This window comes from Zalophus californianus, chromosome 6 (genome assembly GCF_009762305.2).
Source record: "Zalophus californianus isolate mZalCal1 chromosome 6, mZalCal1.pri.v2, whole genome shotgun sequence".
Taxonomy (NCBI): Eukaryota; Metazoa; Chordata; class Mammalia; order Carnivora; family Otariidae; genus Zalophus; species Zalophus californianus.
Genome location: NC_045600.1, coordinates 2366318 through 2435897, shown reverse-complemented (window position 1 = coordinate 2435897; position 69580 = coordinate 2366318). Strand labels below are relative to the sequence as shown.

The 69580-nt window shown below is 52.2% G+C and overlaps 2 protein-coding genes and 2 non-coding genes across 7 annotated transcripts; 2 read left to right on the top strand and 2 right to left on the bottom strand.

Moving 5' to 3' along the window:
- Positions 1-16207: 16207 nt before the first annotated feature.
- LOC113909454 lies at positions 16208-53306 on the bottom strand. Of its 3 annotated transcripts, XM_027570615.2 has the most exons (8): positions 52024-52261; positions 49791-49895; positions 29337-29459; positions 20237-20797; positions 19648-19768; positions 17792-17884; positions 16749-16849; positions 16208-16248 (listed from the first exon to the last, which is right to left on the bottom strand). In XM_027570615.2, exons 3-6 carry the CDS (start codon positions 29339-29341, stop codon positions 17831-17833), a joined length of 741 nt encoding a protein of 246 aa, XP_027426416.1. In that variant the 5' UTR covers positions 29342-29459; positions 49791-49895; positions 52024-52261; the 3' UTR covers positions 16208-16248; positions 16749-16849; positions 17792-17830. The 3 variants fall into 3 exon arrangements, 1 of the variants encoding a protein (XP_027426416.1); XR_003515743.2 differs by lacking the exons at positions 19648-19768; positions 49791-49895; positions 52024-52261 and having other exon boundaries at positions 29337-29463; XR_003515742.1 differs by lacking the exons at positions 16208-16248; positions 16749-16849; positions 17792-17884; ... (1 more) ...; positions 20237-20797; positions 29337-29459 and adding an exon at positions 52276-53306 and having other exon boundaries at positions 49096-49895; positions 52024-52127.
- On the bottom strand, positions 24832-24940 carry LOC113910626. Its single transcript, XR_003516137.1, has one exon. It is a non-coding gene; the product is annotated as a U6 spliceosomal RNA (small nuclear RNA).
- A 127-nt stretch (positions 53307-53433) lies between the features above and the next one.
- On the top strand, positions 53434-61916 carry EIF5 (eukaryotic translation initiation factor 5). 2 transcript variants are annotated; one of them, XM_027570613.2, is made up of 12 exons: positions 53434-53566; positions 53701-53911; positions 54966-55245; positions 55356-55437; positions 55724-55896; positions 56177-56288; positions 57024-57166; positions 57428-57586; positions 57912-58073; positions 58361-58525; positions 58872-59006; positions 59590-61911. In XM_027570613.2, exons 3-12 carry the CDS (start codon positions 55174-55176, stop codon positions 59677-59679), a joined length of 1293 nt encoding a protein of 430 aa, XP_027426414.1. In that variant the 5' UTR covers positions 53434-53566; positions 53701-53911; positions 54966-55173; the 3' UTR covers positions 59680-61911. The 2 variants fall into 2 exon arrangements, with proteins under 2 accessions (XP_027426414.1, XP_027426415.1); XM_027570614.2 differs by lacking the exons at positions 53434-53566; positions 53701-53911 and adding an exon at positions 54387-54406 and having other exon boundaries at positions 59590-61916.
- On the top strand, positions 56526-56649 carry LOC113910786. The gene has a single exon (XR_003516272.1). It is a non-coding gene; the product is annotated as a small nucleolar RNA SNORA28 (small nucleolar RNA).
- Positions 61917-69580: the final 7664 nt, after the last annotated feature.

Here is a 69580-nt window from a genome sequence, read left to right as displayed (position 1 = left end):
GAGCCTCTCAGGATTCTGCAGGAGGTGGTGGTGGGGGGGCTTCATCCTTCCTGGGGGCCCCCTGAACAAGTCTGTCTTGTTGCCTCCTCCAGAAGGCCCACCAGCTCCTCTGGGGCCCAAGTCCGGGTCCTAAGACACAAGCCCAACGATCACTGTGACAGAAATTGGCTCTTGGGGTTGGGTGGAAAAGGCAAATCTGTGGGAGAGTGAGGCCTGGGGTGAGCAGGGTGGGGGCCACGAGGTGGTTTTAGGTGAAATGGGGGCAGATATTCAGTCCACAAGGAACAGATGCCCCTGACCTGTCTGAGGGCATCTGAAGGAGGGAAGGACTCGGGTGTTCCCTTCGGAGATCCATCCTGTAGGGAGTGAACCCCTGGGCCCCGGACCTGGGCCTCCCAGACCAGCCTCTGGTGCCTTCCTAGAACCTCAACTCAGGAGCTCAAGGGCTCCTGGAAGGAGACCCCTGAGCCTGGCCCCCCAAACACCTGTCATACTAGCCCCTTGTAAAGTCCCTCTTGGCCAGCGAGTTAGGCCCAGCCCCATTCCAGAGAGCACTGAGGGCAGCTGGGAGGTGCATCCCACAGGCCACGCCAGGAGAAAGGGCTTATTTGGAGATAGCATGCATTTTCCTGGATCTCAGTCGCTATTTAGAGAGGCAAGGATCCGGGAACCCAGGGCAGCCGTGGGTGGGTCACAGCCCCCAGGGAGGCAGCGGCTGGGGCCAGGAGAAGCCCAGGACACTGGTCCCCTCGTGGTGCCTGTGCTCTGACAGCTTTGGGACAGACTCACCAGAGAGGCAGGGAAGGAGTCACTGTTAGCTACCCCTAACGGCAGTGGACTCTGGTGCCTCTAGGGTGACTTGGAGGGAGGGGTGTCTCCCCATTCCCCTCTGACACAGAAGGAGGTCTCTGCTCAGAGTGTAAGGTGACACCACCAGGGGAGGGGAGGCCTCTGAAGCAAACTGTCCAGGGCCCACCCAGCGTGGGAGGAGGGAAGCAAGTCTTTGGTTTCCAAGGCTTCAAAAAGTAGTCCGACCCTGGGAGGGAGGGGACAGTGAGGGGAGGCTCAGCCTCCGGCTGGACATTCAGTCCTTTGGGTTTGTTTTTCTGTTTTAGGAGGTTGGAAGGTAAAAGCCATCACCTTATTTAAATGGGATATACAATATTAACAGAGCTTCCTTTGACAAACTTGTTTATTGTTACAGACCGAACCCCGGGTGTGGGGTTTGCTGGGATTTGTTTTATTTGGAAGCAAGGAGCTCCTACAGCTGGTGTAAGAGAGGAAGTGCACATCGACACAAACTAAAAAACGAGCTAAATGAAATCTGTGCTGAAGTCACAAAAGGCGAAAGCTTTCAGGAAAGAGTTCCCATATGCTACTATCAAAAAACAGGATATAAGAAAGTTCTTAGTTTTATAGGCTATCTTTCTGCTCCAATGCTGATGCTACTTTTAAAGTATTCAAACACTCAGGGTAAATAGTGTGATCTTCTAAACAGCACATTCAGCACACCCAGTGTGGAGCCCAACACAGGGCTTGGACTCACGGCCCTGAGGTCAAGACCTGAGCAGAGATCAAGAGTCAGGAACGCCTGGGTGGCTCGATTGGTTAAGCAGAGACTTGGTTTCAGCTTTGGTCTTGATCTCAGGTTGTGGAATCAAGCCCCACTGGGTATGGAGCCTGCTTCAGACCCTCTCTCCCCCTCTGCCCACCCCCTCGCTCTCCCACTCTCTCTCTCTCCCCCTCTAAAAGAAATGTAATGATACATATGGGTTGAAGCAAACAATGGTAATTTATATGCAATGCAAACAGAAACTGGAGGCTCAGTGCACCCGCACCCGGGTTGGACAGAGTCAACTAGAGCACAGCTTTGGAAGGCTGAGAGAAGTGTCTGTTTGCCGCTCACACATGCAGTCCCAGACCGGCTGCCTCGCCCACTGAAGAGGGGCTGTTGCTGGGTCGGCACTGCTCAACCTTCCTCAGATCCTTCTCCAGCTTCTCTGACACCTGGAGCAGGAGTGCGTGTTTAGCTCTGCCACGGAGGACCCCCGCTTCTGCAGGACACCCTCATCACCAAACTCAGACAACCACGACTGACCTGGATGCAGTGTGTCTCCGTGGGGTGGCCCGGCTGGCTGCTCGGGGGTGACGCTGCTCACCAAGCCCCCCTCCCGGACATGGGCTCCCGCACCAGACCTGGACACTCAGCACGCGTGTCCTCAGTTGGCCATGTCACTTGACGTCTGCTTCTGAGAGGAGACCCGGAGAGAGCGGCTGCTCTCCTGCAGGGAGCTGGGCTGGAAGGAGGCGTGTTTCCTGCCACACGGCCTCCTGATGCTCTCGGGCTCTCCCTCGGGCTCCCGGCCTGGGAGTGGGGCACTTCTGGACAAGGTCAGGCGGAAAAGCCGTGGTCGCTGCCGCCCCACGCTCCCCGTATTGGGAACAGCTCAACCAGGGTGAAAATACCCAGTTTCTCCCTGAGTGTGCTGCTCAAGAGCTCGGCGGAGAGAGAAGACACAGTGTGCTCCGGGATCTGCGGTGACCGCGGCAGGAAGCGGCCTCTCTGCTCAACCACCGCGGGAACGGTCTCGTTTGGGGCCCTGGAGGTCCCCGCACCACTGGCTCACCGAGGGGCAGCGGGCCTGCGCCACGGAGGGGGGGGCGGTGCTGCTTCCAAAGGAGGAGAGGGTGCGTGTGACAGGGCAGGAGACCCGGCAGGACCCCGCGACCCCAGGGCCCTTCGCGGGGAGCCGGGCTTCAGGAAAGAGTCCCCGTGGGGGCCAAACCCGCAAACGGATTCCCTAGAGCCCACCTGCCAGCCCTCCGACAGCTGTGGTGACCTCGGACTGAGCGCTGCGGGGGGAGGCAGGGCGAGGGCGGCGCGGCGAGGGCAGGCCCACTAGGGCCTGGACGCGGGCACCAGGGGACGCCCGGAGCCCTTCGCAGCGCGGCTTCCTTTAGCCCGCGCTGCGCTCAGCACGGATGAAGCGCCCCCTCGGGCCAGACGCGGCGCGGAAGGCGGATGCCGGGCTGCCCACGGGGGCCTTTCCGCGCTCCGATGGCTCCGGGATGTCGAGGCTGGAGTGGGGAGGGGACGAGAGTCACGACCCCGCCTGCCCCAGGACACCGCCCTCCCCGGCCCGCCCTCCGCCGCCGCGGGGCTCCCCTCGCGCCGCCAAGCTGCCTGCGCCCCCGAGCCGGTTGGGGCGCGGGGCCCCCGGGGAACTATGGGGGGGGGTGTCCTGGGAGCCAGGGCGGAGGCGCAGCCGGGCGCGGGGCTGGTCCCAGGTCTCTCCCTCGGCGTCGCGGTCCTGAGTCTCAGCCACAGAAATCCCGTTAATGGGCTCAGGCCAAAGTAGACGGAAGCCATCGGTTCCAGCCCTGTGCAGGGGATTCTCATGCGTGGCCAGAATGGAGGTCCACTGGGGTCCCAGCGGCATGAAGGGCAAGTGGGGGGCGGGGGTCTCCCAGCACCGAGGCCTGTAGCTCCGCCCAGCAAGGACACTTTCACGACAGGGAAACTGGCTCTGGAAAATCAGCTCAACTCACCTGTTGCAGGTCACAGAACATGGGGCCACAAAATGCACAGGAGGTTCTAGTTAAAACTCATCAGGCCCTCCCCCACCCCCACAGCGAGGGAGGGCTGCGGGTCAGGGCTCTCTCCTTCTCAGAGCGTTCCATGCTCTCCTCGGGGTCCCGGTGGCGCCTCATTACCGCCTGCCGGCCGTGTGGGGCCCCGGCTTCTCCATCACACTCAGTGTGGAGGCTCCACCACCTCCACAGGCCCGTGACCCAGGCTCTGTCCTGGCAAATCTTGTTCTGATGGTGGGAGAGAGCTGACGTCTCAGCTGAACCAAGGACGTGGAGAAACACCAGCATCCCTCCTTCCCTCTGAGACAACAGGTCCTAACCGCAGCCTCCCTTGCTACTGTCTCTGAATCCAGGTATGTTTAGGAGATGAAGTGACATTGGTAAGGGACCTTGTGTTTCATTTGGGACAGATTGTTTCCCCTCAGAAGCCGCCTCCAGCTGTGGGAGTGATCTGGAGCTTTGGTGCTTGGGAATCGCCTGGAAAGCCTGAAAATGGGACCCAGGCCCCCGTCTCCTGTGGCTTCGGGGTCTGTTGGATGCGCCCCGAGTCGGCGAGGATCATCTACAACGTACTGGCAGAACTCGGTTCACTGTACTTGATGGTGTGAGCCCTCCGACGTCATTTAACCAATTCTGCATCTAGCGGTTTCCAATGAACGTTTTGCTGTCGCAGCAATTTAAAATAACCGTTTGTGCTTTCCCCAGGGTCCTCGAGCCTCCTGTTGCGAACTGCTGCCTTGGCCAAATCCCTGACTGGAGCCGCCGTGCTTTCCACATTCGGTTGTCCGGGTCCCAGGCAGGTGTCTCCACTGCCTCCTTCGCAGCCGCTGGTGCCCTGAATCTGCCGGGCTGTCCTTGACCTTTTTGTCTGCTCTTGCGGGAGAGCGAGCGCACGTCGCTCTGTGTTGTTCTCTTCCTCGTGGGCAGAGCACAGGAAGGGACACGTTAGCGTGCTGTGCGTGGCAGGACGATGGCTAAGTGAGACCTCGGCGGAGCCCGGGGACGAGGAGGGCTTGTTTGCCAGCCGTTGCTCCAGAAGCAGAGCCGGGGTGCGGGAGTTGTTAGGTGTTGAGGGGGCAGCTGAGCCCAGGCAGGGAAGGCAGGGGTGGGGGTGGGGGGGCTTTCAGCAAGGGAAGCCCAGGTGCCGGTGTGTCTTTGCTGTATCTTCCCTGTTCCCAGCAGCCCGCACTCAGCAAATCTCGCTGTCAGGGTGCCACAGGCGATCGGGGTCAAAGCCAGGGGGTGTGGCCTGTGCCGCAGGCGCCTGAGGACATCCGGGGATGGGCAGTTTCTACATGGAGCCCGTCTGTACACGTGTGGGAGTAAAATTTTAAAGTGAAGTGTATCATACTTGTAGAAAGAGATACGGATTGTCAATGGGCAGTTGCAAACGTTTGCACAGCGCGAACACCGCGGGTCGGTCCCCCAGGAGCCCCCATCGGCTCCCCTCCCCTGTCCCCGCCACAGGGAAGCACCACGGCTGATTCTCACGCAGAACTAGTCTCACCTGTTACCGGCCTTCATCCACAGGGACGCCGACAACATGACCCTGGGTTGGGTTCTCTCAGAACGTGCAGGTGCGGTTCTCCCCGGCGGCCGAGTGGGCGCGGTTCGTTCCGTCTGTTTGCTGACTCGTGTTCCCTATACGAGGGGGGCCGACTTCTGTCCACCGCCCTGGGGTCGGCTGTTCGGTTGTCCAGCGTGAGGTCCTCGGCGGGTTTTGCTGGGGCCGCTCTTGGCCCTGGCTCGGTGCGCATGTGCTCGCCTTCTGGGTCCTGTTCTAGGAGTACGTGCACAGGGTGGGGAAAACTAACCCTAGACCAAATCCTGTTGGATCCCACCAAGTAACTTAACTGCATCCCAGAACAAAGATCAAGAATATTTACAGAATATAAAAGTATCCAGGACCAAAGAGGTAAACTTATATCATCTGATTTGCCGGTATCAGACAATCAACAAATAGGAAAACAGAACCCATAATGATAAGAACAAGCAACCGGTTAAAACAGAACAGTAAACGATGCAGATGAAAGAGGAGAAATGGACAGAACCACGTAAGTGCAAATGGTGTAAACTCCCCTATGAAATGGCAAACTTATTAGATTTGGGTAAAAAAAAAAAGTAGATCCTGCTGTATGCTCCTTATAAGAAATCCACTTTAAATATGAGGACAAAGTAGCTTAAATACAAGAGAATGGAAAAAAATGCCATGTCAAATCAAAGAAAAGTTATGTGGCTCTAATAACATGAGATAAGATAGATTACAGAGAAAGGATCATTTTTTTAGAGATTTTTAAAATTTATTTTAGAGAGAGAGAGAGCACAAGGGTGGGGTGGGGAGGAAAAGGGGGGAAAGAGTCCCAAGCAGTCTCCGCACTGAGCACGGAGCCCAACGCCATGCAGGGCTCGATCTCAGGACTCTGAGACCTCGACCTGAGCCGAAACCAAGAGTCGGACACTTAACCCATGGCACCACCCACGCACCCCCAGAGAAAGGATTATTATCACAGATAAAAAAGAGGAGAGATCTATTCATCAAGAGAACATAACAAACCTACATGTTTACGCATCTACAAGGCCCTCAGAATACGTAAGGCAGAACTGAGCCCCAGAGAGAACTAGACCCACCCCCACTCACTCATGTCAACCCATCGTATCGCTGTCCCCTCCACACCCTCCCCTGCCGGTTTCAAGCGGCACCCGCTGGACCCTTCCCGCCGGGCAGCAGATTTCAGCCAGGTGCCTCGGCCTTTTGGTGAATAAGCAACCCCCATCCCCCTACCCCCGGAGCAGAGACCATTTCCCTGCTGGGCTATCTTCAATGCCCGCCCTGTTGATCAGGTGGGACGCAATGAGGCCTGGCAGGGACAGACCGGAGAGAGAGACCAGCAGCATCGTGCAAGGCACCTGCCTCGGGGGAAGGCTCTGCAAACTCTCAGGGAAGGGGGAGCCTTGCTCCTGCAGGCTCAGAGGGCTCACAGGAATGTGGCCTTGAAGATTCTCAGGCTCATCCCTCCAAATATCCCCATCCATTTCTGAAAGTCGCTCTGTTCCTGTCAGAGCTCCCTCTTTGACGTAAGAGACCTGTCACATTTTCAGCTCTGCCACCCGTAGGATCAGATCCTAGCCCGACATCCAGCACCCATTCAAAGTACACCGCTGAGTGGGGGCCCACATTGGCAACTAGGGCTCATCCCATTGGGAGCCCTCGGAATTCACGTGTAGAATGTTCCAGGGAAACTAGGCGGCTCACCAGCCGACTCTCCTTGCCTACTTGTTGATGGTGGCCTCGGGAGCGAGAGCAGCCTCCCCTCATCTAGGGGGTCTGCCCCCCACCTCACCAACCCTTATGCCTTCAGACCAACAACCAGCGTCAGGACCAGGCACACCCAAGCGGGGACGTACAGTCTCTACTCCCAGGGGACTAGCTTATACGAGGGAGGAGTTGCCCTGTCTGGGAAATATGTGCCCGCACACGGGGACTGGGGAAAGCCAGCTGGGAAGGGACTCGGGGCGGGGGGGGGGGGGGGGAGCCGCAGGCTGGGGCGGAGTGTCCAGAGGGTAAGGGGCATTCCTTGACATAGGAGCATCCTCTTGTGACGGACGCCGTGGGACCAGCGCCCTGGCAAGGGCACCAGAGACTGGTCCTAATGCGTTTCCGGACCGGTCTGCTCGTCCTACTGGGTCTCGCTCATGGTTCCTCTGTCCTTGTGTGCTTGTTTATTTTTGTATGGAGCTCATTATCCTCCAGAAACTATTTGTAGGAGTGATTTGACACCCAGAATGAAGGCACTTTCCTCAGGAGAGGATCAGTATTTGCAACCGCCCAGCATCCATCCAGGATGGCTTTAAATAAAATGTACAGCTTGAGTTTTTCTTTTGTTTTGTTTTTGGATTGCTTGTTTATATAACGTGATTGGTATGGAAAATCCACGTTCAGTGACCCTCCCCACCTGGCCCCATGCCCAGGGCCCGCTCCCCATGGTCCAGCCCTGTGTCCCCAGGGGTGAAGATGTGGCCGGTCCCTTGCCTGTCCCTGGGGCTCTGCGGCACACAGGCCTTGGCCAAGCGTGCCATGGCTCCCCGACCCCTGCCAGCCATGGTCCTGCACTGCCGGCTCGGAAACAGTCCCCGGGAGCTCGTCATCGGGGTGTGAGAGGAGAAGAGGAGAGACCCACCAGGATGGCCGCTCAGGAAGGAGGTGGCCTGGCCCTTGTTCTCTCCCTCCCATTGGACTCCAGGCCAAAAAGCATGTCGGCCCTAAGGAGGGACCAGGCTGTGGCCTGTGGCCAAGGCGTGCGGGGGCCAGCCGGGGGTGGTGATCAGGGCCTCGGACTGAACCAGTCCCAAGAATCAGAGATCACCCAGGCAGCATTGCATGATATCCAGCAATAAAACCAGGTCTTAAAATCTGAACACAAAAAGACTCTTCCGCCTGGAAATTTAGATTCGAAAACTCTTCAACATCTCCAGGGACAAAGGAGATGCGCAAACTGCCCGTTTCTGTTCCGCTCTACAGAGGTGCTATATTTCTGAGCCCAGGGGAGGCCCTACAGTGGCGTCCATGCTCCTCACCAAGGTCTGGCGCACAGCTCATCTTAAACACAGATGTACAGGAGCTACTCTTTTATCTCCCAGAAAGGAGAATGACATGGAGGAAGACAAAAGGAAGGAAAAGAAGGTATGACTTGACAGCTTCTGACTCAAATGAAGTGGAGACCTGTTCACTGCAGCAAATTCATGTGGCCCAGAGGTGGCAGCAAGCATCCGTCCCCCCGGGGAGGCGTGGGTGCCCGAGGTGACTCTGAGAAGACTGTCCCTCTCTTCATAGCATTCCTGACACCAACCGTGCGGGCTTCCCCACCAGGCGAGTCTCCAGCGGTCAGACACCCACAGGCCATGTCAGCCTTTAGTTCTGATGCTACATCCGCCGGAGGTTGGGCAGCAGGAATCCTGAGGTTCGGGACTCAGGCCGAGGAGGAGGGTTGCTGGCTGGAACAGTGGCACATGGCCTCCCACAAGGCCAGGCCTGCCTTACTGCTTGGTGGCTGGGTTCTGGGGTAAATGCCCCAGGGACTCCTTCTGATAGAAGAGTCCAGACTTACAAGGATTGGCTTCCTCCTGGAAATCAGGCTGCCATTTGTGAAGTGAGCACCCAGATCCTTTGCCTTGGTGGGTGTTGGAGCCACACAACCTGCACAGCCCAGGGCTGCCTGAAGCTAGAGCTCACCTCCACCTCCAATCAGGGCAGTCAGGGCCCTACCAGACCCCGTGGGGACAAAGACAAACATAGCTGGTCTTCTGCCATCAAGGCGCTTGCCCATGAGCAGACAAGATAGCTCTTGGCCGAAGGGAGACTGTGATGTGCATTTCAGGGGAGAAAGTGAGAAACAGACTTGGGGGTCTAGGCCAGACCTTGAAGGAGGAGAATTTCAACAGATGGAAAGGGCCCTCTGGGGAGGCAGAACAGAATATGCAAAGATGTGGAGACAGTCTGTTTGAATCATATGAATTCGTCATTTTTCTTGGGGGGAAAATGCTCCAATATCAATAATTTCAGATAAATCAACCTCCAGCAGGCACATGGGCAGAGGAAGAGCCCAGTGTAGCTAGACCAGTGGTTCTCAAAATATGTTCCATGGAATCCTAGGGCCCTGAGATCCTTCAGGAGACCTGTGAGGTCAAAATGAGGTCTTTCATTATACTAAAGCACTGTTTGCCCTTTTTAGGGGGTGGACATTTGCACCCATGGCCCAAAAGCCAAGATGGATAAAGCTGCTGGAACCTTGGCCGGCGCCGAGGCAGCGACAATGAATTCTGCTAGTACCCCTCACCATCACGCACTCACAGGAAAAAAAATCCAGTTTCACTTTAAAATGTGTTGATAAAAGAGTACAAATAGTTACTTTTATTAAATCTTAACCCTGAATACACAAATGTTTAATACTCTACATGAAGAAATGCACAGTTCATAGCTAGCCCTTCTACTGACCCGTGAAAGACAGTGGCTGCCCAGAGCAAAAACACTTGCACAACCGACTGTTTGAGTTACAAGCTGAACTAGCCACTTTTTCTATGGAATACGGCTTTTTTTTTTTTAAGATTTTATTTGAGAGAGAGAGAAAGCATGAGCAGGGGGAGGGGCAGAGGGAGAAGCAGACTCCCCGCTGAGCAGGGAGTCTGACATGGGGCTCAATCCCAGGACCCCAGGACATGACCTGAGCTGAAGGCAGACGCTTCACCGACTGAGCCACCCAGGTGTCCCCGGAATACCACTTTTACTTGAAAGAATGACCGATGGACAGACTATTCAGTTGTTGATGGCATTTTCTTTAGAATGGATGATGTGAGCTGGCTGCTTCAAAGTAAACAACGGACAGTATTTGTTGTCAATGATAAAAATTTGAGCCTTCAAGCAAAAAAATCAGGATTTTGGAAAACTTGTGTCTTCCACTGTGAGCCTGGGATTCCCAAAAGCTACAGACTCTCCTGATGAAGCTGATGGCAGTGTGGACAATGGTGCTTTTTGGATAAGGTATGATAAAACGTGCCAACACCTGGATCCACATCACTCTGTGAACTGGTATTTGCCAGGTGACAAACACTTTGATGTCACAAATTCACATATGGGTAGAAGAGCCGTTCAAAGTGCAAGACAGGCCAACAGATTTTACTACAATAGAGCATGCAAATTTCATAAAATTCATCAAGTTGGTTTCAGAATCCATGTCCTAATCTTTAATAAACTACCACCTGTCCAGTTTGGGTCTGGTATCAAAGAAGAATAACAAGTACCGAAAAGAGGCATTAAAATACCCTCGCTTTCCCCAACAGTAACTAGTCTACAAGAGGCTGGACCTTCCTTGCATACTTCAGCCAGAGCATGTCACAATAGATTGAACACAGCAGCAGACATGAGGATCTGTCTCCTGGTAAGCCAGATAAAGGTATTTGCAAAAATATAAAACAGTGACACCCATATTGTTAAGTTTTTTGTTATTATTTCAGCAAATACTTCATTTTTTTCATTTAAAAATCATTATTTGCCGTAATGTTAACATGTCGTGGGTTTATTATTATTTTTAAAAAAATTAACATTTCTAAATATTATTCCTATATAAATACTAATTTATTTCCAAATCTATTCACATATAAATAGTATATATTATCATTTACTTTGTTCATACTTATTTAATAAATACTAATTTTCTATTCTAATGAATTACTACTATTTTTAACAAATACTGTAAGTGAATTACTAAATATTTTTTGGTTTTAATTTCTAATGTGGTAACTCTTAGATATAATACATAAGCTACAGTTCTTTAGTTTCAGTAATCGCTCGGGGTAGAGGGGTCCTGAGACCAAAACGTTTGAGAACTGCTGGCCCAGAGCACAAGGTGATGCCGTGTCTACTGAAAGCAACTGGACCACGCTCCAGCTGTGCCCCTTGACCTGGTTCCCGCCCTGCCCAGGACTGGACCCTCCCCTATCGCCTCCCCTGGAGGAGTGATCTGCAGCCTTGAACCCTTGGTCACCTTGTCCAGAGCTGGGGGTATCAGCAGCAGCAGCAGCAGGAGCTTCCCTTGACCTCAATCTCCTCCTCCAAGTCCACAGAGCTGTATGGCTGCTCCTGCAGGCTGGGGAGCGGGGAGAGGGCTCTGTGCACCCATGAGTGTGTGCAAATGAAATCTAGAGCAGTGTCTTCCAGGGCAACTGGGACACTAGCAGATTCCCCAAGTCCCCACCCACCCTTCCTTCTGGGGACCCCTAGGCAGCCTACCAGGGAGCCCTGGGAATTCTGGGAACAGGTTAGGACAGGGGCACTCCGAGGGTCCAGCCCAATGAAGCTTGGGAGCAGGGAGACCAGCTCCCTTAAGACCCCAGGTGTGACGGTCCTGCACTGCCTACAGTGTTTGCTGGGGACTCTGGGCAAGTTCTTGCCAAGACCCTTGCTCTCTGGCCTCAGTTCCTCCCTATCTGGGAATGGGGGTCAATGAGCTGTGAGACTCCAGCCTAGGGTTCCCAGTGCCTGCCAGCGACTGAACCTCCATACCTGGGGACTTGTGCCTTTGGTGTGGCCATGCCCCCACCTGGGCCCCTGGAAGTACCCCATCTCCGCAGGCTCACCCTCCCCCTCTCTAGCCAACCCCTGCCCCCTATTCTCCCTCATACCTCAAATAACCTGGGACTCTGTCCCTGAAGGAGGCCAGCCAGTCATCCACAGTCTCCCTGCTCTTGTTCTCGCTGGACTGGAAGATCCCCATGATGGGCTCCTGTAGGTTGGCCAAGCCAAGGTCCTGCAGACAGCAGCTGGCGGGTGAGCTCAGACGCTGTGCTCCCAGCCTCCTCTCTCAGGAGGATCTATTTGCCTTACCCACCTGCAGGCCCACACCCTGGGTCTACCCCGCAGACCCCTGGGCCGGCACTGCTGGTCAGTGCTCTCTGGTCCCACTGATGCTACCTCCTGAGCTCCCCACAGGCTGTCCTGGCCTGGGTGGGGGCGGGCTGCCTCCCCCCAGCTGTGACATCCCCACCCCTACCTCACAGCCTTTGCTGTGAAAGCAGGTGGCCCCAGCCTTGTGTGTGGGACTCAAGGCCCAGTGCTGGCAGGCCTGAGTGTGGGTTGGGTGAGGAGAGCACACCCAGCCCAGGCAGGGGGCCAGGAGAGACAAGTACTAGAAAGGGAGAACTAAGCCCCCCAGCACCTGGCCTACCCAAAGGGCCCATGGCTCACCCCATGCTTCATGAAGATGTTGTGCAACTTCCTGGTGTCTGTCTCCACCTGAACCCTGAGGCCCTCCCACTTCCTGGGCTCCAGCGTCCTGAGGTGGGTGGCCAGGGCCTGGATGTACTCCCCAAAGACCAGCATGTGCAAACTTCGCCTGATTCTCTGTTCCCCCAAGAGACAAAGAGATGGAGAGGCCTGAGCAAAAGCTGTCCCAGGACCTGGTCTAGCTGGCCTTCGGGGATGGGGGTGGCGGGCTGCTACACAGACTCCTCTCGCATGGGCCTGGCAGGGGCCTGTCCCCACCACCAGGCAGATGGAACCCCTAACCCCCGGGGGTGCAGGGGTTCCTGCCTCAGCTTCTCGGCAAGTCAGTCACCCCCGAGTCGGCCTCCTACCTTGTACATGGGAGTGGAGTGCATGTTGGGGCAGCCCTCCAGGCCTTGCCACAGGGACTGCAGAGCTCGAACCAGATGCTTGTCCTTCTTCCCAAAGTGGCCCCTCGGCAGACTCTGAGGACCAGAGGGTCGGACGTCATGGAGGCCCAAAGCGCCCAGCTGGCTGTGCTCTCTCCCACCCTTGCCTGGTCTCCTCCAGCCTTGTGGCCCCCACCTCTCCCCACTGGGCGCACAGTCCTGGACCAGAAGGGCCCACACTGAGGGAGCCAGAGGCTCATCCCCTGTCTGTCCCAAAGCTCTATCCACTCTCCTCCTGCTGACTCCTGGGAGCACCCCAGATTCAAACTGCAGCCCTTGACTTGAGCTCTTCCCTGGAGCCCTCCCAAGTCCTCCTGGGTATCTCCCCTTTCCCCCTTGGTCCCCACAGGACCATAGCCTGGCAACGGACCTCGATGATGCTTTCTCCCTCCAGATCAGACTCCTGAGACATGGGACAAGGGCCTGCTCAGTTCTCAGTGGACACCAGAGGGGACGGGCAGAGGGGGCAACGCCAGCCCCCTCGGTGTTTAACCAGGGAACCCGAGCAAGTCCCATGCCCACTATACCGCAGCCCCCGGTGCCCCATCTGCATGATGCAGCCTCATCAGCAACATCTGTAAAACATGGCGCCAAGTCCAATGGCTGCCTGGAGCTCTGTGTAGAGAAGGACCCTGCAGCTCCATATGGACGAGAATAGAATGCTAGAATTGATTAGTAATGTCTGCCACGGCCCAGGGTGAGGCAAGGCAGTACGTCGGCCATCCTGGGAGGGCATGACCTCTCTGGGTCTTCCCAGGAGCTCAAATCTCTGTGGAAAATCCAATGGCAGATGTCTCAGGAGCCGGGGCCCACAGTGGAAAATGAATCACTGGATAGAGCTGCAGGAATGGAGACCCGCCCACCACCACCTACCATCTTCCACCCAGGAAGCCCCATGAGGACAAGGCCCTGAACCCCAGATTTGAACAGGAAGTGCCTTCCTGTGGTTTCCACATCCTACGAGGCCACCCTGCCCTCTCAAGACTTCAGCTCTGGGGCCAGCCCCTGGGTATCCTCAGGGACCTCATTCTCTGGTGTGTGTGGCAGCCACAGTTCAGGGGAGACAAAGATGGGCAGGTACAGAGACTCTGGGACGCGGTGACGGGACTTCACCTGCCTGGGGATGCACTGGGGTCAGAGCCAGGGTCAGGGGAAGGGGGAGTTGTCAGGCCTCAGCTGGCCTGGCCGGAGCGGTTTCACAGGTGGAGAAAGGAAGAGGGGACAAAGGGAGATGCCCTCAGTGAGGAGGGAGCCAGACCTCAGAAAAGGTGGAGAGGCCAAGCCCAGCCCAGCCCACCCACAGGGACAGGGCCCCTCCCTCAGGCCACAGGGCAGAGCCAGCCCTGCCCTTCTGCTCCAGACAAAGGCCTGACCAGGCGGCCTGACCAGGAACTGATCAGCACCTGATCGGTACCTTGCCCTGTCACCCCAGCAAAGGCTCTGCTGGGCTGCGCACAAGTCCAGGGAGACACAGGCAGGTGCCTCCTGCCTAGGTTCTCTGGGAGCAGAAAAGACCCCACACCAGGGCTGGGGCAGGGGGTGGCGTCACCTGGCACAAGGTTCTGACTCTAGGCAGGAGGTGGTCCTGGCTGTGGTCCTCAATGACATGGATGGTGCCTTGCACAGCAGGGCCCGGGTCTGCCAGCAGAACATGTTCCTGGCTCAGCTCCTGCCACGTTTCCCTGGTGGGGCAACCAAAGGGGTCCATGGGGCCTGGCCCAGAGCCTGCCACAGCCCCAGGCTGCATACCAGCCACACCGGTGCCCCTCTGTGCACCCTTGGACGCTCCCTCATTTCTGATGCTGTTGCTGTCTATCTCATCCACTGTTTTTTCTGACTGTATTTACAGACTTGTATTCACGTGGCTTAAAACGCAAAAGGTACAGTGGAAAAGTCCTCTCCCAGAGGCAGCCAGTGCTGTTGGCACCTGTTGTTTCCCTATGAAATGGTGCCATTCTGTACACACACCGGGGTTGTTAGCCCCGCTTTTCTCACAGGTGGTCCGCATGGACCTGCCGCCTAGCCTGCCTGCTCCCACTGGCCCCGGCCGCTCCCCGACACACCCACTGGCCCCGCCCACGCCCGGGCCGCACCCCCACACACCCACTGGCGCCGTGCTGCAACCCTGACACACCCACTGGCCCCGCCCACGCCCGGGCCGCACCCCCACACACCCACGGGCCCCGCCCACACCTGGCACACCTGAGGATGCCCAGTTTGCCCCACGTGCACCTCGGGGGCCTTGGCGGCAGCGTTCTGCTGGAGGAACTGGACAGCCTCCGCCTGGTACCTGCAGTGGAGGATGGAGATGAGCCCCTCCCACCAGCCCAGCCCCCCAGGCCGGCCCCACCCAGCTAGGACCCGAGGACTTGCTCCCTCCCCACTTCACTGCTGCTTCTTCGCAGAATCACAGATGTGGGTGACAGCAACTGAGGTGTCAGCAAGGCAGCGAGGGCTGGCTTTGTGCCTTGGGCTGGCTCTGTGCCAGGCCCTGCAGCCAGATGCTTCCTAAGGGCCTTTTCATTTAATGCTTTCAGTGACCATTTGTGATAGATGCTTCCAGAACAGGATGGGAGTGTTTTTTTCCTGTGGCCTTGGGAACTGCAGAGAATGCTGCATTTGAGAGGCCTAGCCCTCCCGTTCCCCGCAGTGAAGGAAGAGGAGGGATGGGAGGCAGTGCTCCCAGAGCCGGGCTGGCCCCCCACCCAGAGAGTCCGGGTGAGGCCTGGGGGTGCTGAGCTCTCGGGAAGGGGAGGCTGGCACCCCACGCCTGGGCTGGGCCACTGAAGCTGCCCCAGAGCAGGGAGCAGGGAGAGGGTCAGGGACAGCACACTGCTCCCCAAAGGCAGGAAAAAAGGGGTGCTCTCACCTGTCCCAAGAACATGGATCAACCTGGCCGCCCAGCCACATTTTCTTAAACATTTAAAACCTGGCTGATTTCACCGAAAAATCCCCACGTCTGGTTTCTCTTAAGTAACCTGCTTCATGTTTGCCCATAATGGAGCCCATCCCAGGTGAACACAGCTACTCTGAAGGCCCCAGAGGGAGGAGCCTCGTGATGGGCTCTACACAGTGCTTCCTCTGAAACAGGAGCAGCCCACAATACTGACTCCAGCCCCAGCCCAGCAGGAAAGAGGCAGGGTCCCCACCCAAACCCTGAGGCCGGGGCAGAGCTGGGTGTGTGGTTCAGGGGTCTGATGGGAAAACCAGAGGAACGGGGAGGTGGGTAATGTAACCGAGACAATATTTTAATGAAATTTTTTTAAACGATTTTATTTATTTATTTGAGAGAGAGAGAATGAGATAGAGAGAGAGCACGAGAGGGAAGAGGGTCCGAGGGAGAAGCAGACTCCCCGCCGAGCAGGGAGCCCGACGCGGGACTCGATCCCGGGACTCCAGGATCATGACCTGAGCCGAAGGCAGTCGCTCAACCAACTGAGCCACCCAGGCGCCCTTTAATGGAATATTTTTAAAAATCAAAATCAGTCCAAAACATCCATCATGAGCAAAACACCAAATTTTAAATAAAGACAGAATTCGACCCTGTAGGTTCATGACGCCCCTCCTGGGCTTCCCCCTAATCCCAGTCCTGCTGTCTGGTGTGGGAGCCACAGCCCCACGTGGTGTTTAAAGTTCAATTAATTAAAAGTAAAATAAAATTACTTAATAACTAAATAAATTACAAGTAAATAAAATTTAACTGTGGTCCCTCTGTGGAACCAGCTCGAGAGCCACACGAGGCCAGAGCACCGTGTCAGACGCCGCCGCCATGGGGCATTTCCAGAGCCAGACTGGGAGCACCCAAAGCTGATGCTAGAACCTTCCCCTGCTTCGTGAGATGGCCAAGCACCTGGTAGCCAGCGGTTGGAGGCCTGGTCAGCACTCTAACTGGGGTTCGGTGGACCCAGCCACCCATGCCTCCTTCTGTGGGCAAGGACCACCTTTTCACTTACCTTTTCAGAAACTCTGAAAATGTTTCCAGAACCACCGCTTGCACCTGGCTAGTGACAGGTAGTCCCATGGGTTGTACTGCATTCATGCTTTCTTTCAGCAGCTGTCAGTCAAAGCAAGTGGGTTCTCAGGGGCCCCCAGGGGTCACAGAGCCAGTGGACCCTAGGAGAATGTGTCCTCCCCCAACTTTGTGCCTGACACAGCTGTCCTTGCAGGAAAGGCTGGTGTGCACAGGCCACCACCACACGTGTACCACTATGCAGATGGCACAGAACAGACACCTCCCGCCAGGCCCTCACTGCCCCTCCCAACCCCCCCACCATCTTGCCAGGCCTCTCTCCCTGGAGCCCTCCACCGTGTCCTGCCATGAGCCAGCCTGCACAACATCCTCCTCTCCATGCATGGCTAGGCTTCTCCCGTTTAGCCCAGAGGCTGCCCCAGCCCCACCTGAAGCTGCCAACTCCCCACTGACACTGAACAGTGCTGCTTGGTGTAAAGGCATGAGGACGCTTAACATCCGCTCCTTTTCTCCCTCCGACCCTGAGCCGTCAAGGGAAGCAATAGAAACCCCCAGCACCGAATCCTCTGAAAAAAAAAAAAAAAAAGCCCCCACCCCCCCGCCGCCACCACCACACACGCTGGTGGCCTCTCCTCCCGGGCCAAACATCCTTCACCCCAGTGGGCTGCTCGACCCTCTCCCCGAGGTGTCCCCGGACACTGGTCCCAGTGTAGGTCCTACCTGAGGCCTGAGCAGGCTCATGAGCTGAGACATTCCGGGAAGAGGCCTCCCCAGAACATATGCCCTGCAGCCCTGCACTGGGGGCCCACTTGCCTCTGCCCGTCGCCCTCAAACACTGACGCTTCGATGCCCAGAGCCCCGCCCTCCACCGTGCCACCCATCCTGGCTGCACACGCACCCCACCCCCCATCACCCATCGCCCCCCAGACCCCAGTCCTTCCAGGCCCCCTCCCAGCCTGGCCGGGTGCTCAGGAAGGGGCCAGGGACCCCACGTGGCAGGCTGGGAAGGTTTGGACGGATGCGTACCTGGAAGATTTCGAGAAACGCTGGGTAGGAACACTGGGCTCACTTTTTCCGATCCCAGATCAGGACTCTTTCGACACGCTTTGCCAACTCTTCCTGCCCAGAAAACAGTAAAAGCAACTTCTATCCCCACACTCCTCTCTGGAGCACGTCAGGTCCAGCCCCGACTGAGGACTCGGAGGGTGACACCCAGAGCCAGCCCAGGGACCAGCAGCCTGAAATCCGCCCCCAGGGACCCAGTTCCAAGTAAACCCCCTCTTTCACAGCCTCCAGCCCTCCGTCCATCACGGGTGGTCTGTGAAGCACCTTCTGGACACACCCTCCTCCTCATTCCTGGCAGGTCCTCCCCGGGGCCCCAGCCACTCATTCACGGCCTGGAGGGGAGGGGGATGACGAGCAGCTACCACTGCTGGGCAGCCAGAGCCCTTCCGTGGGCGAGACCTAAGAGGGGTGCCCAGAGACCCACAGCCTGGGGGGCACCAGGGAGACCCGGGGTACTGGGGACCAGCTCCCGGCCAAAAATCTAAGTGTGACCTCGTGAGCCCGACCACAGGCAATGACAAAAGGCTGTCTCTGGCAGGTTCCCAGGGAAGGCTGCCCTCCTCACCTGGGCTTGCGGCACGGCCAGTGCCGTGAGGTCTGAGGGGGCCTCAGGCTGACTGTCCCCTGCTCCCATGCAGATCTCCCTCCTAGCCCAGGCACCTCCATCCAGAGGCCTGCTTACTGGGGGCCCTGGGCAGGCCACGGCCTCCTTATTTGGAGAAGGGGACAGCCTAGAAGCCAATTTTCTCCACCGACTCAGCACTCAGTACTTTCCCACACCTAGCCCTGCCCATGTCATACCCTGCCCTCGTCCACCAAGCAGCAGGAAGCTGTGTCTGGCCGCCTGGGCCGGGAGAGGATCCTGACGCCACATCCAGCTGATGCTAGCCCTCGCCTGGCCCAGGTGCCAGGGATGGGACAGGCATCACTCCCGCTAAGCCTCTTGCCAGACACAGAAGGAAGCCTACATGGTCACGTTCGTTCTGGCCACCTGTCTGAATGGACCACTCGACACCCAGCACAGCCCTTGACAGGTGGGGTGTGGAAGTGCAGGAAATGCTAAGCCCTGTCTTCCTTCATTCAGCCCAGACTGCAACTCCACAGTTTCAGGGGAACCCTGAAGGACAGGGGAACTCAAAACCCAGGTGTTTCAAGGAGACAGAGTTTGCAACCAAGGAAAAGCCTAAGCATTTATATACCAGTTAGTGGAAAGTTCCAGCAAAATCAATACTGATTCTTTACTGCACTGAGAAACTAAGCTTTCTCAGTCTGTTAGCTAGGAAAGGCAGAGAGCTTCCTTCCCTGTATCCCGAACATCTCCTCCACCGGTCCCCATGACTCTTGACATGTCTGTACCAAGACCAAGAACGCTGGTACAGGTTTTCCTCCTACAGGAAATCACGTTGGTAAAAACGATCACAGTAGGAGATTGTGATGTCCCCTTGAGTCCTCACTGTGTCTGCCGTGGATTAACCGCGTGCACCCATCTTGGGGCAGCTGGCTTTCCGCCTGAGGCTCACTGGCCCTGCTCTGTAGCCACTGGCATGGAAGAAGCCAGACCGCCCTCACTGGTCAAGGCAGCGACCTCCGGTCGGGTGCTCTCCCTATGGGCCCGCTAGATGACGTTCCTCCCACCTCAGAGCCACGGCCACTGTTATTTCCCACGTGACAGTGCTCAAGGGCCAGAATCAACACAGCAGCACCCACCCCCCCAGCCCCACCACCCAGGGCCCACCCTGGCCCAGCCCCTTGCCTGCTGCGCCCCAGATGCCAGACGAGGAGGCCTCTGGGTGACGGATACTCCTGGATCCATTTACCTGGATCAGCCCCACCAGCTTCTTCTGCATTTGGGACATCCAGGTAACAAACATTATGGGGTCCAACAGGTGCCCGACCGTGGGCTCCTGAGAGGTCGGAGGTGCTTTCACAAGTGTCTCCCTATTGGGTTGGAAGGAGCCATGAGGGGCAAAGAGCTGAGCTGGGGCTGGGGTGTGGAGGACAGCTCGGCGCTAAGGGCAGTGGACCCCAGGCTGGGCCTCGCTCCCTCCCTAGCCTGTGCTGGCCGCCCCCACCCCTGCACAAGGCCCAGTGACTGGAGAGGGCAGCTGGGGTTGAGAAATGGGAGCAAGAGGCTCTGTTGGTATAGACAAGTCTCAGTGGTCATACACACACACTCTAACGCGCTAACACACCCATACACATACTACGCAACAGACACACTGGCACGCACTAACACATGCGTGTGCATGCACTGTCCCCAAGGCCAGCTGTGTCCACCCTTCTCCGACCACCAGTCCTGCCCAGGTGGCCCCTCCAAGTCTCTCTGTTGATCACAGCCCTGGCCTGAGGACCCTCACCCAGAGCAGTGGCCTCACCCAGCACCCCAAGGTCCCCAGGAGGACTCACCCCGGATGCCCAAACAAGTTCGTCTTGCGCCAGGTGTACAGGACTTGACAGCTTTTCAAGTTGGTGCCGCAGGAGTGTGTGAGCTCAGAGAGGCAGCTGAGGAGCACTTCCTGGAAGTACATCCTGTAGACCTCCCAGAGGCAGGTCCCCAATCGGCTTGCCCGCGGGGACCCCAGGCCCTGTCTCACAGCTTTGTCTAGCTTCTCCAGGTATGGGTCCAGCTGGTCCTTGGGGCCCAGGGTGGGCACTCGGGCCCAGCATCGTTTCTCAGCAGCTCCTCCAGCTGACCAGCCCACGGGGCAACACCACTGTCCTGGAGGGCGCCGGCCTCTCAGCTCTGGTGCTTGTCCTGTGTCCACCCCACAGTGGTCAGCACTGCCTGGAGCTTCAGCTCCAGCTCCTGGCTGGGCCCAGGGCCCTCCAGAGCCTGCTGGATGACCTGCCACATGCTCTGGGCCACAGCCTGGTACTGGGGGCCACAGTCCTGCCCTTCCTCTGCCAACATCGAGATGCTCTGGTAGGCCTCCAAGAACCGCCCCTCCTGGACCAACTCGAGGGATCCTGGAAGAAAGGAACCCGAAAGAATGGCTCAGCGGGGGGCTTGAAAGACCCGGAGATCTGGGGAGGGGGAGAGGTGCCTGCCCTGGACCCTTCACTGTAATTTCTGACAGGAGTAGGGTGGAGATGGGCTGAGCTATACGGAACTCATCCATCAGAGGAACCACCAAGAGGACCAGGAGGAGGTTTCAAGAGGCTTTGGGAGCGAAGTTCCTTGTGGCCAGTCAGGATCAGAAGGCCACAGGTTTGTTACAATGTTTGCAGAAGACCAGTAGGCTTTCCACTGTGTCAGCTTTGGAGTAGAAAAACGTTAACACCCAGCTGTGAGCTCCCAGGGCTATGCATGGTCCATACCTTCATCAGCTGTGGGTTTGTTAACCCAACATGGAGACAGCAAAGGCACTTTCCCCACCAGAGGCACAGAGAGGGAGGTCCAGCAGACTTAGTAGAAAATTTCTAGCAAGGGGTGCTCAGTAGGAATGCACTTCAGGACCACCTGGAGGGCTCATTCCAGCCCAGATTGAAATGTGCATTTCCTTTTTTAATTTTTTGGGTTTTTTTTTTTAAGATTTTATTTATTCATTTGACAGAGAGACACAGCGCGAGAGGGAACACAAGCAGGGGGAGTGGGAGAGGGAGAAGCAGGCCTCCTTTGGAGCAGGGAGCCCGATGCGGGGCTCGATCCCAGGACCCCTGTGATCATGACCTGAGCCGAAGGCAGACACTTAATGACTGAGCCACCCAGGCACCCCTGGAATGTGCATTTCTGACAGGTTCCCAGGAGGTGCTAATGGTGCCGGTCCTGGACCTCCTGCTCTGCCCGGGTTTGCACCCCAGAGGAGCCTCAGCAAGACTCTCCAGCCTGTAACTGCAGAAGGCAGGCGCCAGTGAGACTCAAAACCAAAAGAGGAATTGGTGGGCAGGATGGTCCAAAGCACTTGAGCACTTGGACACCAATTCTTCTGGACTTCAACTTGAAAGGGCATTTTGAACTTTAACTTCTGGAAATTTCGAAATGAGAGGGCAGTTATATTTCAAGTTGGGGCTCAGAGCGCCTTTCTGTTGTCAAGGGCAAATGCATGTCCTCCCCTTTCCTATTCCTCCTTTCTGACAGCTGGAATGTACATGTAATGCCAGGACCTGGGCAGCCATCCTGGGCCATGAGACAGGAACACCATGTGGAGGAGAGTGGAGGAGTACAATGGAGAGGTCTGGGTCTCTGAGCACCGAGGAGTCCTGAACCACCTACTCAAATCTTCCATGAAAGAAGCAAATTTTATCTTGCTTTATCTTAAGCCACTAGTTCATTGGATCTCTCAGTGAAAGCAGCTGAACTTATAATAATACAAAGAATTGAGGAGTGGAATGTGGGATGGAAATTATTTTGAACCAAAACAGGACAGCCTTCCATGGCATGTAACTATTTTGAGGGTGAAGAGTCCCTACCCACTTCTCATAGATAGCAACTTGTTGATAGTAATTAATTAGATCAGACTTGACACTAGGAACTGTACGTGCTGGAACCTCTGTGGTTTTACCAGGCGCAGGGCTGCTCGGACATCATTCCCCTTCCTTCCAGAGCTGCCCATCCAGCAGGGCAGCCTCAAGCCACACGTGGCTACTGAGCCCTTGAAATGTCAAAACTGAGCTGTGCTGTCAGTGTAGACCACACACGAGATTTCAAAGACTTAGCGGGGGGAAAAAAAAAAAGAATGTGAAATATCTTAATTCTAATATTGATGGAATGTTGAAACATGTTGAAATACTATGTCAGCTACATTGGGCTAAATAAAATATTTTCCTAAAATTAATTTCACCTATTTCTTTTTACATTTTAACTGTGATTCCTGAAAATGGCTCCCGCTCTATTTCCCTGGGCAGCACTAACTACTCTAGAGCACGCTTGCCCCTCTCCCTCCAACAAGGAGCTCCTGTTTATCCTGCACCAACCTGGCTGTTTTCTGGGTAGGGGGCCATCATCCCCCTACCCAAAAACAGAACAGCTGCCCTTACAAAGTCCTGAGGTCTCCCGGGCTTCCTACAAACATGGCTGCGTTGGCTACCATTTCTTTAGCAAAGATACTGGGGGGGTGGGTTAGGCAGGCAAAGGCAGACATGGGGGGGGTCCACTGTTGCGTCCACACCCGCCCCATGCAGGCCCATCGAGCTATGCAGAGCGTGGCTGCTCCCGACCACCTGACCATCTCTTGGCATCACAGGCCAGCAACACGTGGGGCCAGCGACATCTGGCCTAAGAAAAAAAGTGAAATGCACCTGAAAAGTGACCATCCTGGCAAGGCTGGCCCGATGTCATGAGGCACAGGGCTAGTGTGGATGTGGGAGACCCTCAAAGATCCCATCACCTGTGAATCAACTGATAAACACTTGTCCCCTCTTGGGTGACAATGCCAGATGCCAGAGATAGGCAGCTGGTGACACCTCATCCCCCCCCATGACTCCACACTCTTATTGCAATTCTGCAACTTCCCACTGACCTCAGGGAAAATCTGAAGCGTTTTCTCTTCAGGAAAACATGCCCTAGATTATAAAGGTACCAGCTCCGCCCACAAACCCACTGCGGACCAGAGCCTTAATAACCAGCCCAGCCCCAGCCCTGCTGTTCCACGCAAGGTCATTTATCGAGCTTTTGTGTGTGTGGACCCATGCTGGGTCATGGCAACACAAATAAGACACTCCACACACAGCTCCACCTCCATCCCAGGCCCCTCCTCTCCCTCCTGCAGCCCTAGAGCCTGGGGTACAAGTAGCAGCCAGCTCTGCCGGCCTGGATTTGAACCGTGACCACCTCACCTGCTGTGGGCCCCTGGGCAAAGGGCTCCACCCCCTGAGCTGTGGTTTCCTCGGCTTTGAAACGGTAAGGTGCGTCTCACAGGTGTGATGACTATGGGCTGGTTCACTCTGCTTTGGTCCTTCTCTTGCTCCCCGGCACTGTGTCAGAGCCCCCATGGGCTCAGCAGCCCACCCCAGCCCCATGGCAGCCCGCTGCGTGGTGGGTAGTGGTGGTCAGCAAGCCAGCCCCGCTCACGTAGGATCCCCCAGACATGGGAAGGAGGCATCTTCCCACTGTGCCTGGTCCCCTCCAGGCGCCCAGAGTGACATCCAGGAGGCTGGCATATGCAGTAAATATTAAACAAAAGGATAAATACGGGAGCAAAAAAAAATGAAGGAACAGGAAAAAGGTTCCTGCCAGATATAAAGGTGAGACCCAGGGACGCCTGGGTGGCTCAGTTGGTTAAGCGTCTACCTTCCGCTCAAGTCATGATCCCGGGGTCCTGGGATTGAGCCCCGCATCGGGCTCCCTGCTCCGCGGGGAGCCGGCTTCTCCCTCTGCCTGCTGCTCCCCCTGCTCATGCTCGCTCTTGCTCACTCTCTCTCTCAAGCAAATAAATAAATAAATAAATAAATAAATATTTAAAAGAAATATATAAGGCAAGACCCATACCTTTGGAAGTTTCTGTCAGATGAACAGAAACTGGGGTTCTTTATTTCTGTGAAACACTCCCAGAAACTTTGCAATCTTCCTTCTGGGCTTCGGAGGATGGCCTTTGGGCTGCTGCCTCGGGTGCCCCTGAGCCTCACTAGGCAGGATTTGTTGGTGCTCGCTGCCTGCTTCTTTTCCTTCCAGCCTGGGTTTCTCCTTGCCCCAGCAGCCCTTTCTTTTCACCTGGTCCATCTCTCTGCCTTTGCACCTGACAGCAGCCTGGCCCCACAGACACCCTCTCAAGGTTTGCAAGTCGTGGGGTCTTATCTATCTCCATGAACAAAAGAAATAAATGGGAGGAAGCTGGTGACGGCCAGAGAAATTTCCTCTGTATCTAAAAATATGGATGTTGGGACACCTGGGTGGCTCAGTCGTTAAACGTCTGCCTTCGGCTCAGGTCATGATCTCAGGGTCCTGGGATCGAGCCCCGCATCGGGCTCCTTGCTCGGCGGGAAGCCTGCTTCTCCCTCTCCCTCTGCCTGCCCCTGCCTCTGCTTGTGCACGCTCCCTCAAATAAATAAATAAATCTTTTTTTAAAAATGTGAAACCCTTCTCAGATTTGTGTGTCACCATCATGCAGGGGCCGTGCTAGTCTTCTCTGTAACATTCCACTTTTAGTATAAGTGCTGCTGAACTGAGAGCTCTTTTTTTTATTATGGTAAAACACGCACAACACAAGAGTTACCATTCTAATCATCTATAAGTGTGCCGTTCAGTGGTGTGGAGTAATACCCATTAACTAAGTTGTGCAATTGTCACCACCATCCATCTCCAGAACTTTTTGGTCATTGCAAACAAAAACTGTCCCCATTAAACAGGAACCCCCATCCCCCCTGCCCCAGTCCCTGGCGCCCGCTCCCCTACTTTCTGTCTCTGGGACTCTGACCCTTCTAGGGACCTCACAGCAGTGGAATCATGTGGTATTTGTCCTTCTGTGACTGGCACCATGTCCTCGAGCTTCATCCATGCTGTAGCGGAGCTCCCTTCCTTTTTAAGGCTGAGTAATACTCCCCCATGTGCACGGACCACTCCTCTGTTTAAGCACTCATGTGTCGATGGACACAGGCTGCTTCCACCTTTTGGCTCCTGTGAATAGTACTGCTCTGAACACAGGCGTGCAAACGTCTGTTCAAGTCCCTGCTTTCAGTCTCTGGCTGTGGTTTCTTTTTTGCTGACAAAGGCATGATCACCGCTGTGGTTCTTGAAAGCTTCTCTCTCCTTGGAAGCACTCACTGCCCAGGCCGGTGGTTGGCAGCTTGGGGGGTGCTATTCTGTTGGCCACACACCCCTTAGCTGCAGTCTCCTCTCTCTCCCGGCTCCATAGCATGACTTCCAGAAAGCACTGGACGTCTCCACATTCTAGTGGCCAAGGGCCGGCCACCAAAATGGCATGTTGATTATTTTAAATGAAAACTACTTGGGAAGGTCCCTCAGACCCCCGTCTGTCCCCTGAAAGCGGGCAGTAAGTCTCCCATATGAAAGGCACCCTGTCAGTAAGTAAAAAGACACCCTCGTCACCAGAGATCGGAAATTCAGAGCCAAGAAGGCCATATAAACAGCCGTGTTACTTTTTGCTAATTTCCTACTTTGGTCCAAATTCTGCTTAGAATTCCTTACAAGGCAAAGCTCCCAAACACCTGTTTTCTTTATACTGAGAATTCCCCACAAATTGAGCGTTTCTTTGTCCAAAATGTATGAAAACCACCCGTCTTGGTCACTTGTTTAGGTCTCAGTTTTATCAGGCCTCTGTGCACACAGAACAAAACTTTGCGTTTTTTTCTCCTGTCGATCTGTCTCATGTCACTTTAATCATCCGTCCAGCTGGAAGCCGTGAGGGTGGAGAAGAATTTTTCCTTCCCGACAACACACCTCCCTCCAAATCCCCTCCCCCACCAAGGCAGCCGGGTCCCATCTTTCTTCGAACCAGGCTTCACAGCACAATCCCGCAGGCCTTATCATGAGGGACTCCATTCAACATTCTAGAACAGTCCTCTATTTCTAGAACAGTGCCCAGGTTCCCAAGGACCACTCTGGCTTATTTGCATTCCCTGCGTTCATTACTTCCTGCTCACAGAGACAGTGACACACACTTTACTACGGGACACAGCTTACAGAACACACCGAGTTCTCGGGATTTTGGCACCACCATACACACATACTACAAAAACCCCCACGTGTATGTGAAATAGGGCTTCTGTCCCGAGCTGGGTGTTTTCCATGGGCGATCTCCTTCACTCCTTGACAACCGTATGAGGCAGGCCCTAACTGACAGATGCCGTGGGACAAGGAGATGCCCTGGGGTCGGGAGCTAGAAGGTGCTGGAACCGGGACACAGCCTGAAGAGCGGCTCCTCCTAGAAATGCTGGGCGGGGAGGGGATGTTCCCAGAGACTTTTGGTCTATGATACAAAGACCTTTGGGCTATGAATGTATCCAGAATCCAGAACCAGAAGGATGCTCCCACAGCCTGAAGGGAAGTCCGTACGGATGTGTCTCCCCAGGTCACACTCCTGGGTGTGAGCACTCACACTCGTTCAGATGAAAGGGGCCGTAGCGAGTGTGTCCAGTAGCATGGCTTGTGAATACTGGCATCCCGTGCACTGTTCTTGAAGAGTCCGAGATGAGCGTTGGAACAGGACTGTCTCTAATGGGCTAGGGTGGCAGGACCTTGGTGTCCTGCCTGGGGCTGGAAGCTTGGGCGTGAGGCACACCTCGATTCTGGGGTCCCCCTGCATCTGCAGCACAAACAAGCAACCTCATAGGCTGCAAAGCCTCACGAGTCCCACGTCCAGGTGACATACAAGACCTGGTGGCCTTGGTGAGGCTGTGGGGACAAGGGGGTGACCAGCGGGGTGGTGGGAACCAAGAACGAAACCATGCCCTCAGCTGGGCTTGGGGCCAACAGAGGAGCCCCCCGTCCCCATCACCAGATGCCTCGCTCCTGTAAACTGATAAACTCCAGGCTTGGGAGCCTCTTGACGACAGAAGGTGGGTCTGCCAGGCTGGAGAGAAACCGTCTCAGGGAATCCCCAAAGGTCCCGTTCCATTCAGGAAGGAAAGGGTTTTACTTTCAGTTTTGCTCTTACTGGTTTTCTGGTGTTTCTCGGAAACCACTGGGAAGTTCTCGTTTATTTTGCTCAAAACACATCTTGACGGATGAGCTCACGTGAGACACAAACACTCTCCTCCCTGCAGGGTCTCTAGGCCCTTATGGGGCTCCCCCCCCCACCCGCCCCCACACAGCCCACCGCTATGTCTGGGCGGACTGTCCTGCCCTCCCTCCCTCCCCTGTAGTTCAAGGGCTGCCTGACCGGTTCCAGGCCGACTCCGGGGCAGGAGAGGCAGGCTTCCTCCCAATGCCCCCTCCCCTCCACACTGCTGGGAGCACCCTTGAAGGGGTCCCAGGAAAGCCTCCGCCTGAGCCAGCTGCTTACATGTTCCCACAACATGAGTGGACTCAAGACAGAGACTCTCCTCACAACTCTGAGGGCCTCCCCCCCAACCCTCCAGGGCCGGTTCTCTCCCTCGGCACCTAAATCCCAAGGCTTTCTAACCAGGTTCACCAGACAGATTGGATCAAAGCACACACCCCTTTTCTCGCCTCGGATGAACCCCGCCGTCCATCCCAGGCCCCCCTCTGCTCTGGGGGAGGGGGCCATGTGCCAGATCCATCAAGGTTTTAAACGGATGTACCTTCAGACCGAGCTATTCCACTACGGAAAGCTTCTGACCTCCCGACAGAAAGATACGGATTCACTCCACAAAGAGGACCGCGGGGTCTGCATAAAAAGCTGAAGCCACCTGTAGGCTGACAGGCCGGGAAGGAAGCCGTCTCACAAACTGCCCACAGCAGCCAGAAGAGCTGGGACCCCCCCCAGCCACCGACAGCAACGAGATGCACGGCGCAAGGGAAAGAGCCAAGTGCAGCACGCACGGCTCCTAGACGTCACCCTGGCTCCCCGCTCGGGGGCCCACCTTCCTTGTCGTCAAAGCTGGCAAGGTCGCATCTCTGACCAGTCATCAACTCTCCCCCTCTGACCACACCTGGGAAAAGCCGTCAAGGACTCATGTGATGCCACTGGGACACTCTCAATCACATCTGCACCGTCGCTTTCTCCTCGTCCCCTATTCGCATGGGGGGGGGGGTCAGGGTGGGAACATCTTTACACCTTAACCATGACTCTGCCAACCACAATAGGACACCCTGCACACTGCTCGTGGCCATGCATATAGTCCTCATTCCCTTCTCTGCTTGCATCCTGGATCTCTCGCGAGGACGGACCAGGGTCTACTCAACCAGGCCCTTCTGTTGGAAAATAAATGGAACTTTCTCTTGAGTCCATTCTAAGATAAGCTCAGGGAAATCCCAAACACATCTCTGAATATGTATCAGTGACTGATCATACAGCTGAAATAAGTATTTTCAGCAAGCAGCAAATCCTACACTGGCTCCCTGACCCACGGAATAAAGGTTTTCTGGATAGAAAAAGTAGAGGCCAACCAAAAATAAAGCAAGTGCTCAGGGGACTCCTAGATATGAGGGCGCCATTAAAGACAGAAACACACTCCCGTCTAACTACGGACAGAGATAACCCTGCCGTCCCGCCCTGAGTCCTGCCAATCCCACCGCTTGATACAAAACCCTCCCTCCCAAAGCACATGAAATCTGCTTACTTGCCTCTGTTCCCACCACTGGCCCATCCAAGCACCCTCTCTGCAGACCCGAAACAGCAAGGCCGTCGTCCTCCTGCGGGATCTCTCACGCCCCCTTTTCAGGGCTGGTCTTGGTGTTCAAATGCAGATCCAGTCAGCTCGCCCCTCCCCAGCTGCTTTCTCGTAGCCCAAGGACTCAGTCACAAGTATTCAGGGTCTTAAAGTCCTAAATACCTTTTGGCCCATCCCCTCCCTGCCTACCTGCCCCCTCAGTGCTCCTGCTCACCCCCTTCCCTCACTCTCCCGCTCCTCCTCCAGGAGGCAGGCCAGCCCCCAAGACAAGAGCAAAATAGTCCCACGTGTGCGCCGTGGCCCCCACCTTGCCTACCTCATCACCGTTCAGCGTCCCTCTTCCCGAAGGCTGATCAGCTGCGTGAGCTCGGGCCTGGGCTCGCGGCTGAGTCCCGGGGCCTGGCAGGGCCTCATGCATCCACGGTTCGGTCAAGAGTCGCTGAATGAATGAATGAATGAATGAGCAGGTGATGAAAGTACCTCTGAGGCCCCTCCCCCAGCACCCCTCCTGCTGGAGTGGGGGGTGACTCCGACTCTGAGACTGGGCGACCCCCAGGCTTTGCTCCCCTTCTCAGGAGCAGTGGGCCTGACAGCCGTGTCCCCCGCCACCCCCATGAGCAACCATATTTCCAAGCTAGGCTGTTCCCACGGTGTTGCCTAAGAGGGGCTGGGGCCGGGGGAAAAAGGGTCTTCCCCCCCACCACTCCGGTGCCCCTTGGAGCCCCACTCTCTGCCAGAATGACGCTGGGATCATCTCTCCCACATCCTAAATTCCCATGAAGTGGGTAAAATCCTGCAACACACGTGCTACAAAATTGTAAAATTCTCCTTATTCATGGTGGTGCCCAACTTTCCCTTTCAGAAACTGCACCTGAGTCTGTCCCCCACCTCTACCCCCGGGGCTGCTGGCTGAGGGGGGTGCGGGGCAGAGTGGGGGCCAAGCCGGGGGTGAGCAGCTGGCCCTGGGAGGGAAGGAGGGTATGTGCGTGTGACCCCAGATCACAGAGCCCAGGTCCAACCCGGGTAAGAAAGCTCTCCTTCATTTATTGGTTTTGAGTATGATGGATCCAGCTCAGGCCCTGTGGCCAGAGGCTGGGAAAATGCCTCTTCTCTCTCCTAGAATCCTAAAGAAACATGGCTGGGGACCCAAGCATGGGCACAGATGCTCCAATCCTCACCCACCTTCATGCTCCCTGTCGGCAGAGCGCCCGAGAGGGTCAGTGTGGGCACAGGCCACGGCCTCCCAGGCGACAGCAGCGAGTGGCCAGGAGCTGCAGTGTCCACTCCCAGCCCCCACAGACCCATGCCCAGAAGCCCACCACCCCTCCCCTTCCTTGACTCCATTAGCCTGGACACTGTCACCAGGGCAAGAGGAAGAAGGGGCAGAAGCGGGGTGTGGAGGCCGGGACCCGTACTGAGGAGAGGGAAAGGGGCAGAAAGCACGGAAATGCCTCCCGAAGGATCCCCCTGCAGCAGTGTGAAGGAGTGGGAGACACTAATCATTTTAAGAGTTTAAATAAATACTTAAGGTCAAGGGAAAGGGCCGGCGGGTCGGGAGGAAGCAGCGGGCAGCGGGGCGCCAGGAGGGGAGGCCGGTTCAGAAAGGGGGGCGCAGTGTGGGCAGCGAGCAGCCGCCCCCGGGGCCCCCAGCACCCCCGAGACCTGGGCCCCCGAGGGCACTACGGGTCACGGTCGGCAGCCCCTGGGCTCGGCTCTGGCGAGCAGGCCGCCGCGCTCGCTGGGAGCCTGTGCCGGGGGGCCGCACTTGCAGGCTGGAGGCCCCGGCAGGACTGCCCCCCACCCCACCCCGCGCTCGCCAGCCCCGCTTCCCCGGCCCGGTTCTCAAACACGTCCGGGCCGCTGTACGCCAGGCTGCAGAACCGGGCGAGGGACGGACCCGGCCCCCGGCTGCTGCGGGGGGTGGATACGGGAGACAACGGGCGGGAAGCTAGGTCTCCAGGCCCCCGGTCCTCGCCAACCGCCTCGCTCCCCAGAGACCGCGGCCGCGCCTCGCCACCTGGCGGCCTGCGGTGGAAGTGTCCGCTGGCGTTCGGCGCTTTGCCCACCTGGTGGCACCTCGGCCCAGGTGAGGCCCAGGGAACCCGACTGAGGTCTTCCCCTCAGAAGACAGGTGAGAGCCTCATCAACGGGAGAAAGTTTCTGAGTGAGGTTTCAATAAACATTTGAAGGCTGGGAGTTCTTTCAAGAAAAATCATCTTGCCCCCCCCCAAAAAAAGGAGGCAGTGAACAGAATGACAAAGATCACAGCAACCCAGGTGCCCCTTACTACACATCAGGCCCTGGTAAACACAGGTGCTGGGACAGGGCTCTCGCAATGCATGCTCCAACCCACAGCAAGAAATCCATCCCCGTGTGCCCCAGTACTTGCCTATATGTGTGTCTGACCCCTCTTGATATTTTCTCTTCTATGCTACTCAGGGTTGCCAGATTTGGTAATAAAATACAGGACTCCCAGTTGTTTTTGAATTTCAGATAAATAACAATGACTTTTTTTTTTTTTTAGTATGTGTACATCCCACACAATATTTGGGGTATATTTATAGTAAAAGAAATTATTTGTTTTGTAACTGAAATTCAAATTCAACTAGTTGTCCGGTATTTTACTTGGAAACCTTAATTCTACCTCATTTTTTAAAATGCCAGTTGCAATATTCTGAACCAATATTACAGCCGGCTAATGAGTCAGAGGCCCCAGTTTGAAGACATTGCCTTAGGTGACAGGGCCAGAAGCGTTTCTTTCCACAGGGGAAACCAAGGTCAGCGGAGGAATTTGGATTCGAATTGGAGTCGCCACCCCTCCCCTGCCAAGACCCACCCTCCCTTTAGCTGCAAGGAGAGGAATCTCAGTGGGTCTGCAGACGACCATATCCATGATCCATTTTCTCAAATTCCTATTTCTAAGGACAAAGAGGAAATATATTCACAATCAGAGAGAGGCTCCAGCCAATGTTCTGTAATAAGGACTTGGACCACTGCATTTTCTTAAGGGGACATAAAACAGTATTTTCACATTTGTTGACATTTATGAACAACATTTGATGCAGTTCATAAGTGGATAAATGCTGAAGGCAAAGACGTTGGAAAGAAACAGATGATGCAAAATTTTAAAAATTAATCAAATTGATGATTCTAATGGGTATTTATAAATCAAAAAATAAAAATGTTTTACAACTATGGAGCAAAGAAAAATGGCTATATTGCCTTTGAGAAAATTATGAGTATCAAAGTTCTCAAGGGTTCCTTCCAAATACTGCGTTTTGACAATGCGATGCACAAAAAAGACTAACAACCGGCTGGCATCTGTCTGAGGGGTATTTGAAACCCGGAGGCAGCATTTCCAAGGCGGATTGTTCTAGATTCAGGCACAATAGGTGACACATAGCTGGCTGCAGTCAAAGGAAGGGATCCCTTTATTCTTACAGAGTTCTAGAAGTTATTGGTCAAGTGATGAAGCATAAAAAAAGGAAAGGGTCCCTTCGGCCCAGAAGACCCCTGGTGATACTGAGGGGGAGGAATTCATGGTGTGGGGTAGTCAGCACGGCTGTGACTTAGACACCCTTCTGTGTTAGGATGCCTGGGATTTCTGAGCTGTCGGTGATGAGATGTCCATGCCTGCCTCGCTTACACTCCCAGGCGGAAGGGGTTGGGTCGGGGGCCTCACTGCCACACACAGGGCCCCGTACTGATGGCTGTTGAAACTGGTGGTGCGCCACGAGGGCCCCCGTGTGCTCGGCTCTTGTGGACATTGGACATTTCCACAATAAGAAGTTTTCTTTAAAAAAAAAAAAAAAAAGAAGGAACAGGGAAATTTTCAGCAACTGTCACTAGACACAATTTGGAGTGCAAATAACATGCCCTAGACAGGCCTCGCTGCAGAAATGCTCACCACCTCACTGGGAAGAGAGGAAGCCCCCAAATCCCCAGGGAGGGGAGAAGTACAGTCCCATGGGGTCTCTCCTAGGTGGGCCTCATCTACACTGCTCAGTAAAGTGGCCTCGCCAAGGGGAGGCCAGGGTAAATGGAATCGCAGCTCTCTAGCTGGCCCAGGCTCTGGCCCAAACCTGAGGACCTCTGCGAAGGGCCATCCACCCTCCAGGGTGGCAGTCAGTGAAGGAGGCTCACAGCAAAAACGCCCAGGACCCTTGAAGGTAAAGCTCTGTTGGTTCCATCATTCAGCTACTTCCTCAGGGCTCCTCCCTCCTCAGGCAAACACCACAGAGAAGATTGTGCGGGACCAAGGCTGGTTGGGGGTCCAAGAGCAGCTTAAGGCCATGAGAAGGCCTGGGTGAGCTAGGGAAGCTGGCTCCGGGGGCATGGGGGGCATGCTCTGCCAGGCCCCTGCAGTGGTCCCAGGGCCAGAGTTGGTGACAGCGCCTCACATCCAGAGTCCCAGACCCCAGCGGCCAGTCTGTACCTGCCCAGCTCCTGCCAGGGTGCCAGGGAGGCTGGGAGGCCACGTTGGGACCAATTTTCTTCACAGACTCTTCCTAGAATGTCTCCAAGACACACAGCAGCTCTCCAGGCTGAAAGGTCTCCACAGTATTGCTGGGGCCTGCAGGAGGGACAAACTCAACCCGGGTTTTAGCAACAAAAGACCCGTGTCCCAGGCAAAGGGGGCAGGTGGTCACTCTGGGCCCTACTCGCCTGCCTTAGTTCGGGCTGCTCTAACAAACACCACAGCCTGGGGGCTTATAAACAGTCCTGGAGGCCGCGCGTCTGAGATGGGCCCTGGCAGACGTGGTGTCCTGTGAGGACCCGCTTCCAGGTTCACGGTCAGCCGTCATTTCTCTGGGTCCTCACACGGCTGGAAGGGGCTGAGGGGGCTCTCCAGGGCCTCCTTCATAAGAGCACCTGATCCCACTCAGGAGGCTCCACCTGCGTGACCTAATCAGCCCCAAACGTGCCCCCCCAAAACCTCACCTTGGGGGTGAGGTTGCAACATAGGAATTATAACCAAGGGAGACTTAGCCCAAGTGATTCTTCCAGCTTTTGACTGATGAGTCCCGGGAATGGCTGGAAAGGTCTCTACTTCCTGGAGGGGGACCACACCCACGTGCCCCACCCCAGGCCCCTCTGAGAGCTTCTTGGACTTTTTTTTTTTTTTTTTTAAGATTTTATTTATTTGAGAGAGCGAGAGAGCACGAGCAGGGGGAGCAGCAGAGGGAGAGGGAGAGGCAGGCTCCCCAGTGTGCAGGGAGCCCGACGCGGGGCTCGATCCCAGGACCCTGGGATCATGACCTGACCCGAAGGCAGACGTTTCACCGACTGAGCCACCCAGGCGTCCCTCTTCTCAGACTTTTGACTGCGACCCATGGTCCTGCCCCGTGTGCACGTGGTGTCAACACTGATCGCTGGAGTTGGCAGCGCAGGGAAGGCTTCGAGCTCGGGTAAGTAGACCCCCTCACTAGGGCCAAGGGTCTGGCAGTCCCCTACCCCTCAGCCTTCTGGGCAGAAGGCGTGGCTGCAGCCTCCCCTCCCCTGAAATCGGTGGGGAAATGTGGAAAGCAAGGATCCTGGTCCACCTCTTTTCCTTGCCCAGGAAGAGAGAAGCATCTGGAGAAGCTTCTCCCTGGGATGGGGGATCTCAAGACATGAGCTCCACTGGGAATGTCCAGGCCAGCCTTGGGTGAGTGGATTCTCCCTGGGGCCACCCTTGCCTTCTCCAGAGTGACACCAGGATTTAGCAATTTTACTCAAGATCATTTCCACCTTCATTCACGCCACAGATGTTCATTAAGTTACCCAAATACCTTGGACACTGAGCACCGTGGGCTGCATTTGTTTTCTGGGACCGACATGAGGTACCACAGAACCAGGTAGCTTTAAAAACAGGTGTAAGTATTGGTTCTGGAAGCCAAAACTCCAAGATCCTGGTGTCAGCAGGGCTGGTTTCTCCCGGGGCTTCTCTCCCTGGCTTGTGGATGGTGATCCTCTCCCTGGGTCCTCTGTGCGTGTCTGTTCTCCTATAAGGACACCCGTCCTGTTGGATCAGGGCCCACCCTAAAACGACCTCTTCTTAACTTGACCACATCGGTCCCGACCTATCTCCAAATACAGTCACATTCTGAGGTCCTGGGGGTTAGGATTTCAGCCTGTGGATTGGGGGCTTGGGGAATACATAGATGCTGGTGTTTAAAAACAAAGACGGCACAGTCCCAGGACCTGTGGAGTCTCAAAGCCTGGTAAGATGTGAGCACGGCCCAGCCCGGAGCAGAGCCCAAACGGGGCTGGAGCCGTGGCTGTGGCCCAGACGAAGCCCAGGTCCTCCCCTCCCCCGGGACCCATGTGGAGAAACGCTAGCCAGGCTCAAACAAACCCTCCGTGCGGGTCTCTGTGTGTGTCTGGGATGGGGCAGAGGCTGGCCACAAGTGCTGCAGGTGACAGCTAAGCCCACCTGTGCTCCCCGCATCTGCAACCCCCACCCATCCCGCCCCCCCCGGGAAGCCTTTCTACGAGTGGCGTATGGTGACTTCAACAGCACCCGGAGAGTAAAAATAACAGCGTGCCATAGAGCACGTGTCAAAAGTCTGAGCTCACAGCCAAATCCCTTCCCCTTCCAGCCGCTCTAGCCCCCCAAGAAGTCACCCACTGTCGGGGCCGCCAGCTTCAGGTGGCAAGTGCTGTTCTTATAAACGCCTGGCCCGGATTCTCAGCTTGAGTTAGGATGCTCCCCAAGCAGTCAAGGATGTTCAGGGATGGCTTCCAGTGTTGCTTAAAGAGCGTGAAAACGTGCAAGCAAGCTCGGGCTGCTCCCTCCAGCGGGGGACAAGGGCGCCAGCGCCATCCAGCGGCCATGGCCCCAGGCTCGACCCCATCGGGCTCCATGCACCTGTGCCACTTTCCCCAGACTCGATGCTGACTCACGGAACCACTGCAGAAAGATCTGTTTTAAACTTTAATTAACCTACATTCTTTCCTAGATCTTGTGACCTGATTTTCCATCTTCTCTCGGCTGGGACCTACAGGGCAGCAAAAGAATCACCCTCTCTTTAACCCCAACACCCATCAACTAGGGCTTGACCTCCAAAGCCAAAGATGCAGGCAGGGAAGCAGCCAGGAGCCTGGGACAAACACATCGGTCAGGGTCACTCGACCTTTGTATCTATAATCAGGGGGTGGGGTGTGGGGACAGGTCCAGGCCGGTATGCCCAGAAGGCTGTGGTGGCCGTGAGGACGCAGACCCCCAGCTCCAGGGACGGTAACTGGCCCCGGGGCCCAGCTGCTGAGCTCTGAAATCCAAACTTCCCATGGCTGCTCCCAGACATGATCTAGAGCAGCAAGGATGTTCCTAGGAGACAGGGCCTCCTCTGACGGCTGTGCCCGAGCTTGCTGGGGCGGCAGCCCTCAAGGATGTTGTTAGCCCTCCCTCCTTCCTCCCAGTCTGACGTGCATGGCTGTCCCCGGCTCTTCCCGCCCTCTGCACCTGCCTCCCACCTTCCCTCCCGAAGACGTTTCCTTCACGCAAACCCTTAGTCCTGCTGCTTCTCAGAGGACCCGGATTAACACAGAGACCTGCTGCCCCATCCCTCACCTGACAACTGCAAAGGCCTCCTGCCTGGCCTCCCTGCCTCATGCAGCATCCAGACTGACCCTCCCACCCCATGGCTTGGCCCTGCTCCCCTCTGAGCAGACATCCTCTCTGCCCCCCATCTCTCATTCCACTCCAGCCAGACTGGCATCCACCACAAGCTCTTCTCAGACCTGCATGTGGCTCCTTCTTCTTCCTTCTCCTCCTCCTTCTTCAGGTCTTTGCGTCCCCTTCCTGGTGAGATGGGCCCTAAGTCCCCGACTCCCCATGCAGGCTCCCCTCCCCGCTCCCCTGTTCCATGCTCTTCCACAGCAAAGATCACCTTGTAACAGAGAGAATAATTTGCTGACTTATTACACTGCAGCACTCACCCTGCCTCCCAACTAGAAGGAGGGATGTTTGTTGCTTTTGCTCACTAGCAAAGCCCCAAGCACCAGGAAAGGTGCCTGTGCTCGACAAGGGGATGAACAGATGAAAGAAAAGCTGAGAGACACTCAACCTTCACTACTAGGGATTTCAAAAGAAGAAGAAAGAGGAGAGAGAAAGAAAGAATAAAACTTTCCAGAATGGAAGAGAGACCTAAGTCCTCACCGTGAAAGAGTTTGCCAAGTCCTGAGAAGGACAAAACACAAACAAAACAAATTTTATCCAGAAGATAAAGAACTCCCGAAACTCAGAAAACAAACACCACAATTTCAAAAGCTGATGGATTTGAGCAGACACTCCATCAAAGAAAATATGCAAATGGCACATAAACACAGGAAAAGATGCTCAACATCATCAGTCATCAAGGAAATGCAAGTTTAAAACACAATGAGATACCATCACACCCTCCCCAGAATGGCCAAAATTAACAGGATGGACCACACCAAGTGTTGACAAGGATGTGGAGGAACTGGAATGCTCAGACGTTGCTCATGAGGACGTTAAATGGCTCAGCCTCTTTGGAAAACAACTCGGGAGTTCCTTTAAAGGCCAAACATACTCCTACCATATGATCCAGCCATTCCACTCATAGGTAATTACCCAAGAGAGAAGGAAACATGTGTCTGTACAAAGATTCATATGCTAATATTCACAGCAGTTTCTGTGTGATGGCCAAAAACTATAAACCACCCAAACATCCATCAGCAGGTGCCTGGATAAACAAACTGGGGTCAGTCTATGCGACGGGTACGACTCAGCCATCAAAGGAACGAACCGGGGACACGCAAAAATGACATGACTGGATCTCAAGATAATTATTCTCAGCCAGACAAAAGCAGCCAGAAAAAAAACCTGGAAAATACGAACCAACTTTTAGTGACGGAAGGCAGACCAGGGGTGGCTTGGGAAGGGGTGGCAGAGGGTGGGTGGGAGGGGTCACAGAGGGCACGGGAAGCTTTTGCAAGGATGCTTTTCACTGTGTTGAATGTGGTGATGGCTTCACAGGCCCACGCAGACGCCAAAACTTAACAAAGTGCGAGCTTTAAATATGTGCACTTCACTGTATGTCAGTTACACCCCAAGAAGCTGCTTTTTAAAAAATGCAGGGCGCCTGGGTGGCTCAGTTGGTTAAGCGACTGCCTTCGGCTCAGGTCATGATCCTGGAGTCCCGGGATCGAGTCCCACATCGGGCTCCCAGCTCAGCGGGGAGCCTGCTTCTCCCTCTGACCCTTTCCCCTCTCATGCTGTTTCTATCTCTCTCTCTCTCAAATAAATAAGTAGAATCTTTAAAAAAAAAATAAAAATAAAAACAAAATAAAAAAATAAAAAATGCAAAATCTGATTCAGTAGGTTCAAGTTGAGGCCTGAAATTCTACAATTATAAAAAACTTCCCAGTGAGGCTGCCACAGCTGGTCCAGACCATGCACAGAGCAGCGAATGTTGGATGGTATAGCTGACCCAGAGGAAGAGGATTAGTGAACCGGGAGAAGGTCCTGGATGCTCTTGACCAGACGGGTGATGGGCTTGGCCTCAGGCAGGAGGTGGCAGGACTGTAGGAGAAGGAAACAGGAAAAGGAGCTGGGGGGGAGTTTGTGCCAGTTTCTCCTCGCACGGCCTCGAGGCCCACAGGGCCTGGCTGGGTCACTCCTGTGGTTGCTCCAGGAACCTCAGGAGTGAGACCAGGGCCTGCAGAAGGTCTGAGCTCGAGAGGCCCTGAGAAGAACTGAGGAAGACCAACAAGCCCCCAGCGGTCCCTTCTGCAGCCTCTCATCACCCCCCAAAGAAGCCGGGAAGCTGGGGATTACAGCTGTAGAGTTGTTCCGGGCTTTCTCGAACGCTGGCCTCCCCACTCAGGGTTCATCCACTCACCCTCAAGCCTGCTGGCCTCCCCACTTAACGCAACGCCTGACAGAGTAGCTGATATCCCCAGGGGAAACTGAGCACAAAGAACAAAACATCCAGACACCTGCCAGCAGGACTGCTTCAAAAGGAACCCCACAGCCTGGGTTACAGATCCTCCCAGAAACAGAAGATTAGAAAAGATGGACCAAAGGTTTGAAAATTAATTACTGAACACAGCAGACAAGATGAGGGGAGAGACCAGCAACACAAAATGACAGGAAAACATTTTTTAAATGTTTTAATTTAAATTCCATTAGCCAACATTTAGTACTTCGTCAGTTTCAGATGTAGTGCTCAATGATTGATCAGTTGCATCGAACACCCAGTGCTCATCACATCATGTGCCTTCCTTCATGCGCATCACCCAATTCCCCCAGCCCCCCACCCACCTCCCAAAAACATTTTTTTTTTTAAAGCCAAGCAGAGAGGGTTAAGAACACAGTAAACGGAGCAAGGAGCAGACCAGTACAGATGAGGAGCGAAGAAGCAGCCGGGAGGTCGGGTGGAGGAGCACCTAGAGGGGGAGGTCAGACCAGGGAGCAGGAGGAGGAAACAGAGAGCAGGCACAACAGCGCTAGCTTGGAGACTCGGGGATCCCAAGGGAGCCAGAGATAAACTACCTGAAAAAGTAATGGAGGTAGATTTCCTGGACTTAGACCAATAAAAGACCTGAGATGGGAAGCCTCAGAGAGCAGTAGACCCACACCCACAGACGGTCTGAGATGAAGAGAACATCCAAATAGCCAAGACTATATAGAGAAACGTGGAGAGAGAACCACCCGGAGCAGCGTGGAAGTACATGGCAGGTGTTCGGGACGCGGGAGGAGTCAAGGTGTCAGCGAGACCAAAGGATGTGAGCTGCTGCTTGGTCCTCTGCTTGAAGGGGCGCACACAGATGTCCCCTCAGAAGACAGGAAGAATTACAAAGAAATACAGGAAAAGGGGGAAAAACTGATCTAACAGGTCAAAATGGTGGAAACTGGCCCAAATAGATCAGTAGTTAAGATGGACTAAACCTGTCAGTCAAAGGGACAAAGGGACAGTTTAAAAAACAAAACAAAACTGGGGGCGCCTGGGAGGCTCAGTCGTTGAGCGTCTGCCTTCGGCTCAGGTCATGGTCCCGGGGACCTGGGATCGAGCCCCGCATCGGGCTCCCTGCTCCACGGGAAGCCTGCTTCTCCCTCTCCCACTCCCCCTGCTTGTGTTCCCTCTCTCGCTGTGTCTCTCTCTGTCAAATAAATATATAAAATCTTAAAAAAAAAAAAAACACCTGACAACACTGGTTTAAAAAAAAAATCAAGATAAATGTGGTTTCCCCAAGACACCCATAAACCCGAGGATGTGCAAAGACTGGAAAGGGAGGCAGACATGCCAGGGGAGCTCTACCCAGCAGGGACCGGCCTCACGATCAAGTTCTCTTAGGGACGGAGATGGTCATAAAATAATGAGAAAAGGCTCAGCTCACCAGGACCATGATGTCATTGTAAACACACCTGCCCCTGGCCGCGTACCCCAAGATCTGCGACGCGAAGTTGGAGCAGCGTCTTGGAGGGAGATTCGGCGTGCCTCCAGTTCTGGTGGTTCCGGACATAGACACCACAGCAGAAAGCCGAGGGGACACCTGGATCCCCGAGCAGGAGATATGCCCAGAGGGAGCTCTGCAGCCCACCGAGGAGGAACTAATGGGGGGGGGGGGTCTGCACAACTCTGCTGTGCACCACGTGACGCCCATCCTCTGCCTGCCTGGTCCATGGTCCAGGGCAGCTCCTGGGCACGTCAGAGGCCCCGCTGGGTCCTGGTGGGCAGGGGAGGTAGCTGGGTCAGCTGAGGTCTCCCAGAGCCGGGCCCCAAGCCCACACTTGGGGAATGTCCCCTGGGAGAACAAACGGGGTGGGGGTACCTCTGCTCCCACACCACGGCCCAGACGGAGGCCCATTCCTCCTCCACATGCCCGGGTAGGGGGTGCCCCACTGCGACACTGTTCCCCTGGGCCCACCACTCTGCTCAGAGCCTTGGACAGCTCATTCCACCCTGGGCTTCAGCCACTCCTCTTCACGCACAGCCTCCCCTTTGTGCGTCCTGCAGGCACACCTGCAGTCACACGTCGTGGGGACACACCCCTTCCTCTCCCGGAGGCCCACGTCCCCTGTTCCTGATACTTGCCGGCTGCTCTGGTCACTCCCTGCCCTGAATTTAGGGATTCGTGTAGCTGGGCACTCTCCTGAGCCCAAGCCCATACCCTGGGCTTCCCTTTTCACTCACTCATCGTGCTCACCCTGGCCTCTTGTTCTCATCTGTACGCACTGCGACCTGTCCGCCCCACAAGGACCACATCTGTCCAGCTCATCCTTGCGCCCCGGGCACCTTGCACAGGATTGCACATAGGAGGTGGCCAGTAAATATCAAAAATTAAAAACCGTGGCTACAACAGAGCGTAAGCGTCTCTCTTAGCAGGTGCAGCCCCCCCCCCCCCCCCCCCCCCCCCCCCCCCCCCCCCCCCCCCCCGGCCAAGTGCCCTCTCTGAGACCTGCCTGCAGGGGGCCTGGGCTAGTCTACGGCTTTCTAGAAGCAGTCCCTGTGCTCACACCTCCACCCCCTTGTCCACCTCCTCCCTCCTCCCTGGAGCCTGGCAAGGCCACGTTGCCCCGGGACTCCCCTCCTGCCCACCGCAGCCCACAGCCCACATCACTTCAAATCCCCGTAGGTGATTTCCCACAGTGTGACATCACAGACTGTGGGTTTTCTTGGCGGCTCAGGGGCTGGTGTTGCATGCCCGTGGGTCGCACTCCCGATGTGTTGCTGCATCAGTGGAAAGCCAGGGCCAATGTAGGATATCCTTGACGATTAGGTACATCTTCCCTCAATCTCATGCTTCTCAGGCCCGTGCCTGCCCGAACCCCACTCTTCCCAGAGGGGACAAGCAGCCAGGAGTGACTGCTGTGCAGCTGTGTGAGTAGGAAGTTTTACCACGGGGCCATTCCCGGATGCAAAGGGGTCCGATCACTGACCCCGACACTCAGCACTCAGTAAAGAGCTGGTGTGGGCAGGAGACGGCACCAGCTGTGCACAGTGCCAGCTCACGGAGAGCCCATAGTCTGGCCCGAGAGCAGAAGAGCGCGTAGCAGATGCGAAACATCCTTCCTTCTCTTTGGTGCCCTGCTCACCCCTGGGAAGATGAAGCATGACAAACAAGGCTTTTTTTGTTTCAAAGGTCGGGGTCTCTCAAAGCAGTAAATTCTATTGTTCAGGTTGGGAGGGTAATCAGTAATTGCGTTTCCCAAGGGAATGGCAGGAAGCTACCAGGCAGGTGTGGGGCTCCCTACAGACGGTCCATAAGCAGGCACCAAGAATGAGGCTCATCGATGGGGAGGGGTGAGGGGTGTAGGCATTTTCCAGGGGGGACCCCGGACAGAGCAGGAAGGGACAGCAGGCCAGAGAGAAAGCAGGAACATGTAGCATCCGGGCCAGCCCAGGGGGCAGCAAGGATCCTGTATTTGGGAGGGCGGGCCCCATCTGAGGCAACCCAGTTCCCCCAGACAAAATGATGTCACCTGGTCACTGTGTTCCATGGGTTTAAAAAAGAAAGGGGCCAAGAGTGGAGCTTGACTCCTGGAGGCATCCTGACACCGTGCTGGGATCATCGGAGCTGCTCCAGGTGGATGAGAGAAGAGCCAAGAGCTCCTTAGCAGGAGGCCCGGGGCCCAGCACTCGGCTTCCCTGCTGTCATATTCCTGGCTCCCCCTTCAAACCTCCCCCCATACTCTTGGGCCTCCCTCGGATTTCCTCACTTCCCCACAAAGCCCGTCAGCTTCCCTCCAACCTGACGGGGCCCTGTCCCTCCAAAGCCCAAGCAGAGTGAAATTTAAGCAATTGCTCTCTGGCGGATGCCTTAGGTAGACAACACTCCCTGGAGACTTGATCTCGAATGTTCTCTCAGCCCACCTTTTTTCCTCATCCTGCTTTATACTGTACCAAGTAATTTAGGTAAAATGTGTGCCCCTCCCCAGGGTGACGGATTGTTCCAGTTTGCCTGGGACTGGGAGGTTTCCCAGGACAAGGGATTTTTGTCAATAAAACCAGGGAGGTTCTAAGCAAACTGGGCCGAGGGGGTCCCCTGAGCTCCCCATCTGAGCCAGTGATTGTTAGTAGCATGGGTTCTGACTTCCTGCACGTGAGAACTTTGCTCAGAACCTGACGCCTGGCAGGTGCGGAATAAAGACTCTGGTTTCCTTACCATGACTTCTGTTGATGGCCCAGCAGGGCTTGTGGGGATGGCTCCGTACATGCTTACTGGGCTTCGCTGGACTGGGATGGTTGTGAATTCCATTTCTAAACACATGGGGGTCTCCTTTGCCACTCCTCGGGCCTCACCCCTTCCACAAGGGCAGCTACTCAGTTCTATCCCCTGTCCAGAGGGACGAGTGTGCTGACCACACAGGTGGCTGTCCCTGGCAAGGTCAGTTGACATTTTTAAATTGTGAACACATATCCTGGAGAACCTCATTTTGATAGCACCACACTGTGATCTCCCTTGAGTGAGATGGATCACAACCTCACATGCCTTCAACGGCCAGGGAGGGGCTGTAGGTTCATGAAAGAGGAAGACATCATTGGTGGGGGAGCTGGGGAGCTTGCAGGACACCCCAGAGCACATGACGAACTAAAGCCATTTCATTCTCCTCCCCCAAAAAATGATCACCATAACATAACACGTCTGCAGGGACCATATTCATCCTGATTCTGCCAGTTCATGCCCCTGGTTTAGAGCTCTCCCAAAATAATCTCAATTCTCACAGCAGATGTTAATAACCTGAGAGCCATAGACAGAAAAATCTATCTTTCTCAAAACTTGTTATGTATCTTAGAAGGCCAGCAGAATCAGAGATATGAAAATGTCCACTAATATGGGCACCTGGGTGGCTCAGATGGTTAAGCGTCTGCCTTCGGCTCAGGTCATGATCCCAGAGTCCTGGGATCGAGTCCCACATCAGGCTCCCTGCTCTGCAGGGAGCCTGCTTCTCCCTCTGCCTCTGCCTCTCTCTCTCTCTCTGACTCTCATGAATAAATAAATAAAACATTTAAAAAAAAAAAAAAGAAAAAAAGAAAATGTCCACTAATAAATTCCTTCGGCATTTTAATCCAAAGAACCAAATGCAAACGACTGCAATTTTGAAAAGGCCGGTAGACACATAGTATAGTATGCATGTCAAAATTTCTGGTAACCACTAAGTGTTGGATTTTGTTGGAAAGTGGCAGCTATTACTAAAGGCACCAACTTGATCTATGCAGTAAGATGAAATTAAACAAAGTTATCTATGTTTAAAAAAAAGATACAAATTCAAACTTGGAATGATACACTACTGGGGCGGGGGGGGGGGGGAGGGGGCGGGACACAAAAACACATTTCCAGCCAGCAGTGAGCAAGAAAAGAGCCCTGAAATTGTTGTCTAAGATCTAGATTCCAGACCTGTTCTTTCTGAAGCAGTCCATATCTTCATCTCAGATTCTTCTGAAAAGCAGAGGTGGGAACCTCTACCCGCCCAGACCCCAGAGTCTCTCACTCAAAAAGCAGAAACTGCGGGGGCACCTGGGTGGCTCAGTCGGTTAAGCGACTGCCTTCGGCTCAGGTCATGATCCCGGGGTCCTGGGATCGAGCCCCGCATCGGGCTCCCTGCTCGGCGGGAAGCCTGCTTCTCCCTCTCCCCTTCCCCCTGCTTGTGTTCCCTCTCACGCTGTTTCTCTCTCTGTCAATTAAATAAATAAAATCTTTAAAAAAAAAAAGGGGGTACCTGGGTGGCTCAGTCGTTAAGCGTCTGCCTTCGGCTCAGGTCATGGTCCCAGGATCCTGGGATAGAGTCCCACATCAGGCTCCCTGCTCAGCGGGAGGCCTGCTTCTCCCTCCCCCACTCCCCCTGCTTGTGTTCCCTCTCTCTCTGTGTCTCTCTCTGTCAAATAAATGAATAAAATCTTAAAAAAAAAAAAAGCAGAAACGGCAAACTGGTGGCCTCCAGGCCAGACACAAACCCATCGTGTTTTGTTGGCCTGCGTGGAGTTTTGGCTTTGTTTTTTTTCCTTTGCTGAAAGCGGGTGCTTCCTATCCTATTGCCATACTTCGCGCCCGCCTTCTTCACACTGTGTGATCTCCTGCCCAGCCCTGGAAGGACCTGGGTTTAAGACTCTTGCTCTGCGGGGCTAAGAAGTTTCCAACACCACGCTTGACTCTGTTACCCCTCGAATCCCACTGACGGGTGATCTCGATTCACTTTGGTTTCTACTTGTTCTGCCTTTAAATCCCCCCACCTGGCTTATGGGATAATAATAGCTCAAAATGCTAAAAAGATGTGACCAAAGTCACGGAGTTCGTCAGAGAGCTAACATTTATATTTTTCCGAGGAACTTTTTAAATTGAAAAATATGGAAAAGCATAAAACAGCAAACAAATTTCATGTAAATATACATGTGATCATTAGTAGTATGATGCACATTGTATTTAATTGCAGGAATGTGAGGTTTTTATACATCCGCCACCACTTTTTTTAGATATAGTTGTTTAGGTTATTGCAGGATTTTTTTTTTTCTGATTTTGGTAAAATACACGCAACACAAAATTTACCATCTCAACCATTTTTAAGTATATGGTTCAGTGGCACTGAGTATATTCAAATCGTCATCCAACCATCACCACCATCCGTCTCTAGAATGCTTCCATCTTCCCGACCTGAAACTCTGTCCCCATTAAACACATACTCCCTATTCCCCCTCCCCCAGCCCCTGGCAACCACCCTGCTACTTTCTGTCTCTATGAACCCGCCTACCCTTGCGAACCTCATATAAGTGGACTTACACAGTACTTGTCCTTTTGTGACTGGCTTATTTCACTTAGCACAACGGATGAGATTTGAAGGCATTATGCAAAGTGAAATAAGCTAGTCATGGCTTTAAATGCTGACTGTGGTTTTAAAGCAGCAAAGGTGTGTGTTAAAAATAGCCATGAACTTGGTAAATATCTAGCCAAGAGTGATTTAGCCCAAAAGACTTCTTTCTGCATGAAATACCCAAACATGCAAGCAGCGTTTATGAGCTAAACTAAAAATGGAACTCTGAGCACAGGCTCCTGGCACACAAAGCTCAGAATAGCTGAACTTTACTTACCAAGTATAACAGTACAAAATGTCACGCTGGGAATATTGAACGTGGGAGTTGATTGCCCAAGAAAAAAAAAATCACTCACCTAATTTAAGGAAACTCAAAATGAATCCATTCTTTCCTCCACAACTCTAGATTGCAAAAGTCCCATCTGGTACGAACTATATTTACTCAGATCAGTACCACAAAATAAAGGTTATTTAGAGCATATTGTTACGGTTTCTGGATGGTTCTTCCATCTACTAGAGAAAGCAAAAGATACAGGAAATTGACCCTAAAACTGGACTAAATCTTGTTCAAATGGAAATTTAGAAACAGCACCCTCAGGATCAAGAAAATAATCAGACCTGCACATCAGGCCTAAAGCCCCAGTAATCGCCCTGGGAAGTGACAGAGCAGTGGGGGCGGCCGGCTTCGCCGCGCAGGGGGGATGGTAAATGAGGTGAGCACTGGGGTTTGGGATGGGAGCCGCTCACCTCGCCTGCCCTTATCACAAGGGCAAAGGGTCTGACTGGTCTGGCACTCGCTGCTGTCCCCACACACCAGCTCTGCTCCCCAGTAACTTTGGCAAAGCTCTGTCAACCCTCTGACCCCAGCCTCCTCATCCGCAATGTGGAGCAACAACAGACTGTCCCTCGGAGGGCTGTTTTAGGGATTCAATGGGTTAAAGCACATAAAGCACTAAGGCCACAGGGTTATCTCACTGTCTGAGCTCCAGGGAGGTTGCCGCCCACTGGGGTGCTTGCTGACACTTCGGGAGCCTTGTCTACCAACCGCCAATGCCGAGCAAGAGCTAGGTTTCAAACTGTGAGTTGTTAGAGGTCTCCTTTTGAATTGCATCTCCCCAAAAGATATGTTGAAGTCCTAATCTTGAATGAGGTGAGTGAGACCTACTTCGCAGAAGTAGTGTCCCTGCGAATGTAACGGAGTTCCCTGAGGTCATCCTGGATTGGGACGCCGGGCGGGCCCGGCACCCAGCACATCTGGCGTCCTTATATAACGGAGAGACACAGAGACAGGCACGCGCAGAGGGGAGGCGGCCCTGTGAAGGCACGGAAGGAAGAAGGTCACGCGACAGAGGCCGCTGGGGGCGACACCGAAGCAAGCCAAGCCACCGCCAGAAACCAGAGAGGGCCCGGCCGTGCCAGCACCTTGATTTCAGGCCTCTGACCTCCAGAACCATGAGAGAATTCATCTCTGTTGTTTCAAGCCAGGCTTGTGCTACTTTGTTCCAGCAGCCCCAGAACAGTGGGCACACAGAGCGGGCTGGGCTTGTACCTGTGGAGGAATAAGCAAAGGAGCGTGGAGGGGAGGCTGGCAACGGCAGAGCAGGCAGGTGAGGGTGCATGTGCACATCCGGATGGAGACGGTGGCTCCGGTCTCTCCCACCTTCAGCTCTGAAGGACAGAGACGTGGCTCCTGAAAGAGCCCCACGTAGGAGTGTGTCCCAGCATGCCAGGGCTGCCAATTTCCTAAGGAATCAGAAATCTGAAATCGCGGGTGAAATCTCCCAGGTTCTTAAACGTTGGCTCATGAACAAAATAAATGTACAAGTGGAGACAGCACCTGCGGAGGTCCACCTGCACCTCGAATGTCCGCCTCAGCCACAGGCAGGATGCACAATGGCCGGTTAAGGAAACTCAGCGGCCCAAGGAAAGCACATCCTCGGCCCTTCAATCCCAACTCCCGTCTGACGTGTCTTAGAAAAGGGCCTTAGAGCCATTAAAATCCAACCAAAGGAAGAGAGGCGACCTCGGATATGCCAAACAGGATAATGAGGCCCTACCCAGCGGGAAAAGCCCTGCAGGAAGTCAGGACCCCAGCCCCAGCCTTGAGACAAACCCTCTCTCTACGCCTTGGTCTCCCCATCCACGAGAGGAGGGGACGGCAGGGCGCCGGCCACTCCCTGGGGCGTCGGAGTGCCGGTGACAGAACCCGGGGGGCAGGGCTGTGCCAGCAGCACCGCGTCATTGGGATAACCGTCCTAATTCCACTGGGTGTGGTGCACACAATACCACCCCCGACAGCCCGCCTGTAACTTCTCCATCGGGCCTGGGTGCCATGGCTGCAACCCAGTCATTGGGACATCAATTTTGTTCTTCTCACTTTGATTCACAGACAGACCGTCTGAATATAAGCTCATGGGATATCTCAAAAGAAAGCTGCAGAATCTACGGTGAGGGAAAAGAGGTACCGGGGCTCCAAAGTCGTGTGACCCCCCGCCCCGGCCTTAAGGCAAAGTACAGTCCTGAGACCACAGCACCTGCAGCACCCGGGAATCTGTTAGAAACCGAAATTCTGGGCCCCACCCAGACCCACTCAATCACACTTGGAGTAGGGCCCAGCAATCTGTTTCAATAAGCCCTCCAGAGATTTTTTTTTTAAGATTTATTTATTTATTTGAGAGTGAGAAAGAGAGAGCAGGGGGAGGGGCAGAGGGAGAAGCAGACTCCCCACTGAGCGCAGAGCCTGATATGGGGCTCAATCTCACAATCCTGAGATCATGACCTGAACCAAAATCAAGAGTCAAACACTTAGCCAACTGAGCTACCCAGGTGCCCCCCAAGCCCTCCAGAGATTCTGATGCTCACACCCTCATTTGAGAACCACTGGCTTCAGGAAATCAAGTCATGCACAGATAAGCAAGAGAGACATCCTTTAAGAAATACAGAGTCCAGAATGTAGCATAGATAATTTGTACTCAAAAATTAGGTCGTGAGGTTCTTGGGTGGCTCATTCGGTTAAACATTTGCCTTCGGCTCAGGTCATGATCTCAGGGTCCTGGGATTGAGCCCCACATCAGGCTACCTGCTCAGCGGGGAATCTACTTGTCCCTCTGACCCCACCCCCCAGCTCATGATCTCTTTCTCTTTCTCTCAAATAAGTAAATAAAATCTTTTTTAAAGAATTAGGTCTGGGGGCGCCTGGGTGGCTCAGATGGTTGGGCGTCTGCCTTCGGCTCAGGTCATGATCCCAGGGTCCTGGGATCGAGCCCCAGATCGGGCTCCTGGCTCAGCAGGGAGCCTGCTTCTCCCTCTCCCTCTGCCTCTCTCCCTGCTCATGCTCTCTCTATCTCTGTGTCTCAGATGAATAAATTAAAAAAAAAAATCTAAAAAAAAAAATTAGGTCTAGATAGCAACTCTACCCAAAGTAGCAGCTGACTCTGCCGAGCACGTAACAAGCTGTGTTTCTGGGTCCTGTGGGTCTGTCTAGCGCTTCACTGCAAGGCCAAGACCCACAGCTCATCAGCAATCAGTGAGCTCACTGGCTGGCATGTGGCTGCTTCACCTGGGTGGATAAAATGTGCCAGATTCACAACTAAATGCAGAGGTGGGAACACGCAAGGATGCTCTCTCACAAAGGTCGGCAAATGACTGTCAGGAATCCTCGGGAATCACAGGGTCTTAGGCAAGAGAACCAGCTGCATGCCATGCCACACCTGGGCCTCTTCCAGACCTTCTACTGCACACATGGTGCACTCCCAAAGCAGTGCACTCAGTGTGAGCAAATGCCTTTCCTACTGCCACTAGCCTCAAGCGGGTGAGGGACCAGCTCAGCAGCCATCCACCTTGCTTCCCTGAAGACAGGACCTGAGGCAAGCCAGGTCATCCACATTTCTCCATCATCTACTGAGTCGATCCAATTTTGCAATTCCCTCTCTTTTTCCAGGAATGACATAATATAGGGTCTGACTGGAGTCAAATGCCTGGGAGCAGGAAGACATTCCATCTCCAGCGGTTCCTCACCGGATGCTCCATCTCTTCCTCACGCACTCCCGCGGCCTCTGTCCCTCTTGTAGCTGACTCTTTATTCTCCTCAAGGACAGGTCCCCTGCCCACAAGTTGTTTAGCCTAATGAGGAAGGCAGACAAGTAAACAGGCAAATTCAATAAAGTGCCACCGAATGCCAGAGGTGTGGTGGAAGTATTGGGTGGGTGGGATGGGCCTGTCACAGAGGCAGGGAGACATTCTGCCCAGAGTGTCAGAGATTTCAGGAAGGGGACAAGCTTCATTTGGTGTCCACCAGGCAGATAGCTGCTATTTGTTTACACACGGCTCCTGAGCAGGGCCTGCAATGTGGGTGGGGCCTGTATCCCAGCAACTCAGAAACGTTCGATATGGGTGCATTAGATTACCACGGCTTAGGACTCTGGCTTTCAACGTAGCCAACGCCTTTGACTGCCTCTGTACTCACCAGATAACCTTCAGTTCCCTCCCAGCAGCTCTGAGTGTCTGCTCCATGCACACCGCTGTGACAGGCCGGTGCCGGAAGAAAAACTACACACATCCCCTATAACTCAACCTCAAGCCGGGGAGTCAGAAACTTTAACTAAGAGCGTGCAACTTTAACAGTGTGCCGGAGGTTAGAGACAGCTAAAAGAGGGATGTCACAGAGGCCAGCTGTCCAGCCAGACAGCCCATCACGGAGGGCAACGTCCTGGTCCCTCAGTGGCCCACAGCTCAGAAACACAAGGTTCTTTCAGTCCACGCAGACCTGATCGGGCTCAAGGGGGCAAACTCATGCTAAACAGAACAGACACCAATATCTAAATAACCGAAAGGCCAATTTACTAACTTACCTTTTCAGCAGCTATCCACGCCTGCCATCCAAGGAAGGCAGGTGCTGAAATGCATTTTAGGCACTCATTTGACAACAATTTCAGAGGCACCAAGTGCCCATTACTTAGCAAACTGTGAGCACCTGGTCGGGGGAACTGCAGCTAAATGAGGCGGGGACCCAGAAGTAGGAGACAGAATTGTGCAATGAGCCTGGCGTCAAGCTAGAGTTCAAACGCTGCCCACCATTTATTAGACAGGTGACTTCGAGAAAATTAACCTTCCTGACTCTTTCCTCACCTGTAAAATGGGACTAACAACACTCCCGCCCATGATCGTTAAAGGATTAAATGGGATTACACCTGAAAATTGCCTAGATTTATGTATGTTTATATTTACCTCTGAACACTGGGTCATGTAATGGTTAAGGGAACAGACGCGGGGGTCAGAAAGATCTCGGTTTAAATTCCAACTCTGCCACTTACTAGCATGTGATCTTGGGCAAGTTGCTTAATTTTTTCCACTACGCCTCAGTTTGCTTATTTGTAAAATAGGAAGAAAAATTCTCCATAGGGGCTAGGAAGTGAATAAGACAGTGCATTCAAAGCACTTAGCAAATTCCTACCCTATGAGAAGCATTCAATAAACGGTAGGGTTAAGAATAACTTTTTAAAAAATTGTCCCTCGGTACTGGTACCGAGGTACTGGGGCGCCTGGGTGGCTCAGATGGTTGAGCGTCTGCCTTCGGCTCAGGTGATGATCCCAGAGTCCTGGGATCGAGTCCCGCATCGGGCTCCTTGCTCCTTGGGAGCCTGCTTCTCCCTCTGCCTCTCTCTCTCTCTCTCTGTCTCTCATGAATAAATAAATAAAATCTTAAAATAAAAAATTGTCCCTCGTTAGACACAAATGATTGGTACACCTGCTAAAAATTAAAGTTAAAATTAGTACAAACTTTTCATTTTATTTTTTTAAAGATTTTATGTATTTGACAGAGAGAGACACAGCAAGAGAAGGAACACAAGCAAGAGAATTGAGAGAGGGAGAAGCAGGCTTCCCGCTGAGCAGGGAGCCCGATGCGGGGCTCGATGCAGGGCTTGATCCCAGGACCCTGGGATCATGACCTGAGCTGAAGGCAGCCGCTTAACCGACTGAGCCACCCAGGCGCCCCAGTACAAACTTTTTAAATGAAATTAAATATGGGGCCATCAAACATACCTGCCCCAAAATAGTAACTCACATTGTATTTAGCTTTATTAAAAACCAATTCGGACAAGGCAAGCCCCTTATCTCAGACTAGTTTCATACCCATCATTTTCCAACAGAGTTTCTAAAATAATGTCATTTGTGTGCAAAAACTCCAGTTGTTTCCATACTGCTAGGTCATGCTTCATGGTGAGCCAGAAGCAGCTTGTCTAGGATCTACCTTTTCCGTTGATATGGCGGCAATCCTGGTACCCATAAAGCATTATGCACTTGGTCTACGAATCATACGGCACTGTATACGCTGTGTGATGATAATATCAGCTCCTACGGCAAAGACACAAATTACTTCCCTCAATTCTGGATCGCCCCTTTGATTTATTAACATCCCCACACACACTGTCAATTTTAAAATGGTTTATGAAGCATGTGAATCACGGAAGAGTATCCTGAACTTTGATAAAAATCAACATACCTTTCAGTTCCAACTTTCTTGCATATTCGATATTCGATCGGGCAGCCCCTTACCCACTTCATCCTGTCCTCAACAGCATGCTACTTTATCCAGCCTGGGAAAACCACCGCTGCTGCCCAGGACACTTCACTGTGAGAGCTCATTAGAGACCGCAGAGAGCAGGTTAGAACCAATGGCTCCATTATTTGGCTCTCGGTTTTACTACAGCCGACTATGTTTTCAAACTTCGTGATGGACTCTGGAAGCGCTTTTACAGTCGCAATTCAAACTTTTAAACCAAATATGTTTCTGAAAGAATGGGAGAGTTTCTGTAATCACCTCAACAGAACGAAAACATCAGAGGCTCTTTCTAAATAGTCACTTCCGAGGGACGGCATTGGAACCTCATTAGGAACACCTGCTTTGGGCTATGCTTTGCCCAGCAAGGAAGTCACAATTAACTGGAGTGGTGGGCTCCGGGAATGGTAACCCAATGAGATGTTTGTTTCGAGCAAAGTTACAGTAGAGCACGCTTTCAGGAGGGTCCTGGGGTCACGAGCTAATTTGGGGTTTCCCTCCTTAGAAAGCGGGTGCACGGGAGTGCCAAGCCCCGCCAGGCCCGTAGGCCCGGTGCCCGAGAGGGCCAGGCAGGCGGGCCAGGGACGCCGCACGACGACGCTGTCAAAGTGACACCCGGACCCCAGCTTCGGAGGTTAAAAAACAGCACTTGGGATGAAAGACCCAGGCCCTCCAATCATCACAGTCAGCCCAGGCCTAGGCAGCGGGGAGGAAGAACAACTTCCTCCTCGAAGCCCGACGACGGGAGTCCCCAGGGGTCGGAAACGGCAGAGAGGACCTCCCCCGCCCCGCCCCCGGGCGAGGCTGCGCACCCGCCGCGAGGGGAACTCGGCGGGAACGCGGCCAGGCCAGGGCGACGGGGGAGGGGAGCCAACCGCCATCTTCCCCCGGGCGCTCAAACCGACAAAGCGCGGCCCCGCGGCCAGCCCCCTGTCGCGGCCAGCCGGCTCTCGCGAGACCGCGAAGGCCTCTGGGAAGGGCGGGGGAGGGGAGGGCAAGGGAACGAACCCAGGACCCGGGGACTGGGGGCGGGCTGAGGCGGCGAGAGGAGCCTCAGGAAGCAGGAGGGGCGGAGAAAGACGCGATTGACGTGGCATATGGGCCAATCACGAGCAAGCTCGGGCGCGCCTCGGGCCAATGAGCGGTGCTGCCTGCCGCGGGGGCGGGCACTGGGGCCAAGGGTAGCTTGAGCGCGGCGGCGGCGTTGTTCAGTCAGAGCGAGAACATTCCAGAGGTGAGTCCGGTGGAGGGGCGGCAGCCCCGCGCCCCCTCCCCAGTCCTCCCCGCCCCCTCGACCCCCGCGGGCCGCTGGCTGGCGGGGAAGGCGCCCCGACGCCCGCGGCTCACGGCGCCGTCTCTCCGCGCCAGGTCGCCAGGCCCCGGGCGCTGAAGGGTGTGGACCCCGGACGTCGCTGGGACAGCCCCTCCCCGCTGCTCGGCGGCGCCTGGCCCGGCCGCTGCTCGCTGCGCTGCTCCGCCGCCTCCGCCGCCCCTCCTCGGACTCGGGTTCACACGCGCCTCACTTCATCCCAGTCCCGGGCGAGCAGCGTTGGGTTTATGTCTTTATTTGACGAAAACGGTGAGTCCGCGGGCGGGCCGGCGGGGAGATGGCGGCCGCACAAGATGGCGGCGCGCCGCGTGACCCGCGCGCGCGTGTGGCGCAGTTCGGGCCGGCGGGCGGGCCCCGCGCCCCCGCCGCCCTGCCCCCCGCCGCCCTGCCCCCCGCCGCCCTGCCCCCCGCCGCCCTGCCCCCCGCCGCCCTGCCCCCCGCCGCCCTGCCCTCCGCCCCGGGCCCCGGCCCCCGCCTCTCCTCTCCCCCCCCCCTTCCTTCCTTCCCGGCCCCCTCCCCCGCCGGGCCCCGGCCCTTCCCCCGCCCCGCGGGAGCGCGCCGCGCGGGCTGACTCAGGCCTCTTTGCTGCATTCATGAGTCATCGCCCGCCCGGGGGCGGGGGCGGCCCGGGCCGGCGCCTCTCGGCCGCTTCCGCTTGCCCCGGGACGTCGAGGCCGAGCGGCGCGCATGGCGGGGTCCCTGCCCCGGGCGGAGTGGCCGGGGGCCGTGGGCACCGGAGCGAAGGTGGACTGTGTGCGCGGGGACGGGGAGGAGCGGTGGCGGTCGTGCTCGGTCGTTACCGCGCTGTCCGCGCGCGCTCCCGCGAGATCGCGTGGCCGGGGTTAGGGCAGGGTTTCTCCCGAATGAGCCCTGGGTGCTGCACGAGAGGTCCGGGGCCGCCCGATCGAGCGGGGAGGCTGACAGGGCCGGAGGGGCTTGGAGGCTGAGTCCGGGAAGTTTTTTCATCACGGAGGCCTCGTCTGCGGAGGAAAGGAGGTGCGCCCGTCCGCAGTTGGAACATGGCCGCTCCACCGAAGCAAACCTTTGGCTGGCTGCTGGTGTTGGCTTCGGTGTAAACCCGCAGTAGCTGGGGCAGTGCAGTTTGTTGCTGGAAATCTGGCCCTTCGTGTGGCGACAGGTGTTCTGTGTTAGAGGGGAATGTCAGCTGCGCCTCCCGGGAGCTGGGATGCTTCGTGATGTAGCCGAAGGAGGCACACTTAACCGGGAGGTGAAGGGAGGCTTTCTCCTGCGGGAATCACGCTCAACGTAGGGGGGTTGTGTGTGCTTTTCCTTTCTCTTTCAGAGCTGTTGCGCAGCCATTGGTACCTGTATTGGGGAAACATAGCATACAAGCAAGAAGCTTACAGCCTCAGTGGCGAAAATTTTTTCATGTCAGAGACCGAGAACTCTTGCAGTCGTTTATGTCATCCCTTCTTCTCCAGACAGAAGATACCAAAAAGTTGCAATCAAAGATCTCTTCATCTTATTGATAAAGCCACTAATAAGCCAAAATGTCTGTCAACGTCAACCGCAGTGTGTCAGACCAGTTCTATCGCTACAAGATGCCCCGTCTGATTGCCAAGGTAATACTGATCTCCGTTTTAGTTTTGAGGCCTAAGCTTTTTTCCTAGATATTTAAAGAGTGCACCTCCCGGGGTAGACAATGCAAAATTAAAGTTATTTTTTTCTTTAGGTTGAGGGCAAAGGAAATGGTATCAAGACAGTTATAGTCAACATGGTTGACGTTGCAAAGGCGCTTAATCGGCCTCCAACGTGTAAGTAACACTTCTTAAGAGGAGTCTGAAAAAGCATAGCATCAGTATGGTCCTGACAACTTTGATCTGTGTGTTTTGATTGAGTCGTATGCTAGTTTGTTTCAGGGTTAAGTGGAATCTTGTGCTTGAAAACCAATTGATTTATTAGTTGGCCATTGGCTAAACAAAACTACTCACGCAATACATTTCAACCCAGTATAAAAGTGTAAGGGAGTGATGTTTGTATAAGGGTGAATGAGTAGCCAGTTTTAGTTAATCTTTAACTTCTCCCCTCCCCCCCCCATAGATCCCACCAAATATTTTGGTTGTGAGCTGGGAGCACAGACCCAGTTTGATGTTAAGAATGACCGTTACATTGTCAATGGATCTCATGAGGCGAATAAGCTGCAAGACATGTTGGATGGATTCATTAAAAAATTTGTTCTCTGTCCTGAGTGTGAGAATCCTGAAACAGAGCTGGTGAGTCTTTTGGAGGAAAAACTACATATTTGCTTTTGTGGTCAGTCCTTTGATATCTTGGAACGTATGTTCTTGACAAGGCAGAGCAAACGTAATTGGAAATAGAACGTAAAGTAGCAAAATTTTTTAAGTTAGATCATTTTGTGAAACTGTCTTCAAGTAGGTCGTTTTGTGAAAAAATTTGTTACTAAGGTGGAGTTAAGGTCAGATACTTTAACTTTGTTCTTTGCAAAATTTTATAGGCCATAGATGATACTAGTTTTTACTTTTTTTTTGGCAGCATGTCAATCCAAAGAAGCAAACAATAGGTAATTCTTGTAAAGCCTGTGGCTATCGAGGCATGCTTGACACACATCATAAACTCTGCACGTTCATTCTCAAAAACCCACCTGGTAAGTCTTTATGACGAACTTGTAAGATTTTAATGTAAAGCAACTAATTGTTGAAAACAAAATGGAGGTTTTTTGCTGCTGTGAAACTAGAATATAAGGACTATCCAATTTTTTTGTCTTGTTCTATTGCATCTGTGATTTCGAAAGATGTACCATTAAGGGTAAAAGAACAGGTGGAATACTGTTTTGTGAACCAGGGTCCTGGCTCATTAAGCCCAAATGGCTTTAGAACATTGCAAGCAACACTCTGTGGCAGATGATGGAAGTTGTCTGACACAATTTGAGCTTGCTATAGCAATAAAGTCTAACCTATTCCAGTGTTCTCCTCCATGAGACCAACTGTTATATAGACTCAAACAGTGTTAACAGCTCTGGCCTAAAGTGCAGTTGAGATGTGCTCTTGTTCGTGTTCGTGGGACATGAGAGGGCCAGGAGTGCCAACCTTCACTACCACATTTTCTGAGATACCACCATTTCATCTTAATTTTAACAAACAGTTAATAGCTTTATTTTGGGACATTCCATCCTTACTCTGAGCTTTTTTTTTTATATAGGAAATGATAGTGGATGAGTTTGGTGTGTGACTCTTAGAATTACAAGTAGCGTTGTGTTCGTGTATGGTTTACTGAGGGAAGGTGCCAAAGCAAAAGGAGGCAAGGGTTTTAAACGTTCATGAGAAACAGTGAAGTGTACTATAAACCATAGTGTTAAACTTATTTCTTTGTTTTGCTGTAGAGAATAGTGATAGTGGTACAGGGAAGAAAGAAAAGGAGAAGAAAAACCGGAAGGGCAAAGACAAGGAAAATGGTTCTGTGTCCAGCAGTGAGACCCCCCCGCCCCCACCACCCAATGAGATCAGTCCTCCTCCACATGCTGCGGTGAGTGTAGGGGTAAAGGTGTGGTGGGCACTTAAGTTGGATTAACTACGATACCTGGTGGGAGAGGAGGGCAGAAATAAGGAAACTCAGTTTTAACATTGCGGTGCTATCTTGGGTTCCTGGTTATGTGTGGTTGATTACATTAATGTAGATCCAATTTATTTTTGTGGAAAACTAACCCGGTGCCATTAACATGACTAGAAATTCGAAGTATGTTTTGCATTTTTAAGGCGTTTGAGTAAGCATATTTGTTCTTGGTAGGAAGAAGAGGAGGATGATGATTGGGGGGAGGATACAACTGAGGAAGCGCAAAGACGCAGAATGGATGAAATCAGTGATCATGCGAAAGTTCTGACACTCAGTGATGATTTGGAAAGGACTGTTGAAGAACGGGTCAATATTCTGTTTGATTTTGTTAAGGTAAAATAACTTGGTTTAAGAGTACTTAAACATTTTCTTGATAATCCGTTTCAAGCCTTGGGTTTTTAAGGTGTTTATTAGTTTATGCTGATTACCTGGCATGTAACTTTTTCTCATGGTATCTTTTGAATACTCAAACTCCCAGGCTAATTTTACTTTTTCAATACTTCTGAGGTGGTTCCAGGTACTATCTTTGGCGTGTGCTTTTCATTGAAAAATGCTGAAACTATAATAAGTTGGGGAAAAAGTCGAAAGGGAGGACTAACTGGTATCTCAAGAGCAAAATGTGTCTCCATTTCACTGAATTGGTTCTTTTTATTTGCAGAAAAAGAAAGAAGAAGGTATTATTGACTCATCAGACAAAGAAATTGTTGCTGAAGCAGAAAGACTGGATGTAAAAGCCATGGGTCCTCTTGTTTTGACTGAAGTTCTTTTTAATGAGAAGATTAGAGAACAAATTAAGAAATACAGGCGCCATTTCCTACGAGTAAGCAAACTATTTTAGGTTCATAAATGAGATTAGAGCTGTGTGACCCTGGGAACATGTTTTCTGTCATCCTAAAACTGGAGATAATTGACCTAACCTTAACCAAGGACAGGAGTATTTGGAAAATACTGTGTATAGTCTCTTATAATGAAAGTAATACACAGATTTTTATGTATTGACCTTTTGAGCCACTGCTTAAGGGCATAGCCTTAAGGAACAATTTTGAGACAATGAGTGTACTTCAAACTTCTTTAAAAGCTTGTTAATGCCAACACATTTATTTCCAGTTTTGTCACAACAACAAAAAAGCTCAACGGTACCTTCTTCATGGTTTGGAGTGTGTGGTAGCAATGCATCAAGCTCAGCTCATTTCCAAGATTCCCCATATCTTGAAGGAGATGTATGATGCAGATCTGTTGGAAGAAGAAGTCATCATCAGCTGGTCAGAAAAGGTGGGGAATAGATAGAAACAGGTTCTTGAAGATCAGAAGTTTTATTGAGACGGTTTTGGGGCAATTTAGGAAGAAGTAACTTCTGATAACTTGAGTTTCTTCTATATTGAAATGCAGTCCCTGGTATTAACCTATAAGTGATTTACCACTATGGCAACTTTCTAGTAATAATGGAAGAAAGTATTTAGATTCTTTCAGACTCACCGTTACTTGTTTTCTGAATAAATGTATCTGTTGAGGAGTCAAGATGAGGCTATGACCCAGTCCCTTCAAAGAGCTCAGTGTAGGCAGTTAAATAAATTCTTAGATTTCTCCAACTAAGGAAATGGTATTGAACATTTTTTAGGCCTCTAAGAAGTACGTCTCAAAAGATCTTGCCAAAGAGATTCGTGTCAAAGCAGAACCATTTATAAAATGGTTGAAGGAAGCAGAAGAGGAATCTTCTGGTGGTGAAGAAGATGATGAAGATGAGAATATCGAGGTAAACTGTGTTAGGGTTTGGGGTTATAAAATGATAATCAAGTAACTTAAAATTTTTAGATGCAGCAAAACATGGTCTCAATTTGGAAAATTACCATGTTAATATAAAAGTTAGGGGGGGACATCTCTCCTGCTCCTAGACATGATTGCAAATAGACATAAATTCTCAAACAAGTATTTAATTAATGGCAGGTTGAGTATACAGTTGCTAGTTGTCCATAAAAATTAAGATGATATGAGGCTGAGAGAGAACTTAGTTTTCAAATAACAAAAACTTTTTGTGCAAAGTGATGGCTGTGGGGCACCTGGGTGGCTTAGTTGGTTAAGCATCCAGCTCTTGATTTCCACCCAGGCCATGATCTCAGGGTTTTGAGATCAAGCCCTGTATGAAGCCTGCTTGGGATTCTCTGCCTCTGCTGCTCCTCCCCCTCCCCCCCACGTGTATACACTTTCTTAAAAAAAAAAAAAAAAAAAATGGCTGTCTGAGTAGTTTTCCTTTTTTGTTGACCATTGATTTGTAGTACTATTTTTATAACTAAGTTTATTTGGATAAAGATATATAATCAATAAAATTGTTTTATCAGGTGGTGTATTCAAAGACTGCCAGTGTACCTAAAGTTGAAGCTGTGAAGTCTGACAACAAGGATGATGACATTGATATTGATGCCATTTAAAGGGGTGGGTGCTGCCCAGCTTAACAGTGTAATGCTGCGAATCTTTCTGCATCATCAGCCAGAAGTGCAACATGTATGTGCAAAAGCTAAAATGGCTTAACATCATGCTACACTTTCTACTAAAAATGTATTGCTGTGAGTGGTCTGTAATTAAGCCCAACAAGACATCTAGGGAGTCCATACACATATCAGTGAGCAGATATAGTTTGCTTATTTATAGCATGTTTCTTTTTGAAAAATTAGTGGTGGACACATTTGGATCACATTTATACAGTTAAATAAAGATTTGATTTTGGTCATTCTTCAGATTTTGGCTCTGAATGACTTAAGCTGAAATGGCTCCTTTTTACAATACCACACCATAATTAACCTGATAGGATTCTTGGAGCCTGTTATATTTTGTTAGATGCTGAGACTGTTAAGATGTCCTCAGCAGAATGTAAACATAAGCTTACTTGTAATTATCTTAATCAGCCATTGAGAAATACAGTACTTTGGAATGTTCAGTCCCTCAAATTGGCATCTGGTAGTGTACATTCTTCCCCATGCCGAGGTGGACTGATAATCAAATGGCAGTGCAACATCTTTATCTTATTGAGAAGTAAAAATGACCTGAGTGTCCTATAAATAATTTTAAGAGCAGGTTTTGAAACTTGAATTGTGTATTTTCAGTTCGTGTATACTTACCCCAAATTGTAGTCTTTGGAGTCATGTGCATTGCACGTTGGATGAGCCAGGGGAATTATTACATTAACAAATAAGCATTTTATGTGTATGTAGCTGTTGCTTTGTACTGACTGAGAAAATTTTGAAACTCTAGGGTGTGATTATATAGTAAGGTATGATTTTATTTGGGGGAAGCAGGAAAAGGTGCACTTAATAATCTCTAGCAAAAACTGAGCATCATTTTTCAACTTTTATTCTTACGATTTAATTACAGTTTCAAAATGTTAAAGGCATACTGTATCTTTTGTTCATTGTGGATTTTCTCCTGATAATATAGTTTGTTCTTTAATGCCTTTTACATGTGGATACTTAGCTTATGCTTTTTAGGTTTTGGTTGCTATCTTGCGGAAATAAGTGTTACTGTGTCTCAGACTTGATTTCCGCGCCACCCCCCCCCCATGTCTTATTTAAAAAAAAAAAAGCTAAAACTGTACTTCAAGTTAAAGCCTATATTTTGGTGTAAGACTTAAGGTGTTTTTTATTTCACATTGAATATAGCCAGACGCCCAAGAAGTCTGATGATGGCCACTGAATGCAGGTGATTGGGGCCTGACCCCAGCCCATCCTGAGGTTTAGATTTGGGAATAACTTGCTGGTGAATTCTTTGCTCAATTAGCTGATCTAAACTCACTTGATAATGGGTTATGTCTGTATCTGAGAAATCATCTCCAGGGGAAAATTTTGTTGTGCATTTATTCCTTCCCACAAAGTACACTGGGAATCAACAATTCAAAGGGTTAATTTTATTGGAAGTATTGTTTTACATCATTTACCTCTTTTATGGTCCACTTTCACAGATTATAATAAGACCTTAATAAAAACGTGTGTAAGAGTTTTTCACATTGGAAATTATACAAACGTTTGATACAATAAAACCTTGTTAACTTGATGTTTCAAGGAGGTAAAAATCAAGTAGTCTTAACTGGAGATGTACAGATTGGTCCCCATCCCTTCCCTGTCCCATGCCTTTTGATCGATTTTAATGAGTGAAGCAGAAGCACCTACCTGGAGGGAATGTGCTTTGTCACACCAAAGAGATGAAATTTTTACAAATTTACATCTCTCTTAGGTTTCAGATTCTTTGCTATAGGCCAATTTGCTTTCATCATCTGAAATTCTACAGCAGATAGTGGTGACCTAAGCCAAGTTGCATTCAGCATACTCAATGTCAAGCTAATGGGGTTCTGTTATAGTTGGGGGGTTTGGTTTTTTTTTTTTTTTCCTTTAACCTGAAGGAAAACCTGTTTGGGGCTTCTAAACACTAAAGAGAAAATTTTGGCTTAGACTAGTCTTCAGTCTGGTGCCAAACTTCCAGTGGAATTCAAATCCACATAATAGAGGAGTTTTATCCATGGAGTCTATCCTAATAAATTAATCCTTCATTTTGATCTATTCAATGGTCTTAAAATTTCCTGTTTCAAACAGCTACATTACTTGATTAAAACAATGTTAAAATTATATTTTGTCTCTGCTTTAATATTAAAATTAATCTAGATTCTTATTTTACAAGATCGAAGCATTGAATTCTGCCGTGTTTTGTCGCTGCTGCTTTGGATTTGTATTGGGATGTTTCCTTCCGTGGTTGCCAGCCCCACTCACAAAAACTGGATGCTGCTCATTACTGTGGGTCAGTGACTTTCCTTGGGTCTTGTATTCTTATTGTGTAACTCTAATTACAAACTGAAAAGATCTGCCTTAATCTGAGTCCTTGAAATCTTGATGGGTGCTTACTTTAGAGAATTGAGACGTCAAGTGTATAGTTTTATAATCTCTGATAAAAATAGAGATTGCTTTCCAAACAATCTTTCTGAAATTGATGAACCTACGGGTCTAAAGGTTGGAGAAGGGAGAGGGGTGTAACGTAGTGCTCAGTGCCTTTCTTGTCAGGCTATGTTGCAATCGCCCCCACTGTGTACTCCAGTGCACTAAACACTGAGTAAAAACCTTTGACCTGAAGATAACTTAGAAATGAAAGTTGGCCTTTCTAAAAGAGTGGAAAATCCAGAAGGGTACTGGCGCGTGCACAGGGTGCTGCCTTTCTGCGTTTTGTGTTTGTTGCATTGATCCTCACAGTGATCCTGAGATGTATTGTCCCAAGGTCACTCATCTAATTTGATTCCTGTGTCCAGCCACTTTGTACTGCACTGCAGAGATAAAGATGTGTTCAAAACCAAAACAAAAAGATTCTGCTAGAATCTACTTAGAACTTCAGCAAAACAGCCCAACCATAATTGAGATTTAAAATTTTCTTAAGAGTTCTGCAAACAGTCTTTAGTGAAATCTAATAGCTATAGCTCTACCTGTGCATATCCTGGAGTAATGCCAAAATGCAGAATTGGCCCAGACTGCCTTGTCCTTGATGGTTCTTGAAATGTAGCGGCCCATTGGACTGCTACAGTTTTCTCAAGGCATTCTCAGTACCAGGACACGGTACCAGTACTCAGTACAGTGCATTTGTTTCTCTGACCTGTCCCTACAGAGACCTTGATTCTTAAGAATTGTCAGGTCGTAAAGTGGAGTCATATGGGCAAATGACTTGGCAAAGGTCTCAGATCTCTGGCTTAATGTGGTCTCCAGAGTCTGACTCTGTGAGCCTTTGCTTTTAGAAGGTTGGGGAATTGGGTTTTATGTCCACCTGCTATAGGGTTCTGTATTCCAACCTAAGTATCTGATTCTCTACAGCCAGAAAATGAAACCATTCTTGTGTGCTAGAGTATGGGGATCATAGCTACATGAAGAGAATTCCACCTCAGAACCTAGACCAGGAGAGTACAGTGTTAGGCTCTCAAAAGCAGACAGTAGGGTCTGAGTTGCCCCAGTCCCTGCCTTTGGGATGTTACTCAGTAAGCCCTTTTTAAGGGGCATATTCATTTGGGCTTTGGAATCCGACCTGGATTCTGGCCAGGGCCTCCCTGGATTCCTTGTTTCCCTAATGGGGATAACTCCTCTGTGCAACACTTGAAATTCTAATTGAAGCCTAATACTGCAATCTGTGGAGGTATTACTGGGCTGGGGCAGCCCGGGAAAATTGGTCTGTCGGGGATAGAGAAGGATAAAGTGTGTGCTGGGACCTCCAGACATCTGGAGCAGAAATCAGAGTAGACTCAGGAGAGCAGTAGGTAGCTCAAAGTTGTTTTTGGCTAGGGAACAGAAAGTAGTACAGTGTTTAAGCAGCCATTAGTGTGCCATATATGGTTGCCACGAGCAACACTTACCCTCCAGTGGTACTCAGACCAAGCCAGGTCTGGCTGAGGACGGTCCATGGTTCCTACCGGGATCCTGTAACAGCTGCAGATAGCACCTGAACTAGTAGCCAGCTCAACCTATCACCTGTCCCAACAGATTGAATTAGCTGAGAAGCTCCCATAAGTGCTTCGATGGGGCAACCTCAGCTGGTGCTGGCAGCATGAAGTCCCCAGCCCAAGGTGAGAAGGACTGAGGAGTTCAAGGCCAGTGAGTGAAGCTAGGTGGAGTCTGGTCCCAGTGGTCCTTAACCTGGGGAAGGGGTCATTCCAAAGGACAGTGGGGGTTGTTGGTAGCACAGGTAGTAACATGTGCACCTCACTGGAAGAAACCAGCCCAGAGAAGAGACAACTGCTCTAGGGTCCTGTGGCACAACCACACAGGCTGGACCGCAATGCTTCTGCCTAAGCTAATGCTGTGCCATACAGCTTCCAGGTTTCTTGCACTGTGGGGGACTTAACACAGATAGGGAAGAACTTTTTGGTATTTAGGCTGGTTTGTGCAGGGAAGATGGGATGGCAGCTTGCAGGGTCCTCACTTGGTGTTGAGCGACACTGCTGCTAAAGGGGTACAGCCATCAGAAGCAGTTCTCTCCAGATTGGGAAGCAGGGTTTCCCAGGGACCTGGCGCCATCCCCACAGATCCCTTGAGCCCCTGACCTGTTTCAGATCTTGGGTAAGCTTGTACTTGTTCCAGCTTTGTCCCTATTCTATAGGAGTTCAGAGACCAAAACAGACACAGGATAGGGGTAGAACTGGAGAGAGGAAATGACTGGGCACTTTAGGACTGCCTGAAATTTGAAGCATCTCAGGATGAGTATGAGTAGAAATTTGGGGGGGGGGGGGAAGCAAATCTGGGAAGTGGAAACCATTCCCTGTAGATGACTGCAGTGGATGAGACTGTAGGCAGTGAGGCCTTCTGCAAGCTCAGGGCCTTGAATGGAGCCTTGTAAAGCTTGTAGGAACCAGTACATCTGCATTGCGCTGCCAAGGCAGCTAAGCCACTGGGAATCATAGAGGAGTTGGAGGGCAACCCTATGGCTGACAGCCAGCAGCTGCTGTGTGGGGTAGACTGAAAGTTGGGGGTACCCAAACAGCTTTGGCTGTTCTGAAGGCACAGCGTCCCAGAATGAAGAGAGCAGGCCCAAATCACCATCCCATAGGCAAAATCTGAGCACCCAAGCAAGAGTGCTGGAACTTCATCCTGGAGACCAGATCTTTTTCGTGTATGGGTAAAGGTCAAGGTCAGCACCCAGGAGGGGTCTCTGGAGGTTCAGGGATTGAGTGGACACAGCGTTTTTCTGTTCTGGACTCTAGGTCGGGAACCTCAAACTTCAAAGTGTCTTCAGATGTAATTACAAGTTGTAAATGTGAAGTTCTTGGTCAAGAACTTCTCCACATGTGGAGAAGAGGATTTCCAAGGGGTCACATGATAATGGAATTATTGGGAACCTTGCACAAGTCTAGCCTTAGGAGGACCCAGGGAGAGTAGCTGGTCCAGCCTTATGGACACACTGTAGCAACCACAGGGCACCGCCCTCCTGTCTGCTCTCTGGGTTTCTCTTCTCACTACCCATAAACTTCCTGGTCTTTTAGAACTGCACTCCCATCTCCTTGTGACTTTGCTTTCTCAGGGTGTCCTGTGGCCTTGAAGCTTGTGTTTCTCCTGTTTAATGCTCAGTCCTGCAAACTTCCTCATTCAAATTCCTGTCAAGGTATATGTGATACGCTTCACTGACCCTCAACATTTCTATCAGGTTGATTTGTTGACTTCCGGCTGTTGTAAGCTCTGTTGGCAACTCCAGTCTGTGGCTGAGGTGTCCGGGTTGTCAAGAGGGATTTGAAATGTGGCTGCCAGAGGTTGCCTTAGAATAGGGGTTGGTGATGGGAGCTTTTGGCTGTCACTGGAACCTATTTCCACCATAATTAACAGGGTCTGAGGACCTCTGCATGGCTGCCACCTCATAAGCACTCTACCAAACAGCAAGTGGACACTGTCCTGTGTAAGCACACAGCACCCTGTGAGGATCCTACACCCTGAGGACAGGACACAGGCCATGCCATAGAGATCTTAAAATCTGATACGGGGGCACAATTTGCTTTGACGCCATTAGAGATTACCTGATAAAAGAGGTGGCCTTGCACAGTTGTGATTTGAGTCTCTGAAAGGCTGTCAGGGAGGGTTTCCTGTTGCGGGGGGTACAGAGTGGAGGAGTCATTGAATTAAACTATCTTCTGGGCCACGGGGAACCTCAAGTGGTAGAGTCACAAGGAAACTCGAGCATTTTATGTGAAGGAAGGAAATCAGGGTGTAGTGACCAGACTGGCTGTAACAAGGGACATCAGGAGGACAGGCTGTGTATGAAGGGAAGAAGATGGTTCAGCTTGGGATGTGATGAGTTTGAGGTGGCTTTGGTATATCTAGGTGGAAGAATCCGAGAGGGAGCTTAATAGCAATCTAGACCTGAGGTCCTGATTAGGGAGCCATATCCATCAAGGCAACAGCAGAGTCGGCTTGCAGAATTTCCATTTTTCTCTCCCCCATAGACTGACATCTGCAAGGGTAGGAATAAATCTGATTTATTTGTATCCCAAGTACCCAGAACTGCACTTGTATACAACAGGTATTCAGGGACTCACCCAAGGTCATGGATGGTTCCATGGGTGGATAGGTAAGTAGGTACATTGGCAAATGGGTGGGTGGATGGATGGATGTTTGGGTGAATGAATATATGGGTAGAACAGGGAAGGATAATTCAGTGAGTAGATGGGACATGGGAAGGTGAATGACTTGAGAGCATGCTTTCCCCGCCTAGTCAGTTCATAACCATACAGTTCTATATAAAAATCAAGAGACTTCCGTTTTTTCCCTTCTCCTGTTTGTCTTCATGAAGTCAGGAATGCTGAGATAATACAGCGAGAGAAGGAACACAAGCAGGGGTAGTGGGAGAGGGAGAAGCAGGCTTCCTGCTGAGCAGGGAGCCCAGTGCAGGGCTCAATCCCAGAACCCTGGGATCATGACCTGAGCCGAAGGCGCAGACGCTCAACAACTGAGTCACCCAGGCACTCCTGCTGAGACACATATTAAAAGAACTAAATACAACGTGAAAGGAGTGTCTGGCTGGCTCAGTGGAGCATGTGACTTGAATTCACAACCCTGAGATCAAGAGCCGGACACTTAACCAACTGAGCCACTCAGACACCTCTAAAAGTATTTTTTTTTAAATAGAACCTTAAAAAAGTAATTGTGGCTTATTGCTAAAATTGTGGATTGAATACAAACCCCATCCCCTCCCAATCAGTAAAGGGATAAAATTAGCATTGAGGATTCTAGGAAGAGGGCAGAGGGGTGCCTGGGTGGCTCAGTCGTTGCGTGTCTGCCTTCGGCTCGGGTCATGATCCCAGGGTCCTGGGATCGAGCCCCACATTGGGCTCCCTGCTCCGCGGGAAGCCCACTTCTCCCTCTCCCATTCCCCCTGCTTGTGTTCCCTCTCTCGCTTTCTGTCAAATAAATGAAATCTTTTAAGGGGGGGGGGGCAGCAGAGTAGGAAGCACCAGGAATCTGTCCCCACCTAGACAACAACTGCACTGACAGAATCTGAGTAATTCTTGGAACACTGTAGTCTGTTGAAGTCTTAACCCCCAGGAGAAGATTTGGACTGTAAACCCCTAATTTTGGTCAATTTCCGATCCTAGCTCAGTAGTAGCTACTACCCATCTTCCCCTCCCCCCATGTGTAGAGCAGGCTGCTGTGCATTACTGGAGCAGCCTGCACACCTTGGAGGAGCCTGTCCTCCAAATATCGGGGAATCTGTTCTCTGATTGCTGCTGCTGATCAGAGCGCATACAAAGAAGAAGGAAGCCATTGTTGCACCTCCCCGTATGGTTGCAAGCCCCTCTACAGGCTGAAGTGAGTTTCAGTGGATGTAAAGAGGTGGTACCTGCTCCCACCTTCATTTTTCTCATCTGCCTTTTGGGGGCCAGACTAATGTTAAAGGCTAGGATGTTTGAAAGTGCATTTACAAGGGAAAATTAGAAGGTGACCATGCATGTTCAGGGAAAGGCTTGGACTCAGGAAAGATTTGAAAAGATCTTAAGTCTATGCCTCAGGGTGATCCTTGGCACAGAGAAAGCCTATAACTAAATATAACATGAAATTTTTAAAAAAAGATTGAGACAGCACAAGCAGGGAGGAGGATCAGAGGGAGAGGGAGAAGCAGACTCCCTGCTAAGCAGCACCCCCCCCCCAAAAAAAACACGCGGCTCAATCCCAGGACCCTGAAATCATGACCTGAGCCAGAGGCAGACGCTTAACCCACTGAGCCACCCAGGCAGTCCTATAACCTGTAATTTAAAATAAAACCCAGCAAGTCTTGGAGATGGGAGAGAATCTGATTTCCACAATAAACTCAATGTCCACTGTACAATAAAAAAATCCTAAGGCATACTAGGAAATAGGGAAGCACGAGCCATTCAAAAGAAAAAAATCGAACTATCTCTAAAAAGACCTGATCGCAGATCTGAACAAAGTTTAACTTTGGGGCGCCTGGGTGGCTCAATCGGTTAAGCGCCTGCCTTTGGCTCGGGTCATGGTCCCGGGGTCCTGGGATCAAGCCCGGTGTCAGGCTCCCTGCTCAGCGGGGAGTCTTCTCCCTCTCCCTCTGCCTGCCACTCTGCCTACTTGTGCCCTCTCTCTCTCAAATCTTAAAAAAAAAAAAAATTATGGTCAAAGAACTAAAGGAAGATGTGGGGAAATCAAGAAATGTCTGAACAAAACAAATACCGATAGAAACAGGAAACCTTAAAAAAAATCCAAAAAATTCTGGAGCAGAAAAGTACAAATGAAAAATTCACTAGAGGGATTCAGAGGCAGATTTGGGCATGCAGGAGAAAAATCGGCAAATTTAAAACACTGGAAGTTCGACTGAGTCTGAAAAAAGGTCGAAAAGTGAACAGAGCCTTAGTGACCCATGGAACCCCCATTAAGAGGACCAACATCGACAATGTGGGAGTCTCAGAAGGAAAACAAAGGGGCAGAGAATATTTGAAGTATGGTTGAAATTTTCCCAAGGTAAATGAAACGTGAAGCTCAACAAACTCCCAAGTAAGGTAAACGCAGATACACACGTAGACACATTATAATCATTTTCAAAAGACAATAGAGGGCGCCTGGGTGGCTCAGTTGGTTAAGCAACTGCCTTCGGCTCAGGTCATGATCCCGGAGTCCCGGGATCGAGTCCCACATCGGGCTCCCCACTCGGCAAGGAGCCTGCTTCTCCCTCTGGCCCTCACCCCTCTCGTGTACTCTCTCTCATTCTCGCTCTCTCAAATAAATCTTTAAAAAAAAATAAAAATAAAAAAATGAATAGAATCTTGAAAACAAGAAAAGCAAATGATACATAACAGAATTGTATCCACCACCACCACCCCCATAAGATAATCAGATGTATCATCAGAAGATTGGCATATTCAAAGTACTAGATGAAAAAAACTGTATTTAAGGAGGAAATACGACATTCCCAGATAACTAAAAGTTGGTTTGTCACCTCCAGACTTGCCCTGCAAGAAATGCTCAAGGGATGCCTGCAGCGTGAAATGAAAAAATACTAGACAGTAACTCAAAGCCATAAGAAAAAATTTAAAACTCAAATAGGGAATTATAAAAACTAATACTGTGACAATGGTTTGTAACTCCCAATTTTTCCTTTCTACAATATTTAAGAAAACATTCTTAAAAATTACTAATCTAAAGCTAGTATTACTAGTAACTTTGTTTTGTAAGTCCCAATTTTTATTTTTTCCCCAAAGATTGATTTTGTCAGAGCACAAGGGAGGGGGGGGCAACAGGCAGAGGGAGAAGCAAGCTCCCTGCTGAGCAAGGAACCCAATGTGGGCTCCTGGGACCATGACCTGAGCAAAGGCAGACACCTAAC

Coding starts and splice junctions, on each gene's coding strand:
- LOC113909454 (XM_027570615.2), bottom strand. Junction 19,769..20,236: donor AACTTGTTTGGGCATCCGGG/GTGAGTCCTCCT, acceptor CCAACCCAATAG/GGAGACACTTGTGAAAGCAC. Junction 17,885..19,647: donor AGCTGGTGGGGCTGATCCAG/GTAAATGGATCC, acceptor TTTTCTGGGCAG/GAAGAGTTGGCAAAGCGTGT.
- EIF5 (XM_027570614.2), top strand. CDS start 55,174: ATGTCTGTCAACGTCAACCGCAGTGTGTCAGACCAGTTCTATCGCTAC. Junction 55,897..56,176: donor AGAATCCTGAAACAGAGCTG/GTGAGTCTTTTG, acceptor TTTTTTTGGCAG/CATGTCAATCCAAAGAAGCA. Junction 58,526..58,871: donor TCATCAGCTGGTCAGAAAAG/GTGGGGAATAGA, acceptor AACATTTTTTAG/GCCTCTAAGAAGTACGTCTC.